General features: G+C 31.5%; 7 protein-coding genes across 11 annotated transcripts; 2 read left to right on the plus strand and 5 right to left on the minus strand.

The window, feature by feature from the left end:
• Positions 1-7,230: 7,230 nt before the first annotated feature.
• LOC137822463 (protein GAMETE EXPRESSED 2) lies at positions 7,231-14,869 on the plus strand. Its single transcript, XM_068627349.1, has 15 exons — positions 7,231-7,318; positions 7,412-7,732; positions 8,161-8,499; positions 8,624-8,950; positions 9,223-9,463; positions 9,541-9,601; positions 9,675-9,819; positions 10,431-10,739; positions 11,022-11,146; positions 11,530-11,747; positions 11,873-12,100; positions 12,704-12,933; positions 13,389-13,627; positions 14,291-14,447; positions 14,688-14,869. Exons 1-15 carry the CDS (start codon positions 7,231-7,233, stop codon positions 14,867-14,869), a joined length of 3,210 nt encoding a protein of 1,069 aa, XP_068483450.1.
• Positions 14,870-17,290: 2,421 nt separating this feature from the next.
• LOC137822658 (uncharacterized) lies at positions 17,291-18,304 on the minus strand. The gene is made up of 2 exons (XM_068627602.1): positions 18,035-18,304; positions 17,291-17,931 (listed from the first exon to the last, which is right to left on the minus strand). The coding sequence occupies exons 1-2, from the start codon at positions 18,119-18,121 to the stop codon at positions 17,467-17,469; spliced, it is 552 nt and encodes a 183-aa protein (XP_068483703.1). The 5' UTR covers positions 18,122-18,304; the 3' UTR covers positions 17,291-17,466.
• Positions 18,305-20,964: 2,660 nt separating this feature from the next.
• LOC137820170 (RING-H2 finger protein ATL2-like) lies at positions 20,965-22,294 on the plus strand. Its single transcript, XM_068624057.1, has one exon. It carries the CDS (start codon positions 21,190-21,192, stop codon positions 22,018-22,020), a length of 831 nt encoding a protein of 276 aa, XP_068480158.1. The 5' UTR covers positions 20,965-21,189; the 3' UTR covers positions 22,021-22,294.
• A 1,573-nt stretch (positions 22,295-23,867) lies between these two features.
• On the minus strand, positions 23,868-28,525 carry LOC137820171 (condensin-2 complex subunit H2). Its single transcript, XM_068624058.1, has 11 exons — positions 28,066-28,525; positions 27,872-27,971; positions 26,970-27,076; positions 26,394-26,536; positions 25,887-26,316; positions 25,623-25,795; positions 25,394-25,549; positions 25,217-25,303; positions 24,977-25,078; positions 24,736-24,903; positions 23,868-24,594 (listed from the first exon to the last, which is right to left on the minus strand). The coding sequence occupies exons 1-11, from the start codon at positions 28,253-28,255 to the stop codon at positions 24,115-24,117; spliced, it is 2,136 nt and encodes a 711-aa protein (XP_068480159.1). The 5' UTR covers positions 28,256-28,525; the 3' UTR covers positions 23,868-24,114.
• Positions 28,526-30,021: 1,496 nt separating this feature from the next.
• LOC137820172 (pectinesterase/pectinesterase inhibitor-like) lies at positions 30,022-33,474 on the minus strand. Of its 2 annotated transcripts, XR_011082560.1 has the most exons (3): positions 32,235-33,474; positions 30,332-31,233; positions 30,022-30,234 (listed from the first exon to the last, which is right to left on the minus strand). XR_011082560.1 is itself a non-coding variant. In XM_068624059.1 (2 exons), the coding sequence occupies exons 1-2, from the start codon at positions 33,241-33,243 to the stop codon at positions 30,521-30,523; spliced, it is 1,722 nt and encodes a 573-aa protein (XP_068480160.1). In that variant the 5' UTR covers positions 33,244-33,331; the 3' UTR covers positions 30,305-30,520. The 2 variants fall into 2 exon arrangements, 1 of the variants encoding a protein (XP_068480160.1); XM_068624059.1 differs by lacking the exon at positions 30,022-30,234 and having other exon boundaries at positions 30,305-31,233; positions 32,235-33,331.
• A 1,302-nt stretch (positions 33,475-34,776) lies between these two features.
• Positions 34,777-42,117, minus strand: LOC137823088 (probable acyl-CoA dehydrogenase IBR3). Its single transcript, XM_068628204.1, has 17 exons — positions 41,745-42,117; positions 41,512-41,649; positions 40,983-41,123; positions 40,759-40,890; positions 40,113-40,298; positions 39,778-39,855; positions 39,425-39,538; positions 38,540-38,638; positions 38,344-38,461; positions 37,936-38,189; positions 37,179-37,373; positions 36,891-37,033; positions 36,628-36,712; positions 36,332-36,541; positions 35,900-36,052; positions 35,718-35,822; positions 34,777-35,216 (listed from the first exon to the last, which is right to left on the minus strand). Exons 1-17 carry the CDS (start codon positions 41,877-41,879, stop codon positions 35,025-35,027), a joined length of 2,478 nt encoding a protein of 825 aa, XP_068484305.1. The 5' UTR covers positions 41,880-42,117; the 3' UTR covers positions 34,777-35,024.
• A 1,558-nt stretch (positions 42,118-43,675) lies between these two features.
• Positions 43,676-53,129, minus strand: LOC137823089 (sucrose synthase 2-like). 4 transcript variants are annotated; one of them, XM_068628206.1, is made up of 16 exons: positions 53,058-53,129; positions 52,824-52,914; positions 52,237-52,369; positions 51,969-52,120; positions 51,678-51,870; positions 51,215-51,333; positions 50,866-51,082; positions 50,274-50,369; positions 50,012-50,185; positions 49,208-49,324; positions 48,948-49,114; positions 48,141-48,365; positions 47,238-47,559; positions 45,961-46,205; positions 45,752-45,890; positions 43,676-44,097 (listed from the first exon to the last, which is right to left on the minus strand). In XM_068628206.1, exons 1-16 carry the CDS (start codon positions 53,092-53,094, stop codon positions 44,059-44,061), a joined length of 2,466 nt encoding a protein of 821 aa, XP_068484307.1. In that variant the 5' UTR covers positions 53,095-53,129; the 3' UTR covers positions 43,676-44,058. The 4 variants fall into 4 exon arrangements, with proteins under 4 accessions (XP_068484307.1, XP_068484306.1, XP_068484308.1 ...); XM_068628205.1 differs by having other exon boundaries at positions 43,939-44,102; XM_068628207.1 differs by lacking the exons at positions 52,237-52,369; positions 52,824-52,914; positions 53,058-53,129 and having other exon boundaries at positions 43,953-44,102; positions 51,788-51,870; positions 51,969-52,103.
• Between the last annotated feature and the right edge of the window lie 8,818 nt (positions 53,130-61,947).

Genomic DNA, 61,947 nt, shown 5'->3' on the forward strand with positions numbered 1-61,947 from the left:
TTTAGTCAATATAATAACTAATTGTTTTTTATTTTTAAAATGAGTTTCTATTTAATAATTTTCTTGTAGAAGGGGTTCATTTAATTAAGCACTTAAATTGTCCTTATGTGTAATTAGCTATTATACATATAGGAACATTAGCCTCGAATTACTTGAAAATTAATCTCTTTATCTTTATAGAGGGACTAAAAATATATGAACTTCCATAAGAGAGTCTAACCTTATTTTTTTAAAAAAAAAATCTAACCTATTCTATAAGTAAGACTTCCATCAATTCTTAAAAGTCCAACTTAAGGGACTAAGTTAACAAATTAACATATTATAAATGAATATTTACATACATTTATATTTTTTTAATGAGCAAAAATCAATAAATAAATATGGATCACTTAAAGGGTGATCCAACCCTTATATAAAAAAGAAAAAGAAAAATAAGATACGGTCTCACACGCCAACCTATCTCAAACCCCCAACAAAAGCTACTAACTATCCCTTATCCTAAAAAAAACAACCAAAAAAGTCCATCCTTGACAACAATAAAATCAAACTCCGTAAAACACAAAAACATAAACAAATCACCAAACAAAAACCACCAAAAAGAAAGAAAATTTTAAAGTTCTCCTTTGCAAATAACACAACAACTAAATTTATCACAAACTCAAACAATATATCAATATATTATGATCTTGAACATAAATGTAACTCTCTCTAACCTCCTACGAAAATATAGATCCCTTTCATCGCTATACAGATTAAATAGTTTTGGTACTACTAATACATATTTACATAACATCTTGAAGACATAACAATGAACATGTCCCCTAGCATCATCAACATCACCAACTGACAAGTTTTACATACAAAAGACTTATTGCAACTCCAATGCATGCACACACATAAGGAGGCCTATTTTAATTCTAACATAAAAAGCAACTAGGTCACTTAGTTTGACCTATTTTTTATCAACAAAATAATTACATGTATATCAAAATGATTACAAAGAAGTGTTTCAACCCTTATACATAAATATACAAGATCTGATTATATCTTATGTCTGACAACTTTGTTTGTTACAAAATCACTCAATTATGATTCTCTCTCCACCTTCAGCGTTAAGTCTATTATTAACGAAAGAGACTCGCCTTTTTTTATCAACAAAGAGACTGACCTATTTTTAGGATTTGACTTATCCTCATGAAAAAATTCAGTTTGAGGGACTAGATCACTTAACGAGTAAACTAAAGAAATATCAATTTTCCTACCTCTTAAAGTAGATAGTAAATCATGTGAGTTCAACCCATTTAAAATTAAAGGAAAACACATTGAATTCTATAATATTTTGTACTATACTCACGAGCACAAATACATTCTTGAAAGAGAAACAAAATGAAGTTGAAGGAACTCACAAAAACTCATTCAATTCTAAATAACAATCAATGATTTCTATCATTATACATATTAAAAGTTCAGTTCACTATCTGAGGTCATAAGAACCAATAAAGAGATTTGGAGTATCTTGTGGTTAGAATCTTTATTAGCAAGTGAGGGTGTGGGTCCACTTGTTTGACATTTTGTTAGAAGATATATATCACAAATTTGCTTTGTTCTGCTAAGTCAAAATAATAATTATTTGTAAGACAAACTACCAAGCTAAATACTCTATCATCACAAAACATGGTTGCTGGAATATCCTTCTCATGGATTATCCACATTGTTCGGTCTTTATCTTCAGGTTCCTTCAAATTATAACAATATTAAACGGTTTTTTACAACTCCTTCACTTAAATGATCTATTTTTATTCGTTCATTTTTTGTTGAAAAAAAATAATTTACATAAATATTATTGAGTTATACTAAAAAAAATATTAAATAAAAATTACTTTTAAAGATAAAAAAAATTAATTGTTATATTATAACTAACACTAAATAAAATTATTAAATAAAAATCAATTTTAGAGAAAAAAAAATAATTAGTTACTATATTGAATAAATTAGAGATCATTTTAGAAACTAAAAAAAAAAATGGTTTCTAAATTAGTTTTTATTATTGTTAAATAATTTTTAAATTAGTATCTAATTAGCGACCGCTACCAAATTTAGAATCTAAATAAGTGATAGTTAAAACCTTAGTAACTAATTAGATACTAATTTAAAAACTATTAAACAATAATGAAAACTAATTTAGAAACTAAAAAAATTCTAGTCTCTAAAATGGTTTTTAATTTAGTTAATATAACAACTAATTATTTTTTATCTTTAAAATTGGTTTAGATGATTTTGCAAAATACAAAAATTATTAATATTTAAATTATTTTTTGTTATCAATAAATAATTTTTATATTAATATTAATTAATTACTAAGATTTTAGTTATTAATGTTTTAGTGATTTTAGTTATTAATGTTTTAGTTTTAAAATATAAATAATTGATAACTAAAATTAGGTAGTTAATTAGATAACAATTAAAAAATATTTATTAATAATAGAAACTAATTTAAATATAAATAAATTTTTGTAGTTTCTAAAATAATATATAATTTAATTAATATAGTAATTAATTTATTTTTTATTTTAAAATTAATTTTTATTTAATAATTTTTTTAGTAGTAGGAGAATATTAAAATTGAAATGCCATAACTTATAACTTTTGACCATGTCTGTGTTATTGTCCCCTTCAAACCTTAGTGGAGAATCGCATGAAGTTTTGATTTAATAGTTAAGCATTAATTTGATGAGTAACCATCACAATCAATTCGTTTGGTATATGCTCACTTACATCTATAATCCTTAGCTGTTAATGTTAATTACACAAGCCTCACATAAAACTATGTTAATTATAAGATTATAGAACTAATTATTTTAGCTAATAACTATTTTTTTGGTATCTAGCTAAATTATTTATTTGAAACAACAAAAGTTAATTAAGAATATGAAAGAGATGATTGGGAATAAAATATCTTGAACTGTTCATTAATTATAACTTTTTATTAAAGAAACAGTTGGATTGATAAGGATTTTTTATCCTCTTTTAGAACTCTACAAACAAAACAAATAAACATATACATAGATTCAACAAGGTTTATCAATTAATGTGATTACTTCTTCGAGAAATTATAGAACATAAAATCATAAATAGACACTACGATAAATTTGTGATTGTAAGCAATTAAAATTCATAAAAAATATAAAAGAAATTGTATATAACTGATTATTACCAGCCAAAATATTTCTTCATAAAATTAAGCGAGAGAAGCATAATTAAGTATTTATTTCTATAATTAATATTACCAACACGATTATCCGTAAATCATCTTGAGATAATCTTTTTTCATCATTCTTGATAGTTTTTTTTCTATAATCTCTCAAACACCTTGAAAGTCTAACGTTTTTATGCAAAGACACCATTTTTTTTATAAAAAAAATTGTAAGACAAGAAAATTGGAAGGTATTATACTCATTATTTGTCATCTCTCAACTTTCTATAGTTGGTTATATTTTTTTAAAGATTCATATTTATTAAATAAGAGATTACGTGGCGATCATACAAGTATCTAAAATTTATTTAGACGTATAAACATAGTGTCAAAATTTATAATTTTTTTAATTACTTTTCATTCACTTGTCACAAAAAAAACTGTTGGTGGTTGTGTATATTAAAAATGGGTGGCATATAGCAGAAATAATAGGCCAATCGTTTGCACCCAGAATTATTTAAATATAAAAACGGAGTGTTAAATAATAGAAATGATGGGTCATCCGAATGGTTCAGGCTTTTAAAAAAAATGGTGCAAATATAAAAGGCAATTTTTTTCTCCACCTCCATAGTTTCTTTCTGCACTTTCATAAATATTTTAATTCAAAAACTACCCTTCAACAAAAGGTTCAATATTTGTTTTCTTTTTCATTTTCAAATTGTATAATTTATAGACATTCCAAACTCTAAAAGTTGGAATTCAATTTTGTATTCCAAATTTTAGAGTTCGAAAAATAGGTATCAATGCACATAAGATCCACACTACTCTTTCTTCTTCCTTTGTCCACAGACTGTACATACGGATTCCATTTCTCTCTGAACGGCGGTGGACTGCTCCATCTCTTAGCACAAGAAGGTGTTTCTTTTGGTGGTGGTCGGTAGTGTCTCGAATTATCATTTCCGCAGTTTATATATAGTATTCCAAACAATACGGTTCGGTAATTTTACTGAATTAGGAATCCACATTGGTGTTTTTACATTCTGGATTTGAAAATCCATAAATATTCTAGATTGGGGAATCCGTAAATCTTCCAGATTGGGGAATCCGTAAATCTTCCAGATCCATCAATCCGTAACAAAAATTAGGCTTTTGGATTCAACAATCCAGAAATCAACAATTTATTAACATTTGCTTCCAAAACACCTCCTCATCCGAAAACAACATGATTCACTTATGGATTGATGAATCTGTAGTACACTCCACCACGGTGCCCTTTTCTAAATAAAAGGTCAAGGTCAGATTGGGGACTTTTAAAATTGTAGGGGTGCAGGAAGAAGAAGCCAAAAAGGTGCTAGTGAATAGAAAATATTGGGCCAGCTAAATATGTCTAGGTTTTTTTAAAAAACTGGTGTTGTATATAAAAAGCATGTTGGGCTAAATGTATGGGTCTGATTTAAAAGTAAGGGCAATTGCTCCCTGCACCATATCAATTTGGATGTGCACCCAACAAATTTTTTAAAATCCCATTTTGTCTTTGTCTTCTTTGTTCTGAAAAAAGGTGCAGAGCTAAGGTGCATGGGAAGTTGGTGTTCATTTGAGGTGTAGAGGAGGTGTTGTTGGTGTGGTGGTGGAGGAACCGTTTCACTCTTAGCTCCGACTCACCTTATGCGATGCGTCTCCTTCTCCGGTGACTTCGTTTGTTGTCGCCGCGGTGCCTCAACGTTGTTGTCCTCGCGGTGCCTCAACGTTGCTTTCACCGTGGTGTCTGTAAGGTTTTGTCGCTGGCTCAGTCACAAGAATAATGAACGTGCTTGGACTGCTTTTCGTTTAAGTCTGTAAGCTTCTGCGCTGCCTCACTGACCAGAGATGAATGAAGGGTGCTTGGCGGCTGCTGGGTTGGATGCACATTTTACCCAAATCCTGATTTTCATTTCATTAAGGATATTTTGGTCTTTTTCACTTGTGCATATTGGGTGCAGTTTGAAATGATCTAGTGTAGGGTGAATCTGCCAAAAGTAAGCAATCTAGCAGTGAACATATAAAGAATGCGTAACCAATAACAGAGATTATGGGCCACATGGGCCCGAACTTTCTTTTCTTTTAAGACAACAAAATTTTGGTGGTGGAAATATAAAAAAGGCATCCAAAAAGCAAAAGGGGTCAAAATTGGAACAAATCTAAGGGTGCAAAAAGAAAAGTGAACATTGAATCTAATGGTTAACATCATTGAATTTATGTTCCTAGTGGTTTTTCTCTCTCTTTACTTGGTTTCTATTGAATCTGAATATCTCCAGTACGCATAAACTCATGTCCCATCCTATTTCCTACTTTTTTTCCTATATCCTACTCCTCATTTTCTTTTCTCTTTCATGTAAAAGCATACTTTCATTTTAACTTCTCTTTCTTTTTCTATGTTTTGATTAATCTTCGTGGAACCCCTAATTTGACCTTCGTCTTATGAAATTGTAATTGAAGTTTGTGATTAGATGGAGGGGAAAGATTTAACAAAGACTGTTTCTTCCTGCACCTCCATATGTTCTTCTCCCACCTTCATAAATTTTTGTATTTCCAAAAATATCCCTCTGTAATATTCCGGATTACATAATCCAAAAGTCTTTTTTCAAATTCATAATTAGTTTATTATGGATTACATAATCCGGAAGCCTTTTTTCATATGCATGATTAGTTTCCAGATTACACAATCCAAAAGTCTTTTTTAGCTTCCAGATTATGTAATCCATAAGTCTTTTTTCAAATACATGTCCAGATTACATAATACGGAAGCTACTCTACGAGGGTGTCACAAAGAAGAATAAAAAGGTATTTTAATGTTTTGTATGGTGGTGGTAGAAGAACATATGGGGGTGTAGGAAGAAACAGTCCTTAACAAATGGAGTTACAGACACCATTACAATAATCGATAATTCTCTTTATGGACTAATTTGACATTCTTCTTATAAAATTGTGATTAAAACATGTGACTAGAGGAATAAGAAGGATATGGAAGGATCCTCCTTTTTACACAATAAAAAGTTCTTTTATTTATTTTTTAGTCACAATTTTCATATCTCGTTTTTCTTTTAATAAAAAAGTTTTGCTTATAAAACTCTACTTAGATAGTCTTTTGTGAAAAGACACATGTAATTTAGAAAAAAAAACGTTTTATAGTCATGTTGTTGACTTTTCTATATTTCTGATGATAAAAAATAACTAAAAATATTGATGTAAAGCAACTAGGGATATATTCATTTAACTCTATTAGGATAAATTCACACAGTAATTGATTAATATTTAGCCAATATTATTAGAATTTAATAATTGATATTTCGTATTTTACAGTTTCTTATTTTATTTAAATTGTGAAATTACATTCAAATAATTATATTCACAATAATTATAAATGTGTTAAATGTTAAATGGTTATATTTTATTTAATATCTTAAAAAAATGACAAAAATATTTTTAATAAAATAATAAAATGAAAAATTATTAATGTAAAGAAAAAAAATAAAAAAATAATTGTGTAAAAGAAAAGCGGTTATAAAAACAATCTGATATAGATTAAAAAATTGTTTTATCTCTTAACTTCTCTATCAACTATTCTCTAATTATTTTATTTTATTTAAAAAAACTGTTTCATAACTACTTATTAACTTTTTATTAGTTATTTTATTTAAATTAAAAAAAATATTATGTAACTACTCTATTAATTATTTTATTTAAATTTAAAAAAATTAATAACTATTTTATTATTTACCAGATGACACAGAATAACCAAAATAAAATATTAATACAAGAGTAAAATAGAAAGAAAAAAAAATTAAAAACAGTTAAAGAATAGAATATTTTTATATATAAGTATAGAGGTACGCATAACATAATTAAACCGTAAAACATTTTAAGAAAAACATACTCTTTCTTAAATGTTTATTAATCATTACGAATTGATTCCTAAAAAAAATACCAAAGCAACTGCTGAAAAACTGTTCTTTATAAACTGTCATTTCCTTCACTGCACTGTGAGATTCTATCAGAAAATGGAGAAACTAGCGCGCAAACTCATTGTCATTTCTCTCTACACTCTCTCTTTTTTCTCAGTTTATTGTTCTCAATATCTAACTTCAGGTTAACATAAAGCACTTTTACATCGTTGGAAAAAAAACGGTTTTGTTTGCACCATCCTCACTTCTTCTTCTTCTTCTTCTTCATTTGGGACAGATAGATCACAACTTCCACTGTTCGCTTTTAGTTGGTGGGATGACAAGGGCACGTTCCATGCCGGTGACATAGCAACCATCAAAGTCAAAGTGCTTGAGAATGCTGATAAGATTGACAAAAATGTTTTCAACCCCACACTAACTGTGAATGGAAAGGAAGGGAACAGTTCCTACGTGTCTACTTTGTTGTCAGATTTCGAAGGAGACCCAAATGAATGGAAGATTTCCTTCACCCCCATCAGGGTTGGATTGTTTAATGTACTCATCAGTGAGGACCGTTATAAAGTTGATGATTCATCTTTGCATTTCCAAGTTGAACCAGGTTTACTTTTTAAACTTTGTTTAACAGAACTGAAAACTTCATAGGTAGGTTTTGATGGAACCAAAAGTAACTACCCTTTTAAATCACTTGAAGCATTCTCTTGAAAGTCAAAGGAAAAATCACTCCTTTGCAAAATGGGAATGAAGATATTTTAATTCATTATAGTTTATACTTTGGTGTTCTACTATCTATAAGTGTAGGTTACGTTGGTTTTGAGGTTTTGATGGAACCAAAAGTAACTACCCTTTTAAATCACTTGAAGCATTCTGTTGAAAGTCAGAGGAAAACTTCACTCATTTGCAAAATGGGAATGAAGATAATTTGATTCATTCTAGTTTATACTTTGGTGTTCTGCTATCTATCAGTGTAGGTTACGTTGGTGTTTTATGTGCCATATAGTAATGCTTGATATTATTGTCCTAATGAAGGGAACATGTACCCGTCTGTCTGCGTTGCATCATGGAAGGGCGTGAGACATGAGTACGAAGCTGGTTCAAAAGCTACGATTATGGTGCTCCTTAAAGATGCATTTGGGAACGGTATCTCTAAGACGACTGAAGTGTCCTATTTGCCTGATTTTAAGTTGTCTGTGTTGCATGAAAATGGTTCTGTTGCAAGTTCTCCAGATATCTTTAACATGGGGTGGACTGAGTTTGATTATATAGTGATTGAGTTTATTGCGACAAAAGCTGGAAAGTTCTCATTGAGCTTAGAAGGAGGAAATCAAACCTTGAATGGTTCTCCATTACCATTGAAGGTGAATCCAGGTTGTGTGCTTTTGTTTCAATCATAATTACTTTATATCATATTTGGACCATCTTCATTACATGCTTGAGCTTGATAGACAAATAGTTTCATAATAATCAAGAGTTTTCAATTCTTACCTGCCAGGAGCTATAGATGTCTCTAACTGTATCGCCAAATGGAACATTGAATCTCATGCATGGCAATTGTCTTCCAAGATGGAAATCTTTATACATCAGTTAGATCAATACGGAAATCTGGTTTCTGGGCTGTATCCTTTTGATTCTGAAGTTGTTGAAACTGACACAAACTTGTCCATACCGATATCAGATCTCCACTTTCAAGAAGTGGATGCTGGAATTCAGTTGTTTTCGTTTAGCAATTTTGAGCCAGGGAACTTCCTATTGACAATATATGATTCCAAGCATAATAAAAGCATTTCCAATATGCCATATGTTTATACTGTTTTTATAGGTAAAGTCTCATTCCAAGTGTCTTAAAAACAACATGGATTTGTCATTTGTAACATCATTTTGTTTTCACCCTTGTTTTGATCGGTTACTATTGTTGGTATAAACATTGTATTTTTTTCTTCTCCCCCATCTCTCTATCTATCTATCTTTCTGTGTTGCAAGCAAAAAGCCGAAGCTGGCTTTTCCCTTGAAGTAGTTTCTTACACCGTAGTTGCTTGCATAATCATTTCAGCATGAAAATCTAATTTATGTGTCATGTTCCTTTTCAAATAGGTTACTGTGATGGGGTTAAAAGTGTTGTTAATGGATCTGGTTTAAATGATTCAGTAGCTGGTGTAAAGGAAGAATTCTCTGTGTATTTGAATGACATATATCAATATCCTTCCCCTGTTGAAGCAAGCATACTTCAAGTACAAATTTCAAGACAAAATGACTCGTATAGAGTTATGCCAGTCATCTATACTGTGCTTAACAGTAATGGTATTTTCAAAGAAAAACTTCTTGTTACATTGCTGTATGCAATTGATTATTTTTATTTTTATTCTTATAATTGTATTTGACATCAGGGAGCAGAATAGCTTCAGGAGTGAGATATGACGGTATTGGTCACATGGAAACTGTTCCATCACCTTCAATAGAGTTGAGCAACAGTGTAAGGAAGACAAAAATTATTTTTTAGTGCCCAATTAGTTAAGACTCTAATGAGATCTCACCATGTGTTTCAGTCTAATGGGAGCGGAAGCTTTATCATGGCAAGTGATTTTCGTGTGGATTACATACCAGAAAAAAGTGGATTTTATGATATTAATGTATATTGTGGAAACATATTATTGAATGAGGGACATTCTTTCCGAAAAGAGGTAAAAGCAGGTACTGTAATATGCATTAAATGAAAAGGAATGATTTCATAAGGTTGGCATCAGACAAAAGAAAATAAGAACTTTTTATGCACTTCATCTCATGGTAAACCCTCCTTATCTGCACAACAATCATATTAAATGAATTGAAGGAATGGGAGAAGAAACTCAACCCCAGGAAGAGTTTTTCGTAAGAGGGATGTTTAGTTAGCACAGGTTTTTTTTCTTCTGAAGTAATATAGATATAAGTATTCATGTATCTTCCCTCAATTGCTTAAGTTTTTTATTTGGTCTACGATGTAATATAAGTGCCTCTATAATCAAACTAAGATAGAGTTCGATTGGTGTTGCCTTCATTCTTTTAAATAAAAATAAATTTCAGCACAAAGTTGCATTATCCATTTTTCAAGCCTAGAAGGTTCTTGCATAAAGGAATCTGTTACATATAAAATGATTAATGTGCATTCACGGAACAGCTTAAGCTTGCTTAATTAGCTCATATTCAAAAGATTTCAATAGGATATAATTTTACTGCAAGGTTTATCTCAGGTTTGCTCATAATTTTCACATATATTTATTGTTTTCCTCCGAATCATTTCTCATGATTTACCTAGCTTGCTGCAGGTGAAGTAAATGTTTCGTTGTCAAGTGTTGTGAGGTTTTCTCCAAAGGTGCCAAAGCTGTCCAAAAATGAAATAATTGTCCAGCTTGTGGATTCATATTTAAACCCTGTCCTCTCGCAACAATCAAGGTTGAAATTGGAGATTTCTTCTGCTAATAGTTCTGGCTTTTCAACTTTGGACATCACAGATAACAAGGATGGATCATACAGCTGCAGCTACATGGCCAAAGATGTTGGCACTTACGAGATTTGTGCTTCCTTTGATGGCAACCGTTTCTTATCATGTCCCTTCAGTATCAATGTGTACAGCAGTAAGTTCAAACATCATGCACCTTATAATTTTATCATTATTATTATTTTGGTAAGTGTTCTTTTATATATATATATGTGTGTGTGTGTTTGTGTCATAGTTACTATATTTCTATATATCGATATATTGTTGCTGTTAATGGGACCTTGGACTATCTCCAAGATCGACATGTCTCTCTTCATCGTCTTCTTTTAAAGTTTGAATTTTCAAGTTCAGAAATTTGGGGTTGTCTAATTTACTCCAAGAATATGTTTTTGTAAGGATTCTTTTGCTTGACTTGCAGGTGAATATTTTCCAAAAGCTAACAATGATACAATATCTATTTGGGAGGACCAATCTGTTGCCTATGATGTCTTAGCAAATGATTATTTTGCGGGTGATAATGCAAGTATAGTTGAATTCTCAAAAGTAAGATAAGTTGTGAATGCATACTGAAACCTCTTTATAACCGTATATATCTTGATTCTAACTTTTCCCAGTAAAAATATCCTATTTATCATTTTACATTTTGGAAGATGCTGGATGTTAACAAAGAAATGATTTATTATCTTCAAAACATTTAAATATCCAGTGGTGATCTAGAATTCAGTCAAATAGTAAATATTCACCTCAATATTTATTCTGTGCATAATCAATAATTAACAGTAACTTGCTATCATTTGTGACGAACTAAGTGCATAGTCCATTTTAGAGAGATGCGTTTGAAGTTGGTAATAGTCATGAAAATTTCAATTCTTTGTCTTCATATTTTTTGTAATATGAGAAATGGTCGTTTCTCTTGTATTATGCAGTCAGATCATGGTTCACTTATACAGAATGGAAGGATCTTTCGTTACACTCCTTATAAAGGGTATTATGGAAATGATTCCTTTTGGTATGCTATTTCTGATATAAATGGAAATCTTGCTTCTGCTTCCGTGTACATATTTGTTCTCAATGTTCCACCTCAGTTTGTTTCTGCTCCAAATCAACTGCAAGCAACAGAAGATTTAATAAGTCCTAGATTTGGGTATGTATAAGCTACATATGCATAAATATTTCATAGGAAATGGTTTAAATATGTATAAATATTTCTTAGAAAATGGTTTAATTGAACTGCCCTTGGTGTGCAATGTTGCTGTTCCCCTCTTGCAGTGGTTTCACCGGGTTTGAGATAACTTATTCGAATCCAATGGAAAATATTTCTGTCAACCTTAGTGCACAATCTGGAATTATACTTCTGTCTCCTATGGCTATGCAATTTGGGCAAGTAATGTGGAGTGAACTTACAGTTGACAATGGAAATGAAACAGCAACCAGTTTAATAATAGAAGGCTCTGTGGAAGTAATTAATTTTGCGCTTCAGTCAATTCAGTATCTGGGGTATTATTTACATATTTGTTATTGTTTAAATTCACTGAACAATTCTCTTGTTGTTTGAAAATTTTTGTTCATTCCAATGATGCAGAATGTTTCTATAAATTGATAATGCATATCTGCCTCATGGAACTGCACTTTTATAAGGACACTTGGCAACATTTTTTCAATAATTATTTATTGCATACTTATGAATCCAAAAATATCAACAACCACCAAATTATTTTCTTACTAAGTGATATCATGAACCAAATTCTACAAGTACATTTCAAGTTCTTTCCAATGGTTTCACCAAGAATTCTCTTTTTGCTTCACTATACCTATAACTCTAGGACTATCCTCCTATTCTACCCTTTTTAGTAGGGCTTTTATATGTCTTCTCTATCCAACTCTGTTTGGTCGGAGAAGTAACTCCACATGACTGAGTTGTAGTAAATCAGTTACTTGGTATCAACAATGTGGTGAGTTTCAACGCATTTTTATGCCATAAATTTCATAAAACATGTATTATGATTTTGGAAAACATTTCTCATGTAGAAGTGTAAATGTGGTTTTCAATTATTGTTTGTCATTACTATTGTTATTGATCCTGATGCATTTTGTCTTCAGAAATGAAAATTTTTATGGTGGAGATACCATTCAAGTCTCAACCAGGAATAAGAACGGAGTAAATTCACTTGGTGTTCCAATTTTTGTTGATCCTATCAATGACCCTCCATTTATTAGAGCCCCCTACTTCATCATATTGAGGAGTAATGAAGATGAGACCCTTATCTTTGACCAAGACAAAGACAAGTTTGACTTTTTCATTGGAGATCCCGATCTTCTTACCTTCCCTGGTATAGTATTCTTCTAATAAATATCTCTAAAAGCTATTAGTTATAAATATAGTTATATGATACAGCCATTTTTATGTTCATTTCTGAGGAATTGCTATTAAACAAAACATGCATAATTGATCAAAAAGTCTATTCTTTGGAGATTGATTGCATGGAATATCAAACCAGAGGCTCCTGATGTCAAGTCATAAATATGTGGACATTAGATGCAAAAGCTGCTAAAGTCTAATTTTCTCCCTTGAATATTACAGGAAGAGATTAATAGGTTTTTTACTCTCTTGGAACTAATGAAGCTTTCTATTGCCCATTTTCAAATCCTTTTGTATCTTACAATTTTTCCCCATAGCATCAATTATAAATATTGTTAACAATTTATGCTTCTCCATATTGTTATTGACAAGATTATGTCATAAGAAGGTTTGCAGGCTTAACATTTTGCTGATGGGTCATATCAGGTGGTGAGGCTAATTTTTTGGTGACGTTCTCTATGGAAGTAAATGATGGATGGTTAGTGACTAACCTACCAGTTCATTTGATCAATACAACTGAATTGAAGCACAGAATTAATTGGCAGTGGAAGCCTCTTCAGACATATGTTACTATCTCAGAGCACTTTATGGTCAAAGCTCATGGAATCAGATTTCAGGGCACAGTCAATGACTGCAATAGTGTTATGCAGCAACTGTTCTATCATGTGAGTGATTTTCTTTAGTTTTTACCTTGAAGTTTGAGGACCAAACACGGTCTTCAACATGCTCCCGTCATCAATTAAATATAAAAAATCATAGACAAAAGCATATGGCTAGCAGAATCATTGCCATCTGTTCCCATCACCACAGGTTCATGACAAATGTAGTATAATTTATGAAGCATATAAAACTACTTACTGAAATAAAGTCATGAAAAGTTGCACACTCTTACTGTTCAGCTTTTTGGTGTACAAGTGTGGATGCATGCATGCATTGCTGAAAAGGATTGCAAGTATAATATTAGTTTAGTACTACAGTATTTTTAATGGTACCACTTTGGCAACTCTTTAATCTAAAGAAGCAACATATTTTTGGAAAAGGGTGGCATTGACCATTTAGAATATCCATAAGGTTTTGCAGTCGGTCCTTTATTAGGAAAGAAATGGACTTTAAATCTAACTCAATCTTATAAAATTGACTTATGAGATGAGGTTTGTACCACTTATATACTGTAAAATGTCTTAATCTCTAGTCGATGTGAGATCTCCAACATCCTTAAGGAAAATCGGATCAAAATGACCTATTAGTTGTGACACCAATATCTCGAGAAAATATATATGAAATAAACTTGATATTTTCTATTCTCGTAATTGTCTTGATATATACAGGGAGGTGAGCATGGAGCTGTTTTAACATTGACATTAAATGACATGGGAAACTATGGATGTTATCCAGATTGTGCAGACGGCATGTCAGTGCCATTATACACTGAAACTACAGTTAATTTAATGAGAAAACAGCCAATGAGTTCATTTCTGGCTCACAGTAAGTTCTATATTTCATAACCTTTAAGTTCACCAAGCTGTTTGGTTGTAAACAAAGTTATTAATATATACATACATATAGTTATATGGCTATAGAAACATTTAGTCTCCACTTGGTGCACCAAAACAAAAATAGAGTTCTTCATCTTATCATATTGATTTCCATAATCTGTTTATCAGAAACAGAAGCATAGAGGTATTTTATTTCTGACTTACAAGCTCGTTCAATCTGCTGTAACAGCCTTAGGATCAATCATTGTCATTGAATTTGTTATCATGTTCTCTCTTGGAGCCTTGCTTCTGTACTTCACCTGTAAATGTGCAGTTCTTCTTGCTCATGAAAGAAGAAACGGAGAAGAAAGGTCTTCAGAGTTATCTAATTCCCAGAGTTTCCCCAGAGAAACTGTAAGTGTGCATACATAGCCAGATGAAAAATAACAAAATAACAAAATAATAAAAAGATATTTTAACCCTTTTGAAAAATATTCTTACATGCAAAAAACAAAAAGATTTAAGAATCTTTAGAATAAACACTGCTGAAGTTTGAGTATATATACAACAAGTTGGCAGAAAAGTTAAAGGATAAAATGGTTAATGATTTCTCTGCAGAAATGGTGTTTTCTGTTCAATTAAATGCTTACTGTCTTCAGTGATTCAGAAATATTAATAACCAATGTTGGAACTTTCAGGTGCCAAGTTGAAGAATATATCAAGGCAAACCAATGCTATTGATGATCAGCTTTGTATTTTATCTGTATTTTTATCATACTAAAATAATACAGTTTCAGAAAAATATACATAATTTTGTACAAATAGTTTAAAAAAAGTTTGTGATGGTTATTTTTAAGTCTTTGAAAATTATATACTTAGTTTAAGTGGAACAATGATGAAGAAAGTATGCAGTGGTTATTTTTAAGTCAAGAAAATATTAAAATATATAATAAAAGTAAAAGCTTTTAAATCATTATATTTATAATTAATTTGAAAATGTTAAATTTTATAAAACTAAAAACAAGATATGTAATTTTTAAATTTTTTAATAAAAAAAACATTTACAGGACATGTGTACATTAATTCAATATATATTAATAAGTAGCTCATGCATTAACTCTTTCAGACAGTTCTTAAGAATTAAACTATTTTTTATTGAAATATTAGCAATACACTCTTATTTTAAATTTTACAGTATCTCAGTGTGGTTTTTTTTTTTATAATAAATTATACGTTTCTTAATTGAACGTTATCCCTATAATTAATACTAGTCCCTGCTATCAAATTTCTAAACGTACATGAAAATATAAAGTAATGTTAAAACTTTTATTTATTCTTTAACATCAATACTTAAGACTCCATTTAGAATGATTTTAAATTTTAGGTTAAACAGATTTAAAAACCAAAACCAGTTTTAATTTCAGGGTTTTTAGTTTTTCTGTTTGTGAAATATTTCATATCATTAACACTATGACCCAAAAAAAACCCAATATTGAGTATATTTAGTTTTTATTTAGTAATATTATAAAGTAATAAATAATAAATATAAAAACATAAGAAAATGTAAAATTTATTAAAAATGAGTTGTTATATATAAATAATGATATATTATATTATTAAATCTTAAAATAAGATTTTTTGTTTTCTCAAGTCCAAGATTATCAATTTGAAAACATGGTTTGTTTTGAGATTTATCTACTCGTAATTCTATGTTTAAAATAGCTTTAATTGATTTTGAAAGAAAAATATTTACAAATTATCTTAATTTTGACTCATTCTAAATTGATATGAAAATTATGTATTCTAACACTAAATGTTTCTATCTTAAATTCATTAACTTGGTTTAGACATTGCATTTAAGATATTGTTGACTTAAACATTACTACAATTCTCTTAAATCATTTGAATCTTGCTTTAAATTCTAACTTTTACTTTCTTTCAATTACTTATAATGAGATCACTTCTCATTTTAACATTGGATACTACACTAGTTACATAAAAATAAATTTTAGAAAAAAAATTAATTACTTTAATGTTAATTTAGAGATTACAAAAATTATTGATATTTATAATAACTTTTATTATTAATAAATTTTTTAAATTAGTATGTAATTAATCACTAAAATTTTAACTATTAATTAATTCAGATTATATAGTTGAGTTGTTATTTAAAACCTTCATAACTAATTAAATATTAATTTATAATATTATATAATTTAATCAATGACTATTTTTTTTTTAAGTTGATTATTATTTAATAATTTTTTTTTACAGAAGTTAATTTACGTATATTCTCACCCAATAATAACACAATATAAGAACCTTCAATGATATATTCCCTTCGTTTTTATTCATAAGAAATTCTGAAATATATGTAATTGAATTACTTCTATTCCATTTAATAAATATTTTTACTAAAATGCTCTTACATTATTATTCGAATTACATAAAGTGTTGAAAATAAAAATAAAAAATTGATTGATGGAAGTAGAGGGCAATGCACATGTGGTGATAGTTTAGTGATTTGGATTTTTGCTCTCATCCACCATGTTCATGCCCCATTGACAATGAAGTAATAGGAGCCTTCAAAAATAACAATCCACTTTAACAGCCTTTACGAAACGTTGCCGTTTGGACCCCACAATCCCAATTCCCAAAACCACGACCCTAGGGTTTAGATGGGGTCCAACTTAACGGACACAAATCTTGGCGCTACCTTGGTAAATGCCGCAAGTAACAACTACTTCTAACTACTCACACTTATCTCAATTTTTAACAATTTTGTTTCAAATCCAAAAACAACCAAAACTGTTAATTAAGAAATTCACAACAACTACCTTGGAAACAAAAAAGTACTTTGGTCAAAACCAACCACTTCAGTTGCATATATTAAAACTGAGCAACAAACAACAAAACAGGATCCACCCCAAATCGAACAAACACCTTTGCTTAGGTTAAAAATTATAATAATAATTTAAAAAAAAAACACCAAGTGGTAACACTCTAACACGTGATTGGTTGAAAATTTTCTAAGTGACAAGGTATATGGGCATGGCCGAGGTAGACATCCTCCCCTGAAGTTGTTGATGTTGTTGTTCCATGTTCAGTTCTCTTAGACTCAAGTAAGGCGTGTCCACGTCATCTTTCGCCGGCGGCGTGAGGGTGCCGGCGAGCGGCCCGGAGGAAGGGCGGCTGGTGCGGTGGGGCGTGGCGAAGCCGCTTCGGCTCTCGGTCCAGTACACGGGGCCCGAGATGGAGGCCCGGAAAGCCCGGGCGCGGGCCTGGTGCACGTCGTCTTGGTTAATGTTGGTGTCGCGGGGATGGGCCCGGCGCCACTTAAAAAAGAGGAGGGCGTTTCTCCACCAGCGCTTCTTCCTGGGCCTCTGGGCTTTGGTCCGGGATTCGTCCTTGGAAATGGGCTTTTGGAGCTTGAAGTGGATGGAGTCTATGGATCTCGCCGTCTCACGCTTGTGCTTCATGGCTTCTTCCAACACCTGTGGAAAAAAAACCAGACATGAATATATAATACTAATGTCGTGTCGTGTGAATGCAGAAAGAAGAGATTTTTCCAAGTGGGTGGGAAAAAGAAAGAGGAACCTGAAAATAGTTTATTTGAGGGTCAAAGCCATAGTCGCTGAAGTGTTGAGGGTCTGAGATTGGAAAAACTGGGGACTTGTTGGTCATTGTGAGAAAATGGGTACGTGAAAATTGTGAACTTTGTTGGTGATATGAAGAATGAGAAGAGAAAGAAGAGAGAGAAGAAGAAAGTGGAGAGAGAGAAGAAAGAAAGTGTGTTTGATTTGTTTGTGGGTGGCTCAAGAGGAGGAGTTGGTAAGCACAAAGTAAATGCAGTTTGGCTTCAAAGTTCACACCTTTTGGGATCTTCTATTTAATAACATCATTTATTATGACCTTAGTTACCCAAAGTGCAGGCAAAACACCACTACTACATTTTCCAACTCTCCATGCCAAATATATACTCAATTTGGACAAATACATAGCCATCCATAAATTCTCAAACTATTTCCTTTGGGGCATAACTATGAATTCAAAATCAATTTTCAATAAATAACATTCTCTCAAATATAGGAACTATTTCCTTCAACTATTTCAACAACAAAAAATTGTAATGTTTTTTTTTTTTTAAATTATATTTTGTACTTGTGTGACAACCAAGTCCGTAATAATTATTTTGCTCGTGTTCTTCTTATTTTTTTTCTTTTTTAGCATTCATGAATACTCTACAGATATAATTAATGTTGTAATAATGATATACCTCTTTGTTGTTGCACTATTTATAATATTTAATGACTCATTTACTATTAAACTTAAATTAAAACATGTATCTCAAATAGAGTATATTATTTAATTTTTGTAGGATTTAATCAATATTAATATGTATTTTTAATTAATACACTTGTCTTAGTACCGTCATGTGAACATTTGACCCCTAATCATACATATTTAGTTTATAAGTACATGTTAAAAAAGTTAAACGTTAATTTCAAAAAATATGATGATGTACTTCACATTCTTTCTTTTATAGTATTAAATGTTTATAAGAATTATTTTCCTTATTCTTTCTTTTCTAGCATTCGTGAGTACTTCATATTGTCTAACTAATATTGTAATAATGATGTATCTTTATCTTTATTGTTGCACTTGTTTAAAATATCCGATGACTCATTTATTATTAGACTTAAATTAAAACAATTATCCCAAATAAAATATATTATTTAATTTTTTTTCGATTTAATCAATATTAATATGCATTTTAATTAATACATTTACCTTTATATCAGTTGAGTACCGTCCTGTGAACGTTCAACCCCTAATGCATATTTAGTTTTTAAAGACATGTTAAAAAAAAATTAAACGTTAGTTTTTAAAAATATGTAAATATTATTAATTGAAAATAAACTTTATGTTTGGAAAGAAACAGAAATTATCGAGTCTATCATATCAGTCTCTTTAGTCGTTGTACCAAAATATTTTTCTTTTTTAAAATGTCCAAAATAAGTTAGTGTTTTAATTCTAAAGTAATAAACGCATTTACGTCACACTTCCTTGTTGACTATAAGCTTTTCAAAAGTTAATAATATATATTCGCGACCCTTTCTTTAAAGTTAAGAAAAAACAATTTAAATAATAAATATGCATTTAAAATAGTCCTCGCCATAAATTTATATATAGCATGCAGTAAATTAATCCTTTAATGTAAATTAAATAAACCTTTCATTTAACATTAGAAGGTTTTTTATGAACAATCAACATCAAATTTAATATAAATTTTGAAAGTGTTTTTTGATAATAGAGGGAGAAACATATAAAGCATTTTGAAAAAAAATTAATGCAAAAGTCATTACCAAATATGAAGTGGGTGACTTTACGAAATTCAATTATTATAAAGTCGGTGAAGCTTATTAATAATAGAGGATGATTACTAGTATTATTAGATAAACTATAACTTTCTAATGGATTTGGGCCCACGATTAGTTGGGCCAAGCTCAATTGCTGGTCCATTTAGTTGACGACTTAGGTAGCTTGTCAAAAATTATTTGAACTTTACGATAAATAATCATATGTGCGTGTTACTAATCAACTATTATGATTTACTAAGCTCAACACCTCTTTACTTTCTTACATGTTTTTGTGATCTTAGCTTTGAGTCATTTGTATAAATCTTTTAACATAATTATCTTTTATAAATTAGTTAATGTAGCTAGTAAAAATAAATAATTTTTTTTAAGTATTGCATCTTAGAAAAACAATTTTTCATTTTAGTCTTTGTACAATTTCGTAGGCTTGCCAAAAATGGAATATATAATTTCTTAAAGACTTTTTGTAATGTTCCATATACAATTAACACGGTTTATCATGAAGATTAGTAATAAACAATTGATCAGCTATCTTGTCAAAAATAATTACTATAAATAGTTTATAAAAGTAAAAGTTATGAAATTGTTTTTGGAGATTCATTAAATCACATAATTTATTCTAAAACTACTCAAATGTAATGTAAATTATTATTCAAATAAATGTTGTATACAAATTTATATTTTATATTTATTCTTATTTCCTCCATATTGATCATCCATAATCACACTATTAGTAAATTGACATTGAATTAAAAATGGAACTAAACCACATTAATTGAATTAGGTATTTGGTGAATTTGTATAGGTTGGAGTTGAAGGTGTTGTGAAAATTGATAGCATATATAAAACTTAACCAAAGTCTCAAATCTTAGGTTAAGTTACTTAATAAGAAGAAGAGAAGAAAAGAAAAGAAAAGTGTTGTTTTCTTTGCAATAAAGTAAAAAAGTGCAGACAAAAAATACGAAGACTATTTTTGGTTTGGGTTAAGTAAGAACACGTTGACCAATACACAACTTCACTGCAACTTTCCCACAAGCTTTTTTAATAATAATAAAAATAATGAAAAGACGCGTGGGTTCCACTCTCGGAGGAAGGTGCAAGCTAATTTCCGGAATATAAAATATGAAAAAAGAAAAAGAAAAAAAAAAAGAGAAAGAGAAAGCGCGTCAACAGTGGCAACTGATGCATATGGAGAATGGAGAAGAAGAATGGTTGCGTATAAAAGGATGAGGTAATGGTTCATACCCTTCAGAACCTTCCTCTCTCTTTCTTTTATCCATTCTATAAACCAACGGAATCAAAAATCCATTCTCATTCATAATAATTGTTATTATTTTTTCTCAAATTTTTCTTCTTCACTCATCACTCTGAGAAATGGCTCAAGAGGGAGGAGATGAAGCGACACCAAGATTCAGAGAGAGAAACCCAATCCATGAAGATTTGGACGAGAAGACTTACAGTCTCAGGGGAAAAATCATGCTCTCAGCGATCGTTCTACTCTTCTTCATCGTCATTTTAATGCTCTGTCTCCACATCTACGCGCGCTGGTACCTCAGACGCGCGCGCCGCCGTCAGCTCCGCCGCCACCGCGAGTTCCGCCGTACGCAGCTCATGTTCTCCAGCGCCGCTCCCACCGCCGCCGCGGTCTCCCGCGGCCTCGACGCCGCTGTCCTCGCCTCGCTGCCCGTGTTCACTTACGACCCCAAGGCACACCCGGAAAACGCGCCGGAATGCGCGGTCTGCTTGTCGGAGTTCGAACTGGGCGAACCGGGCCGGATCTTGCCGAAGTGTAACCACAGCTTCCACACGGAATGCATCGACATGTGGTTTCACTCGCACGCCACGTGTCCGCTCTGTCGCGCACCGGTCGAGCGCACGGCTGAACCGGAAGTTGTTGTAACAGTAGACGAACCGGAATCCGGTTCGGGTGAGACCCCAACCGGTTCTGCATCTTCTCCTTCCTCTTCGGTTGGTACGAGGAAATCTTCGTTGGTTGGTGTAACCGTTGAGGTGCCTCCGCGGGACGAGAATTTGCGTGACGAGAATTCGACGTCGTTTCGGTCGCCGATGAGTCGCATGTTGTCGTTTACGAGGATTCTGAGCAGGGAACGGAGGGGGAACGTGTCGCCGTCGTCTTGCGGCGGTGACTGTAGCTCCGCCGCCCAGTGCGACGCGGAGCGAGGTGGGCGCGAGGAGACTCAGTGAGTGGTCTTGAAACGATAACCTATGCGGCGCGTGGTGGTTGGTTTGTTTTGTGGCGCGTGGATTTTAATGAAGGTAGTGCCGTGTGCGGCGCGTGAGGGTTGGTGGTTGTGACGTAGAATGTTTTGGTTTGAACATAAATAGATTTATATATTTTTATTTTATTTTTTACTTACTTTGCAGTTCCTTAAAAATAGTTACATAGAATACCAAAATTGGTCATCCAATGCTTGTATATAAATCAGAACAATTTTAAACAATACTCATTTCTTAGTAACTATGATTAATTGCAATATTTTCCTTTAATGTGCTATGCGAATCTTATTAATTATAAATGGCCACCTCAATGATGATGTCCTTTTACTAACACCTATGCTGAAACTTAACATTAACATGTCTTGCTTTTTTAAAATTATCCTTAACATCAACAAAACACTTACAACACATTTTATGGGCACTTAATTGAGTTCTCATTGAAGAGTTAAACATTCTTAACTATGATGATGGTTATAGAAATAATTACTTATTTATTTATTTATTTATTTATTTATTTATATGACCCTTTCAATTAATTTACACTTTTAGTTAGCAACTATAATTTGTAAATGATTCATCTGATTTTTCTAAAATTATCCTTATAATATATAAAACTAAAATAGTTAAGTAAGAATTTAATATTTGCAAATACTTTTATCCTCAATGAGAGAAACTTTATCTTGCTTATTTTACATACGTAACACTTTTTTTTTTTTTAGTAAAAGTGATGTTCGGGCTTCTCTTCAATTATAGATATTCTTCATTGTTTTGAAATGGAAGAATATTTTACATATGTAACACTTTTTTTAGTAAAAGTGATGTTCAGGCTTCCATCTTCAATTATAGATCTTCTTCTTAATTGTTTTGAGCCAAATTCTTTCTACACCCAATGGAAACAAAAATGAAAGTCATTCTGGATAAGAAAATCTACAATACAAAAAATAATAGATTAAAGGTATTTTCGTCTTTTTATGAAAATTGGATGCAATGATATGGTGCAGGAAGCAATTGTCTTGTTTTGAAATGAAAGAAATTCAAAACAGATTGAAATTGCTTTTCACACAAGCGAAATCGCTACTGCACCACAGTTCTGAAGAGTTTTCAGAAACAAGTTCAGATTTCTTTGTACACCACTGAATTTCTTTTTGAACTACGAAAATTTTTAAAAATTTTCAGAAATGAATTTTTAAGATGATAATGGAAACCTAAATTTAAAGAAAATTATTAATGATGTAATAGAAATTTATGAACTCAATGATAAAATTAAAAACACTCAAACTCTAATCTATGAAGAAATTTGAAAAAAAATTAAAAATTAAAGTAAAAACAATAAATTTTAGCTAAACAAAAAGACAAATTCAATCCTAAATATTCAAGAAAATATGAACAAGATAAAAATTAATTTTTTTTGAAGAAAAATTACTTATATCTTAAACTAAAGTTCTGATTACCATATAATGCAATCCAACTTTGCATCTCATGTGTAAATTTTCTTCGATGTTTTTTATTTAAATTTCTTAAAATGAAAGATGAATGATAACAGAAATGATGAAAGTTTTGGAGGAGACGAAATTATGAGGATAAATCTATAAGTAGAGTTAAGTCAACAATTAGTTTCTAAAGTGAAGTTTACTAAGAGTTTAGAAATTTGTCTAATAAAAAGACTAACTCTATGAGAACTTTAAACAAGTACAAGTGTCATTTGATGAGAAATTCAAAACACTGCCAGAGCTATTATTTGTAGTTAAAGATTAGATCTAAATTTAAAAATCCAGAAGTATTAACATGTTAGATACTTGAATAGTTCTCCTTACTTTTGAGAAGGGGCAAAACGTTATTACATTCACAAGAATTTATGGTGTTACATGTGGATATCATTACATCAATATGTTAATGTCATCAACAATAATGATACAGGCTAAAACTAATGGATGTTAGTAATAAGTGATAAATAGGACTACAATAATTATTACATAACTTAACTATGTCCAAGACATTTAGCAAATGTCTTGCTTGAATCATTTAGGGCGAAGGGTGTGGAATAAGCTGATATTGCCACTGTCACCCTGCTGAATGTAAATTAACTGGTTCAACATACTGAGATCTACGCCTTCTTTTGGCTTCAGGGGATAACTTCATCAAACTCACCTTTCCATGCTTTACAGAAAGCTTACAATTTGTTGGTGGTGACACACCATTTGATCCATATCTCCTAGAAGATGTGGGAGAATTTTCTCTTTCAGTGTTGTTCTTATCACCTCTTGTACAGGATTTTTTGGTTGGAGATTTTTCTCTTCCAAATTTGTTCTTATGACCTCTTGTAGAAGGATTTTTCGTTGATGACTTTTCTCTTTCAGGTTTGTTCTTATCACCTTTTCTAGATGGTTTTTTTGGAGACTTTGCTCTCTTTTTTGGCAAACCAAACTGTGCATCCTCTCGTTCATGCTCAAGGAGCCTAACATGAAAGGGATTAACAGATGTGTAGCAGACAGAGTTCCCATCAATTCCGTTTCTTTCTAGAGCTACTTCTCCATTGTTTACCTGGAAAATTGTAGAACTTCCATGATATATTGGAAAAATAATCCAGTGATAATCCGATTAATTGGACTCTTCAACGTCAAACATCATAACATGAAGTAAAAGTTCAAGAAGTGCACGGGATATTGCTAAAAAATGAATTACCAGTTGAAGAAGGGAAGAAAAACTTCGGGCCACATCATACTTTTCTTGACCCTTGACCAAATCAGAAAAGGTCAGGACACTGCTACTGCTTGCTTCAAGGGAGAGCATGGAGAACTTGTCAAGAATTCTCTCACCATAGTCTTGGATATCAAATGGTGGATGTGATTCCTATCATGCCAAAGCAGTTCATTCAATTTAAAGAACTAAATAGAGTGGAAGGCAACCCAAAAGATGAATTCACCTGTTCTTCCAAATTGTGTTCAATTCTTTGTTTCCACGTTGAAACTCTAGCAGTCATTTCAGTTTGCTTCTCAGTTTCAGCAATGCTTGCCAGGAGAGCATTCTAGATGAGGAAAAGGGATAGTCAGTACTAGTGCAATGAAAGCAGAAACTGAAAAATTTATCATGCAGGAAAATTTATCTATAATTGATAAATAGCTACTTTCATATCCCAACAAGTCATAGACAATGGCACTCTCACCAGATGAGAGCGGCAAAGATCTTCCAAACTAGCTTGAGAAAGATCTACAGCTTCTTCAATGTTGACATCAGCATCATCAAACTCGGGCTGTTAATTCAAGTGGATATAAAATTAGTTTCAAATATGTCATCTCATGAGAATATATAGATAGCCATATTACTGATCTCCTTTCCTAACCTCATTACTGAAAGGTGGTAGATTTTCTTCCATGAAAGCATTCTCTGGCATATCAAAATCAGGAATTCCACTATCACATTCAATGTCATCGTTGTCACCTTCAGCGTTAAATGATACACCAGGTTCATTCCCCTCGCTAACAAGAGATTGCCTCAGCTGCAATTTACAAATCACATTTTATATAGTATAAATTCATATATTGGTAAATGGCAAAACGATGAAAAAGTACCTTCACATAGAATGGAGTTTGAGTATCCCTTTCTCTTTCATGGACAACATGTTGCATCTCCCACAGTTCCACGAGCTCTGGACTGATAGGACCATGCAATTTTGCAAGTGGAAACAAGGAGCTCATAGGAGTTGGTTGTCTCACATTAATGTTATTCTTTTTTAAAATTTTCGCTGCAGGTACAGCAAAAAGATAAAAGCAGATAAGTTACACAATTAAGGTAAGGCAAATTGTTGATGAAAGACTTTGGGGAGTTGGGGGGACCTTTTCGGAATGGTTTCACCCTCAAGTTGCCCAGTTCATGAGGATTTAAAGGTTTCCATGGATCATCATTATCATAATCTGAATTGTCTGATTCCCTAGATGCATCACATCCATGATCCATATCAAATCCATAATTGCAGCCATCAAGACCATCACAAGCAGGAAAACTGGGCTGGACATTTTCATCATCAAAACCACCATTAAGTTTAGGGGAGCAGTTGGAATTCGCAAACTGACTCTTAACAGCTGATAATCTACGAGCACTTCCACCAGTACGTCCAGGAGAAAGAAAGCTTTTACGACCTGAGGTTATTCCACTAGCATCATGTCGAGTTGTGGCAGCTTTGCTACCCTCCAAAAACTCATGAACTGCAACAGCATCAGATGTGTCCAATAAAATAAAGTCCTGGTACAGGTCTGTGGTGGACAACTGCAACAAATAATCATATTAGCGAATAAAACTATAAAAAAAATCATTATGCAAACAGAAGCAAGCAATTAAGATACCAGAAAAGACTCCAATTCTCCTCCATCACCACCAGCATCCAAGCAGTCGCCTTCAAGAACAACTAGATTTGCAGGAGGTTTTATAAAGTGATCCAAATTCACTTCTTTTCCTGCTGTGTCATCCAAGGAATTCTTCTGTTCAACTGCATCATAACACACAGATGATATAGCCATTTGCAAATACTTATACTGAAACAAAGCAACATTTATTGTTTTGACACACTTTACGAAAGGTTGAAAGGAGGCACAGAAAACAATGTGAGAGAAGGAAGAAATCCAAGAATCAAGACACTATGAATAAATATCTAAATTTGACATAGAGGTCCAAAGCAGAGAGAACCTGGTTCCAGCAATACCATGACCAACTTAATTGATAGTATTCTGTCCCAGAACCAAATAAGCTAAAACAATCTTACCAAATATAGATTTATATATGTACATTTTCAACCTTGGTGTGCAACAAAACTATTTCGGCGGTACACTAAATATTGCTACATAAAAATAATAATCATCATAATAAATGCCTTCTGCTAGGTTCTTGTTTAATCATTCAGCAATCTCCATTAAATAGGGTACCTTGGATGTCATCTAAGCCCCAGAATTGATCATTTTCTTCATCAGCAACAGCTTGGGAACCACTTTCTTCAGGTTGAACTGATTCCCCATCTTTATGATCCTGCTGTCTGCCCAAAAAAACTTAGTCAGAATAATCATTGCTGTTTAATTTTCAAAAGCAAAAATAAAAGTCAGTCAAAACACATTATTACTTCCTATTTCATGTCACCTACAATAAGATGTTGGCTTTGTCAAGTAGCAACACTCCAAAGAGGTTTAATCATTGGGTGAAGACAAGACACGATGGGTTTCATATCTCTAAGATGCCTAGAAAACAGGGCCTGAAACGTGGGCAATGCACAAATACCATCTGGGTGCTGAAATTCAATTTTGTGTTTACAAGAATGGAAGAAAATAGGATCAAATTACTGACCACATGGTCATAAAGAACCGATACAATTTCAAGGTTGAGTATTCGCAAATGTGAAGGTCCACGATTGGTTTCATATTCTTCCAGCCTAATTGGCTCTATCATCAGAATTGTTTGCAATCGACTTTTTTCTCATGGAATCATAATTACCAGGGGAGGACAGAACAAGCAACTAGAAACAATTATGAGTATATATTGTAAACTTAGCAACAATACTGACACAGTTTTCATAGTCAAACATATTAAGAACTAAACTTAAACTTAAACACTTTAGTTGGAAGAAAATGGATAGAAGGAGTGGGGAGAATAAGGAGGCTAAACCCATCCCTTCCCATCATTGAACCAAACAGATGTTTAGAGCCCAAACTCCTACCGTTGATAATGACACTCAGTACGTTTAACATAATAAAATTAAAAATGGATATAGATATAAAATTGCAAATTACATAACAGAAAGCAGATAGAGGCAGAAACTTAAACTAAAAAATCAAACCTTTTCTGAGAAAGGAACTCCAAAGCACGCAAGACCAAGGTGTAGAGGTATTCCACCTTTCGACTATACACTTGTATGGAACCCTGAAGCAGCAGAGCAGCTACAATTACCCAGAAACAACTAACACAGGTGAACACAAATTTTAAACATTAAATGGGAACTTTCAAAAGACAAAGGACTATGATGGACCAAACCTTCGGCAAAGTTCACAGAAAAATGTCCTTCTTCCTCGCCAGTGATCTCGCCTGAACAAATTTTCAGCAAATACTCCTCAAGTTTCTTGGCGAGGTCAACTTCCCAATTGGATTCTAGGTCACGCTCCGCGTGAACCGCGTGGAAGCCGCCGCCTCCACTCCCCCCCGGTTCCGAGGTACCCTTAGTCATCTTCAGTGGACGAAATCCTCTCGCAAATCATGGTAATGTCGAAATTTTCGATTCCAAGAACCCAAAGGGAGAAAAAGCCCTAGGGTTTAATCTTTCCGGCGAGGAGTTGGAAAACTCCGAAAACGGCAAGAAAACGTTAAATGGGGTGTTGAAAAGTTCGAACCTTGTGGGGGTATGCAGAGAGAGACAGAGAGAGAGAGAGAAAATCGATAGCGTATGAGAGAAAGAGTGAAGGAGGAAACTTTACTTTTTTCAAAAACTTTTCGATTTATTTTTCCCGCTCCTGGATCACAAATCAAAGGTAAATTGGGCCTAGGCCTTTTCATAAATCGGAAAATTCTCTCTGCACCATATCAATTCTAACATGCACCTATCTGCTATTAAATGATAAAAATGTCCTTCTAAAATGACGAAAATAATCTTTTAAACAAAAAATGATGTGGATAAAAATTACTTCTGGAACTCTTTTCTAGAAATATTCTGAATTTGATTTTCTGGAACACATTTTTAAATTCCAGAAATTTTTATTCAAAATGCATTTTTAATTTTGTGTGTTTGAAATGTATTTTTTTAATTGTGAATTATATTTATTATTCTGGATTTTCAAATCCAAAATAAAAATAGTTTTGGAAATTTAAAAAATAATAGGGTACAGGTTAAAAGTGATATGGTGTGGGAAAAACTTGTCTCCTAAATCTGAATCGAACTGCACCCATGATTATTATCAGCACTCCATAATAACAGTAAAAAGACTTAAATATCCCCCATTGCTAGATCACATTGTCACTGCACCTCTAATTGAACCCACATTCTTCACTGGATTCTGAGAGAAATAAGAAGAAGAAAGAAAGAGTAATATGAAAGTATAATTTAAAAGATTTCTAAAATAGATAATATGAAAATCACCATTAAAATATAGCATGAAGGGAAGAATGACTATATTAAAATTTATGGGAGTGCAAATAGTAATTATGGGAGTACAGGAAGTAAAATTTGTAAGATAATTATTATTTTAAAATCCTTACTCTTTCTAAAATATATACGAATTTTAATAAATTATTTTTTCATTTCAGTGTAATGGGAGGTGTTGGAAGAAATTACTCCAAATAAAGGATATTATTAAATATCCCTCAAATTATTATTCAAAGCCACACTTTTTTATGAGTTAAGAGTACACACTTCTTTGGTGTCAGGTTATGGTGAGTTTGGAGAAGGAAAAATTAATATTCTAATCTATTTTCTCCAGGAAATTACCAAAATAAAAAAAATGTATTTTTTTTTTTATAAATTGGATAAATCATATTTGAAAATCACAACTTCTTATTAAAGAATGTGTTCCACAACTACAATTTCAACCTTTAACAGAAAGTTGTGTTTAATATATACAACTTAGTGTTAAAGTTAATGTAGAATCCGTTTAGATCACTCTAACCTTTACCATTATAATAATCTCATATTCATGTATCTCCATTACATCATTCTATTGATTCTACAAACATCAAATTGATTCCTCCATTATTAATCTCTTAAATTGAGTGTTGTTGCAAATGTTGCATATTAAATTGTATAATAAGCAATTATGAATGCTACTGGACTTTACAAGAATGAATAGCACATCCCAATACCTCACCTATCCCATATTCACAACACCAAGTTAAAATCTTACTGAATCACATACTTTGTTAAAAAAATGTGGTTTCATTTTCCTAAAAAATGTTATAAAAAATAGAAACATATGTTTAACCCAATCTGAAATAAAAGAAGAGAATATATACAGTATTAAATTAAAAAATATTTATCTAGGTTTAAGGTTTCTACAACATAATAATAGAACATAAACTCCATCCAAACAATATCTTTCCGACTCCAAACACTACAATACAAATCTAGTTGAGTGAAAAGAGTGTGAATGTCTTTTTCTTCTTTAGCACAGTAAAAAATAAATAAAATAAATATGAAACGTTTCAGGGTATTCCAACCTTTCTAGCTAACTAAAAAGAGTGTGAATATCTTTTTCTTCTTTAGTTCAGTACAAAATAAATAAAATAAATATGAAATGTTTCAGGGTATTCCAACCTTTATACAATCTGTTAAGGTCAAAAAAACAGGCCAATAACAATGGAACAATCCATTCAAATAATATTTTTCCGACTCCAAACACTAAAATACCAATCTAGCTAACAGAAAAAGAAAAAGAGTGTGGCTGTGTTAATTAGTGGGATAGCATGATGATCCCACTTTTGTGTTAGTGGGTACATATAGCTACTAGGAATTCATAGCTCCAAGACTGTAAGGTACCTTAGATCTAACAATCCAATCATCACGTTCATCTGAATTAGCAAGTTCAAAGAACTTTGAAGGATAATAGTCAGAAGCTTCTTGAGCAGTTAGAACCTTGAAACCAGGCCATTTGACTCTCGATGATGTGTCTGCATCAGGGCCCTTGTTATTGTACTCATAATAAGTACAAGTGTCCATGAAACTAATTCCCATCCATCCCATGTAACCTTCTGGTAAGAAGATGTTGTCAATTTGAGACTCCATGATGATGACCTTAGAGAATGCCCTCCAAGGCCTTCCAAGGTATGCTACCTTGTCTGCCAAGCTACGCAATTCAGGGTCCCCTGTGAAGTGGCAACCCTGGAAAACAAGGGCACTGGGGCTGTCAGATTTCACCCTCCCACCAGCAGTCACCATGCACTTTTGTTTGTTCAGTGGTTTTCTCACAATTAGCTTGCACTTTTGGAACATTCCAACTGCATCTCCAAACACAAAATCCACTGTGCCAGTCACTATACAGTCACGGTAGAATTGGCGTTGGGACTGAGCATAGAGGGTGTCTTGGAACCCGTCCATGTGGCAGTTCACAAACACAGCTTGGTCTGCTGTTACTCGAAGTGCCACTGCTTGATGTTTCTTAGACCCTGCTGTGTTTTCAAATCCAACATTCTTGGCCATGAAGTTTGCAGCATTAACCGCTGTCATTTAATGATAATAAGATGTTAGGTAATCAAATCAAATTAGTTAATTGCACACATCCTTACAGAAATTCACTAATGCATGTCTTGGTATTATTGTATAGGTTATTCTAGTGTTAGGTTCTATGAAGGATTAAGTTTTTTTTTTTGTCTCTTTTCTTGAATTGTTTTCAGAAAATGATAGTTTGACAATCTTTAGAGTTGTATACAATTCTTTATGTGATGAGTTTGAAAATAAATATATATAGTAAAGGGTAAGTTTGGAATTAAATGATATGAAAAAGTATTAAAATAATAATATTAGAAGTTATAATGTGGTTGTATAAAAAATGTGGGTTGCCAATGTATATTACTCTTGTTTTACTTTGTTTCTTTTGGGTGGAAGGACTAGATAGGTTTAGGATTTTTGTTAAGAGAGTATGTGGTTTTGGTGGTTTGATCGGTTTGGTGTTTTAGGGGCTTGTGTTTTCTGGCCCTTTGTGTTGTTTGATTCAGAGACTGAAAGGTATAACGTTGTTTGGTTGGGAGAGATCTATCGTTGTAAGCTTTTGTTCTTGGTTCTTGGCCTTTTAGGTATGAGACTTTGAACATTATGTAAAAGGATTGGAACACTCCTAAAGTATTTTATTTTATTTTTTTTTATTGTTAAGAAAAAAAAATGTTAAGGTAATGTATGTTAACAAGAAGGCAAATTCAAGGTTAATGAGTGTTAGCATGAGTATTTTATTTCTAGACTTTTTCTTTTACATTTATAATAAGGAAAAATATGTTTTATAATGTTTAAAAATATTCATGGGACAAATATTTGATATTATAAAAAAAAGTTATATATTGACAACTTATATCAGTTATAACTCAATTTTTTCTGCCTAAAACTTGCACGAGTTTACGACGAAAAATATATTTCTTTATATCTCAATCACGTTGTTGTATATTGGAGCAAGGTTATACATTATAACTCAATTATAAATGTATAGGTATAGGGTTTAAGAGGTACTTACCAAAAGTAGCAGTTTTGTAAGTTTGGACGCCATCATCGTAGTTTAAACTGCCACTGAATCTAGTCTTTGTGGGACCATCTCCAATGATGGTGACATGGGTCATGAGCATGGACATGTCCACATTTTCCTTGTAAACACCAGCTTTGACGTAAATCACATAAGGTTCAGCATTGTTTGGGGGAACGGTCTTAAGAGCTTCCTTGATGGTTTTGAATTGGCCAGACCCATCTTGGGCCACAACTACCTTAGCACTTTCTGTGCCCTGCGAAAGAAGACGTCTTTTCCCTTCACTCACCCATGAAGGGTAATCATCTAAGGGCACTTTGTCCTGAGAGAGAAGCCTCCTATTCCCAAATGAGGTCATGTTAAGGTCCTTCAGTATACCAGAGATCACATCGATCATATCCAATGCATTGCTGGTAAGCTCCAAAGAGGTGTTCAAAACCTTGTTCATTTTGGCACCAGCTTTTGTGTCTGTGTGCTCAAAACCATACAAGCATGTGTATTGGTGTGTGAGACTCCCCGAGATCCAAACCTTAAGATCATAAATGTATTCACTCAACTTCCCATATTCAAACTTGTCTATTGTATCAACAGATTTCTGAATACCATGAATCGCATACTCAAACACTTCCTTGCAAATTTCCACGGCTTGTCTTGTCATGTTGTCCTTCCCCAAGTCACGATAAAGGGTGGAGTTCTTTATGTGACTCAAAAGTTCCACTGCTGTGGCATTGATCGCAGCTTTCACCAAAGCTCTTGTGTCTGCATTTCTGTCAGGTACTTTTGCAAGGCTTTTCTTGCATGTTTTGGCGTATTCTGTTGAATGGCACAGTATCTCTACACTGGTCCTTTGAGAGCTAGTGATATGAGCTGCATCATCTGCAGGTTCTTCTCCCTGGTTCAAGGTAACAGCCACTGCAGCCACCACAGCCACAAGGAGGATTGAAGAGACGCCAAGAATGGCGAACCTTCTTTGTTGGTCTTTGGCTTTGACATTTTCACCCATATAAACTTTCTTCTGTGTTCCTTTTTTCCTCAACAAGATGAGAAAGGGTGATCAGAACTGTTGTTTTCAATCTTTTGGGTGCTTATTCTTTCAACTTATGATTGTTATTTCATTTATAAATGCTCTAAATTCTCGGCAAAATCAGTGTTAAATGGAAGGTGGGAATCCCTTGTGAAACGGAGGGTACTTTTGATGCATGTTCTCTGCATCCAAGAATATCAGGTAATTCCTAAACTTGGTGCACAACATCAGTTAAAATATATCAGTCATTGTTTAATTTTGGCATCTACTTGTTAAAGAAAACAATTTAAAAAAGGTTTGGTTTTGAGGATCTCCTTGAATCAAGAACTTTTGGTGCTAATATAAGTTTTTGATGTGTACCCTTGCATCACCTTTGATGTTTGTTGTTGTTTTGGTATAGAGTTATTTTATGGAAAAGATTTCTTTTAACATCCAAAAAAAAAAAAAAAAAATACATACATCTAACAAACCATTATAATAATATAATATAATTAAAATATTAGTTTATTAGTATATATGAATTGTATGTATTTTATTGTGTATGGTGTTAATATCAGGACCCTCATTTTATATGTAGGGTGATTTCGTTCAAATTCTAATTTTACATTATCTGTCATATCTATTATTTTTTCTCTCTACTGAGAATGGGAAAAAAACATTTTTTTTTTAATTTTCTCTTTTTTATTTAGTATTATTTGTCAATCATGATTTTTCTATGTTATGGAAGCCTAAAGTAGCCTTTTTTTTAAATAAAAAAGGAAATTGGTGTGTGAAGAACTTAACTATATTGGATAAATATAAAGATTACTGTTTCCATATTAATTTAATTTGTAAGTTTTAATGATTTAAATTAAAAGTATTATTATATACACTACAAGAAAATTATGAAATAGAAACCAATTTGTAGAAACCAAAATAATTAGTTGCAATAGTAACTAAATTAGAGACCATTTTAGAAACTAAAAAGAAATTTGATTTCTAAATTAGTTTCTATTATTTTCTATTATTGTTAAATAGTTTCTAAATTGGTATCTAATTAGCAACCAAAATTTTTACTACCAAATTTAGAAACTAAATAATTGGTAGTTAAAACCTTAGTTGCTAATTAGATACGAATTTAGAAACTATTTAATAATAATATAAAATAATAGAAACTAATTTAGAAATCAATTTTTTTTAGTTTCTAAAATGGTCTCTATTTTAATTCCTATTGTAACTAATTATTTTGGTTTCTAAAAATTAATTTTTATTTCATGATCTTCTTGTAGTGATATTTATATTTTTAAATAATACAATTTATAAATTCTAATTTTTTCAATTATTATTTTTAATTAATGAAATAAAAGGTTAATCTATTTCATTAAATTAGTGATGAGTTAGTCCGTTAGACCCATAATTAAGCTAAGTTAAATTTGCAAGATTTTGATTGAAATATCATTCTTACGAGTACTTCACTTTTGACTCTATTTTTAAATGGTGAAGTTTTGTAAATTCGTTAACACGAGGCCATACTTTTATTATAAACCACTGGGCTGTGATATTTAACTAAGGACTTTTAAAGTAACAATTTTCAAACCTGGAATACACAATGAGAGAGCTGAATTTGAACAACTTCATATATGTTACATGATGCTTCCAAAAAAGCATTTTGAAAGCATTTTTTTGTCCTAGGAACATTTTTTTGGTGGACCTTTAATTTCCCGTTTCACGAGTTATTTGATGACTTTCATTTAGCCCTGAGGCAAAAAGTGTTGAGGTTCTCAAAGCTTGGCTTTCTGCAGTTCTAACTTGGCAATGGTCCCCAAGTGAACTTCATCTGGACCATCTGCAAGTCTCAGTGTTCTCGAAGCAGCCCATAGATGAGCCAGGACAGTGTCAGATGAAACACCAGCTGCTCCATGCACTTGGATTGCCATGTCAAGCACCTTCAGTGCCATGTTCGGTGCAGCTACCTGCTCCCATGCCAAGGAGAGTGTGGAAGAATCAACATCAAAGTGAAATGATAGGTATGTAACACGGACACTAATACGAACACAGAGAGAGATATGTATAATCTTTAAAATATAGAATATGAGGACACATATCTATTATTATATTATTATGAATTATATAAATTGACAATAAATATTTATGTGCAAAGTATGTTTAAACTTTTTTTAGCAGAAATAAAGATTTCTTATGTCTGGTTCAAAAGAATTTGTTCCTTATTTTTATAATCATAATAAAAATTTATACAATAAATTTGAGTTTTTAGAAAATTAATATATTTTTCCTTTTTAAAATTGTATTAGATACACGTATCAGACACTAACACTCATAGGACAGGTGAAATACAACAAATATTTTTTGAATGGATATTTCACCGATATGTGTCCTACAAGTGTCAGTGTCCGATACGTGTATCTGACACGAACATACCATTTAAGAGGAGTGTCTGTGTTACAAACAATTACCTTTGCCATTGCTAGTATCCCCCGAGCTTTTTTGTTCCCATGTCTATCAAGTTGATCAGCGGCTTCCAACACTAACAATCTGGTCCTCTCTAGCTCTATTCGGCACTGAACATCAGAAGCTAAGTAAGCAGAATCTTAATAATGTAAAACTGAGACACTCTCGTCCAATAAATTTCTAATACCTTGGCCATATCTGAAAGAAATGAACCATGTTGAGCAATGAACTTCCCAAATGTTTTTCTACTAATGGCTCTTTGAACCATCAACTGCATGCCTCGCTCAGCAACACCTATCAGTCTCATACAATGGTGCAGCCTTCCAGGACCAAGCCTACCCTGCAAGAATGCTAGTTATCAGCACACTGAAAATATATTTTTGGTACTTTAGTAAACATATAAAAGAAGATAGGCAGATGAACATTATGCAGATAGACAGACCAAATAACTTCCATACATAACCCCGTAATTCCTTCCATGGTAGAATATATTAAAGTTTATTTGTTTAAATTGAAGTCATACTTAAAAATACGACTTCTTTGTTTAGTCATGCTTGAAAACAACATCAAATCAACATCAGATCCTAATATTCAACCTAAGAAATATTTTTCGACTTACTTGAGCAATCTCAAATCCACGTCCTTCACCCAGTATGATGTTTTTTGCTGGCACACAAACATTTTCAAATGTTATTTCTGCATGCCCATGTGGAGCATCATCATAGCCAAACACGGTCAATGGTCTCTTTATGTGAACACCAGGAGTCTGGACATCCACTAAGATCATAGATTGCTGTTTATGCTTTGCTGCGTTGAAGTCAGTTTTCCCCTGTCCATATGTTTCAATCACACTATTGATTATTGACATGAATGGCACATGACTGTTAGTGCAATAACTTTCAGTCAAATACTCACCATGACTATAAGAATTCTACATCTTGGATCCATAGCACCACTAGTCCACCATTTTGTCCCATTGATAATATATGAATCTCCTTGCCTATAAATGATGACAAATTAAGAAAATAACTAAATAAGTAGTCCATACCCAAATGTCTAAATTGTCTTCTACCAAGAAACTTGACTCAAACCTACGTTTTTTAAGTAATTAGCCAATGCATTCTTGGCCAAATGAAAAGACGGACTCTTGAATTACATAAGATTAACAATAATACTACCTTTTAATAGAGCACTCAATATTGGTTGCATCGGAAGATGCAACTTGTGGTTCTGTCATAGCAAATCCAGATCTAATCGTCCCCTCAAGCAAAGGAACTAGCCATTCTTGTAGTTGTTCTTTATTTCCATAACGCAGTAATACCTAATATGCAAAGTAATGCTCTCAAATTAGACAAAAATGCAACATCTATAGAATGCGTACTAAATATGATCAACCCCAGAGAGAGATCAAATTCATGTTAGTCAGTTAATGATCAACCAAGCAAATCTACAAAGTTCCATCTTACCTCCATATTACCTGTGTCAGGTGCACCACAATTAAATATTTGTGGAGCCCAAATAGAACGACCCATGATCTCACAAAGGTATCCATATTCGAGATTAGTGAGACCAGCTCCCAATAACAAGTCATTTGCATAGGCAGAGAGATGATTATTGCTCCCATCGAAGATAAGGTTTCTTGCTCTCACTGCACTATCAAGCTGCACACAAACAAATGCATTCAGATGACTTCTTTTTCAGGAAAAGAAACAGTGACAGTAGGTAATAAAAGAATTTAAGAAATAATCATAGATGATAAATGTCTAATAATTCTGTATTCCATCAAGCTATTCAGGCTGAATATTTTCTTAGCTGTCCTGTTGAGTTACAGCAATGCTCATCCCTACAGCTTTTCCAGCATCCACAAGTTCTTTTTCGGCTATGATTTATTAAACCTTTATATTTTTTATATTTTTTTTTCAGTATCTTCTTTTTAAAAGCTTAGATTTCATCAAGTTTTATTTTGAGAGGGTGGGTAGACAGGGTAGAATATCTACTAAATAACTCAAATAGCCGTGTCTTTTAGAATGTAAGTTCAAATCTAACTCAACTCCACCAAATTGACTTATATGGTGAGGGATCCCCTACAACATCTTTGGATATTTATTTCAATGCTCATAACTCAACTCCTAAGAAGCTGTAATACATCAAACCTGATAGATGGACGAGAAAAGCTTCTGAAATCACAAAATACAGAAAAAATAAAGAGGAAAAGACGCATACAGGAATCCATAAGTTCCACAAGCCTTCTTTTTTTGCCATCTCCTTTAACTTTTCCTCTGCTGGGTGAACAGTCCAGCGTGAGTCTGATTGGGCAAGCTTATAAAATTCATTTTCCATGGGGTAAATGTGTTCCTCCATGAACTTAATTATTTTTTTCCTCAGTGCCAAAACCTTTTGACTAGGAACAAACTTCCCCTGATCTGAGCGGCCCTGTGCATCATTCCCATTCACAAACTCTTTCGAATAGTATCGTACTGATAAAAAAAAATTCTGATTATAAGGTGTAAAAGGGCTTCAGCTGGTAGTTTAATAATAATAACCTAGTAATATTTTTAGCTTCCAGTAGGTAACAAATTATATTTTAGATACACTACATGAGAGCCCATAATGTTTACATGTTATAGCTACCTGAGGGAGGATGCTGAGGAAGCACAGAATTTTGTTCAATAAATTCCCAAGCAGCATCTATAAGGCCATTAGCAAGTACTTCAGTGTGTCGAGCACGCTCACCTCCTGATGCGTTACCCTATTGCACACAAAGAAGCCCCAAAATATTAGATCTTAAAACTATAACAGCAGCAGCATCTCTAACAAATTTAGATACCTTAACCCATCTATTATAAACTCCTGCATAAATTGAAGCCCCTCGGAACAAAGAAAAGGCAACATAGAACTTCCATTCAGCAACAGGCCATTTCCTTTCCTGGAATCCAAAACTCTTTCGTTAGATCTTCAAGAATAGGCAAATATATGATACAACTTACAAGACATGCCAAAAGCATCCCTGGCTATATAGCTAGCGTTAATGACCACCATCAAATACAAAGCTATTAAAATCTCAAACAAAACAATCAAAATCTCAAGTTATGAGATTAACTAGTTATCATTGAACATGTTATTAGATATTTTAATCTTGGGTAGAATATACTAGTTACATATTCCTGTAACTTAATGGTTGGATGTCAAATATATTGGTTCATTCCAGTTGTAAATTGTAATAACATTTGTTTTTGGGCTGTTATAAGAACTTAAACCCATGTAGATTGTGTTGGGTTTTGTGAGCCTTGTGATAGGTTTTCCATTGCTTGCATAGTGTGTCAAAAGGAGAGCCCTTATCCTTTCATATGTACCACAGTTTTCCAGACCTTAAGTGATCTTCCACATTAATAGAAAATTAGGATAGTTTTCTCCTTCACATACACAAATCCTTCTTCGTGGTTTCTTTTAGGAAAAATTATAGCTTTCACGTCAACTTTCTAGGCAACCCTATACCCTAATATCTAGATAGAGATATATTGTGCAGGCTATTATATCTATCCTAACAGTTGATCTGAATCTAAACTCCAAACATACTTAATAGTAGAATTTCCAATCCCCAAGAAGTCTTAAGGCAAAGGTAATAATGCATAAATTTGGGCTATGTATATCATCACAACAGCATACATAAGAAATGATACCGAATCAAGGCATATATATTTGTAACACTTACTGCTAGAGAACAGTAATAGGCCAAATATTCTGGTAGCGAAGGAATACCATCAGGTAGTCCAGAATGTTCCATACCTTCACGCACGTTTTCGGGCCCAATATCTGCAACATAAGTCTTCCAGGAGAACAAAAGGAACATGAATTGTGCAGGTAATTAAATTAATCAAATACATGGTAATCTGAAACAATGATTCTACTATCATCAGTTTAACAAGCAATCAGACTAAATGAAGATACTAACCATCAAGATTATATAAGCAAATTGCATATTCAAAAAATGATTATAGTAGTATAATATAACTCATCTTTATGTCACAAAATCTCGATTCAGAAAAGTGTGTATATAGTACATACCATACAGCTATATGCAACATCACACATTTGGTTACCAAGGGTAGACAATTCCCAGTCAAGTATTCCAATTACTCGATCCTGCGACGGAAGGAAAACTAATAAGGCATAAGAAGTGGGTTCTAAGATGCCAATGAATTTAACAGTCCTAAATACTAATATTGAGTCTTGACAGTGTCCTAATTCCATAGTAAACAATACATGGCATTGAGAACATAAATTTTGTTTTTTTAGCACACAAGTTATGATACTCTAATTTTGAGCATGATCAGAACAAAAATCTATGCTTTTAAAAGACCAGAACAAAGAAAAGTACTTTTCATCCAATGAAACTTTACCTCTGTGGGATGGAACACAAGATTGTCAATGCGAAAATCTCCATGAACCAGACCTCCTGTTGCTCCTGAAGAATCTTCAGAAGGGATTTGATGTCGTAGCCAATCAATCAGGGCAAACATTTTTGGATTACTAGCAGGTTTACCCTCACTGGTTGAGGAAGCATATTGCTTAGCCCACCTCTCAATCTAATACAAAAAAAAACTATCTATTAGAACAATTTTTTATTTGATAAAATATATCTATTTTGATCCTAACCCTTCTTTTCTGTCCTGGTACAGTAGCAGGGGTGGTGATACAAGATGGAGTGGAACCAAAAAATGGACATGGGGAAAGGAATGTTAAGTGCCTCCTTAAACTTTTTAAAAACCAAATGCAGTGCTCGATGTTTTCAATGTCTCCTCAACATTCACTTTCATAAATTTTACTGTGCTGTAACTGTACAATGCATCCATCTATGTTCAGCTTTCTATCCCAATACACATATCTCCCCGTGAAAAAATTCAATGCACAATTACAACGGTCTTATTTCACCAATTGAGGTCGCTACATGGATCATACAGTGTCATTCAGCACAATTAAAAAGCAAAGTTTCATGAAAATCAAGGCATAAATTGACCACAAATAATCATATATAAAATAATATACCTGTCTTTTGCAATAATTATTGCGTAGTCCATATTTTCCCAGACCAATGGAGTCCACATTAGCAGAATGTATGGAAGCTAAGGCTTTAGCAGTTGCCCTGTAAATTGCGCTCCTCCTCTCAGGTGCCACACCCTGATTATTTACAAGTCACATCTCACCAATCAAACCAATGACAATTCTGCAATAACCAAGGAAACCAAAGTTAACTAGAAAGCAAATCATACCGGTAACTTGGAGTCAATAAATATGCGCCCCTCCAAATATTCCATGATATAAAACGCGGTTCCAATAACACTTGGATCATTGCACATACAGAAAACCTTAGGAACCGGAACTTTGGTATGAGCACCCAATGCCTGGAGAACCTGTAAATTATAAGGGCACATAATTAGTCGTTCTCTCACAAATATGTTGATTCACTCCCCAAACTTCATACACTTAAGAGGGAGTTTGGATGAACATTTACAAAATTGATTTTGAATTGATCTGAATTTTGAAGTAAGGTGATCTATAACTGGACCCTTTTATTCTAAAAACTAGATAGTAGTAAAACTAACTGTAGAATCTCTTATTCATAACAAAAGATATCCAAAGTTGTTCCAGTTCAATCGATCGAAAATCAATTTCTCATATATGAAATTAAACATTTAAGCATTAGCCTAACATCATCTTAGTTAGTATTTGAACATGATTCTACAAGTTCTCACGTGAACCCAGGCAAGCCTTTAATTTTCATCAATGTAACATAAAAACCTTAAATTCTCTATCAACGGCATGAGCTGAAGCGAGCAATTTTCCGGCAGGTTTCTTCCTGAGAACATAGCGATTCACGGCGGAGTCATGAGAACCCACTTCCAACAAGTACGTGGGGTTGGATTGTCCATGCCCAAACTAAACAAGAGAATCACAGTCAAAATAAAAATCAAGTTTTGATGAAAACCCGTTTGACCCAGAAGGACGATAGAAGGTCCCAAAAAGACAAAAACCTGCGAAACGGTGAACCGAGTAGGGGATTGAGGGAAGCCGGAAACGTTGGAAGAACAGTAGCGGATGAGAGAGTCGTAGGAAAAGTGATGAACAACATCGAGTTGCTCTAAGAGGTCTGATGTCTTCCTCGCCATATCCGAATCCTCGATCTGTGACAGATGAAAAGGTTGTTGGTGAATTGATTTGGCTGGAACCTCTGACGTCACTTGCAGAAAAGTGTCAGGACAGACACTCTACGATGTGGGACCTTTGTCTATGGCGACGTTGGATTGAATGAAGAAGTAGCGCGAGAATTTCATTACGCAAAAATTAGTGCTAATGCTTCAAAGCTTTGGATTAATCTTAACTGATACAAGAAGATATTTTGAATATTCTAAAATAAAATGCTGAATTACAGTTAAGAACTAAAGTTTTAACAATTGTAATATAAATTATTTATAGACTCTTTGTATGTTATTGGTGATTTTTTTTGAAAGAAAAGTAGTGTTAAAAGGCATCAAACAAACTGCAAAGATAACTTATTTGCCTTCTTCACAACTTTTATACTACACATGATAAATTTAGAAATTATGTAATTATAAATTTATAATAAAAATTTATGTGTATAATATGTTTTAAATATTTTTAGCAGAAAGATGTTTTTCATGATTCAAAAGAATTTGTTCATTATTTTTGTAATTATAATAAAAAATTATAATAAATTTAAATTTTTTAAAAATTAATGTATTTTTATTTTTTTAAATTGTGCTAGAATCATGTTAGAATTGTCAAAACTCCAACAAATATTTTTTTAATTAAACATTTCACTAATACATATCCTATAAGTATCATGTCTGATTCGTGTGTCTGGTACGTATGTGTGTCCGAATCAAGTCTTATAGGTATTGTTTGACTTTATTGTATATTATATGTTACAAGTTTTTATTAGGGTTGATTCTTTGATTTGGAAGTAATTTTCAATTTCAATTCATTTTATTTTTTTAAGTTCATTTTACTATCATTATTAAATAACATAATGAATTCACAATCAATTTCTTCCATAACCAAAAATGAGAACCAATTTTAATAACAAGATATTAAATTAAGATATCACAAAAAATGATGTAGTTATCTACATGTGGGACTCTATCCATAAATGCCATAAAGATATGATATGATAATAACTAAAAATTGAGAAAACGTGTATATCCATACCTTAATTGTTAGATGGGACGTAAGAAGTATGCACCTGGATATGAATTGGAAAAAATAATTGTAGATTAAATTATTATTATTTTAAATTTTAGAAAGATTAATTTAATTATTTATACTTTAAAATTAAAAGGTATTCTTTCTATTTAAAATCAACTTTATTAATATTTTAAATCTTACCAATTTTTTCATTTTATTAACCATCTTATTTTCTATACTTGACCTCGATATTTAGTTAAGAAAATATCAAGCAATATATGCATATTCTTAAATTACATATATTTTATTAAAATTAAGAATTATTTGTATATATAATTTGCAGTCATTAATTAAATATATTTTAGTAAAGAGATTAATGAATGAGGGAAAAAAAGGTTATCATTTTATAAGCCTTTCCACTGAAAGATCTTATCTATGTGTTGATAATAATGGTTATATATCCCAGTTTAAATATATTTATCATCTTAATATAATTAATTGTATTTTGTACATATATTATTTTTAGAAAACTTCTTTGTTGGACTTTCTCAACACTCTTCAAATATTTCATATTATTTTATTTAATTTTTATTTCATATTATTTCATATTATTTTTATTGATAAAAATAATTTATTTTATATTTTTTCTCTTTTGCACCTCAGGATTGTAGATTGTGTAAGTAACACATATATTAATCCTGATACGGAGATATGTAAAATCTTTAAAATATAAGACACGGAAACACCAATCTATATATTATATAATTATAAATTATATAAATTGACAATAAATATTTATGTACACAAATATGTGTGTCTGACAATTATATAAGTGTCCTACAAATATTGACACCGATACATATATCTGACACGGATACACCATTTAAGAGAAGTGTCTAAATCTCATAGGTAAGTATATAATAAGGTAAGTATATAATAAAATTAATTACATATAAAAACATCTAGTCAAAAAGAGAAAAGATTTTTTTTTTAAATAATGTCTCATTATAATCAGAGATAGAGAACATATATATAAAAAACGAAAATAAAATTTACAAAAAAAAGTAAAATATAGAGTTGTCATTTGTTGTAGAAGTGAAGTGGTGAGGGTAAACATGAAGCAAAAAAAGTCCTTGAACTAAGTCAAAGATGCTCATCGACTGCCATTGGAATTCCTTGTACCTGCACTAGGTTGTAGTGTCAAACATCATCAACATTATTTTGTTCATTCTAGATCAAATTTCAAGAATTCATAGTGGTTATTTATGAAAACAAAGACGTGGAAGTAGAAAACAATGTCACTTCGTCATTGTTTTAAACAAAAAAAAAAGAGTTTAACCTTGTATTTTAACACATCTAATATTTGTAAATGGTTGAACAAGAGTAAGTTAACAAATGATACAACAAGTTCAATAAATTTGTTATAAATAAAATTTGAATGATTCTAATAATATATTCTTAAATGATTTTTAAATTGAGTGATGATTATTAAAGGAATCAATTTTAGAAGAAAAGTTATAGTTTGACAACCCACACCCTAAATAGTTGTATATGTGGCAGTTTTAATAAAAAAAGTAAATTTATAATTAAATAATATGAAAAATAATTAAAATAATAATATTGGGAGTTGTAGAATGAATGTGGAAAAAAAAATAACTTGTCAATATATCATGGTTCATTTTGGAATTATTACAGTGTGTCACATCATAGTGTGTCACATCATAGTTGTAAACTAATGTGTCTTGAATAAACTAATCTCTCGAGTGACTGGAGATTTCCTTGATTTTACATGCACTTTAAAATGTTTAAATCTATAGGTTTGAAACATGCTATTGCTAGGTGGTGGGGAGATTTAGGTAGGTATTATAGGTGAAATTTGAAATCATAGGAATATGGTGATTTTTAAGAATATGTGTGTTTATCTAGTTGAAGTTTTTATTGTGGTAAAAAGGAAGACTTGGTATTACGATAAAGGAAATATTGACTGATTTCTCTTACTCGGATTGGTGTTTGGAACCCCCTTATTGTATGAAATATTTGAGAGATTAATGTTTGATGATTTATGTTTAACGTTTTGTCCAGGATTGATAGTTATGGTGTGTTTTGTGCAAGTTTTCTTGGCTTTTGTTTCTTCCTGACAAGGTCGGTTTGAAGATTTTGATCTTGGGTTATGGTGAAGGAAAAAGATTGGTTGATTTATCTACTCATATTGGTGTTTGAAACCTTTATGTTATGAGATATTTGAGAGACTATGTTTGGTGATTCTTGTTTAAAGATTTGTCCAGATTTAGAAGACATGGTGTGTTTTGTGCAGGTATTTTGACTTCTATATTCTAATCGAAGGATCAGTTTGATGGGTTTGACTCTTGGGTGTTTAGTTTACTAGCAAAGACTGAGTTTAGTTGTTGTGTCTTGTCTTGAGAATGTGTTCATTTGGAGAGTTGATGTAATTGTATATTGATGTATTATTGTTAGTATGTTAATGTGACTGATGTGTTTTAATGTCTGTGAGATCCCTAATTGGTTGAGGAATAAAAAGTTTGTGTTGAGATTATTTGTATAAGGATTGGAACACCTATGAAATGTCTTATTTATTCTTTGCTGATAAAAAAGATAGAAAAATAGTTTTAAACTAATGCATCTATCAGTTGCTAAGGTAACCTTTTTCTTTCAAAAATTTAATTCAGAATCTAAAAATCGATGTGTTATAAACTTGAATATTGTATATTATAATTTTATCATGCCGATAAAAAAAATTATAATTTTATCATTTTACTAAGATCTCCACCTATTGATGAATTTTATAAAGGTTAAAACACATGCAGACATAGCTTACCAAATCCCGGAACTTGAGAATGTAGAACATCTCCAAGTATCTTCTTGTTTCTCTCCTCTCAAGCTTAGATACATGCTTCCAGAAGCCATAGACACCAGCTAAAGTGAGAAGCCTCTCAGAGTATATCTTCCATGTATACCTACAAAGTTTAAACAAAATAAGATCAGATTCTAAGTAGAGCAAGATTCATATCTTCAAATGTAGTGGACCTCTCATGAATCCGGTTCAGAGCTGCATCAGAAATCTTGTTCCAGTAGCCAGGATCATGCTGGCACTCCTCAAAAAACTTTATTAAATTTGCAGCAACTTCATCAGGATGATGTGGCTCAATATGGAATCCAGAAACTCCATGCTCAATTATCTCAGCAGGGCCACCATGACAAGTAGCAAATGTAGGAAGCCCACATGTCATTGCCTCCACAACTGTTAGGCCAAACCCTTCATAGAAAGCTGGCTGCAACAGGTACAACAAGAACATGGTTGAATATACTCTTAGTCTCCAAACATCTAACTACTCAAAATGAATGAAAAGTTATAATCATTCATCTGTTAAATATTGCAGTAATTGACTTCTAGTGAGGCATATTTAACTACTAATACTACAAATATTTTTTTTATCAACAAAGAATAAATAAAATAAAATAAAATGAGACCGACACTTCAGGGTGTCTTAACCCTTATACAAACACTTCAGGGTGTCTCAACCCTTATATAGACACTTCATGGGTGTCTCAACCCTTATACAGACAATTCAGGGTGTCTCAACCCTTATACAAACACTTCAAGGGTGTCCCAACCCTTATATAGACACTTCAGGGATGTCCCAACTCTTATACAAACACTTTAAGAGTGTCCCAAGACACTTCAGGGTGTCCCAACCCTACATACGCTTCAAGGGTGTCCCATCCCTTATACAGATGCTTCAAGGGTGTCCCAACCCTTATACAGACGCTTCAAGGGTGTCCCAACCCTTATACAGACGCTTCAAGGGTGTCCCAACCCTTATACAGACGCTTCAAGGGTGTCACAACCCTTATACAGACACTTCAGATGTGTCACAACCCTTATACAACCACTTCAAGGGTGTCCTAACCGTTTTACAAACACTTTAGAAGTGTCCCAATCCTTATACAGAAAGTGGTCAAGGTCAACGTGCTCAACACCTAACCTACATACAATTTTCAGACACTACAAACCTAATTCATAGTTGTGTAATAATCATTCATTTAACCACTTGTGACTAAAAAGTTAATTACCCTTAGACATTACAATAATCTCATAATACTGAACATCTTAAACCATTAATACATACCACAAGTATAGATTGATAATCGTATACACATCCATTTGTTCTTAATTACCTGAAATCACTATTATCTACTTGTAAGACATGTTTAACATTAATGCCTCAAGAACAGTTCTTTGGTTGTATATAACCATATTCATTTATCTGAACTAACTATACTGATACAACAATGTGTCCTACCTGCACAAAAGCACCTTTCACATCAGCAATACAACGGTAGAGCTCTCCATTACGAGCACGGTTCACTTGGGCCTTTATCCACCGGAATTGGCCGTGTAAGTTATATTTTTCTATGAGGCTATGCATTTTCTTTATCTCCTGCATTTCTTCTGAGTCCCTAGACTTTTGTACATCAATGTTGCCACCAACTACCACAAGATTCACAAGCTCTCTCAACTTTGAGCTTTTACCAAAGCATTCAACAAGCCCGCTTATATTCTTCACTTGATCAAGTTTTGCCATAGAAAAGATAATTGGCTTTGCTCTATCATTTATCAAGCCACTAAGTCAGACAAAAAGAGATATCAAACAAGATTCTAATTTCCCATTGTTGTTACATGAGGAATAATAGAGGATCTGCAACAGATGCTTTGACTTAATTTATAAGAAAATGCATTTCAGACAAAACCTGCTCTGTAGTCAAAATTTCTTATTACTATGAGATGTTTTATGTATTAATTTTCATATTAAGAGGGTAAAACAGCTACAATTAGAAGCTTCATGATAATAAAACGGATTTTGGTTTGGGTTATTCTAAAGTATTGTTGAAGATCCCTCATAAGAACATTTCATAATATGTGCAAACTTCATCTTATAAGATAAGATTGGGTTAGGGTCCAAGTCCATTTTTTAACAAATATAACGTTTTATAAGATTGAGTTAAACTTAAAATCCATTTTTTAACAAATATAACGTTTTATAAGATTGCGTTAGACTTAAAGTCCACTTTTTAACAAGTATACATAGGACATTACTTTTAGCTTTTATCAGTTTAGTAATGTAGCAATGGCAACCTAGAGGAAGACAGCAACATGTGTTTTTTTTTTGCACACGAACACTTATCCTATTGAAAAATATACTTACACATGTTCTTCATTCTGTTCATCACCATATAACAGTTTTTGAATGGAGCCATGGAGAGAAGTTAGCCTCTTTTCTTTGTCTGAGAATGGAAAATATATGCGCATGTCTGCACCAGGAGACACAATATTAAACTTGGGATCAAAAACATCAATGCCATGAACAACACGATAGAGTCCTGGAAGAGTGAAGGCACTGTGGCTCTCATATTGTCCAACATTATTCTTGCTGAGGAAAAGTAATAAACAATGTTAGGGAATAACGTGATATGTAAATCAAACAATATTTACAAAATCACACCAAGCCAACTGAAGAAAACAGTGTGATCGTGATAATTCATCAAATACCAGCTTAAATACTTAAGGATACCGTTCAATTACTCTTTTGATGAAATCTTTTAACTTCAAGTTAGATTAGAAATCCTCTTGGTTGTACAACATCACCAAGATTTATGTAGATGGAACAAGAATTCGTAGATATTCCTTAAAAGTTGATATTTCTTTGTAGTTTTATATAAGTTGGTGGAGAAGTCAATATGCATGATCAAGAATCATGAATGCTTATGTTTTTGGGGGATAGGGAAAATATGACAAGGGAAACCACATTGTCAAGAGAGTAAGAGACAAAGATTGTTAGATTTTGACAGGAGGATCCAAATTAGAGCACCATACAAAAGGCACTTGATTATGTAAAATCTAATGTGAATTGTTTTTAAATTGAGATGAAAGCTTTGAAACATTGATTACCAGTGTGACGAAAACAATAATTGAACATCTATTTTAAGTATAATATTTCTACAAAAGAACATACCTTCCTGCAATTTCTTGGTATGTACTAGTGATTATAAAATCTGCACTGTTCATTGCAATAAGGTCAGCTGTGAATTGACAAGTAAAATGGTACTTGTCTTCATATTTTTTCCAATATATATCAGAGCCGGGATGCTTAGTCTTCTCCAATGAATGTGCTATATTGCACTACATGAAAAGTTCAGTAAAACCAACATTAATAATAGATGAAAATGACCTTTTTATATGATAATAACATGATGTTGAATTGTTATCTCGCACCTGTGTGATTCCTAGCTTATAAGATAACAAGGTTGCAACAAGATTTCCATGACTGTAGTTGCCAATTATCAGATCTGGAATTCCTTGTAACTCAGCTGCAATTTCGTGTGATGCATCCTTTGTATAAAGTAAGAGACAGTCATATTCCACAAACCAGAATTACCATTAGACTAAGAAGACAAGACAAAATATTAGGGAGTGCCACTTATTCTTGTTACCTTACAGGAGAATGAAATGATAACTAATGAAGGTCTTCAACTTATAAATTGAAAGTGAGAAACAAACATTGGAAATCTTACATCAACTAAAAATATATATGTTCGAATCATAATATATAAAATTCACCTTGAGTTAGATATATATAAACCTCACATTGAGTTAGACATAAATTGACTTACTAATATAATATTAGAACCATATAAAAAGAGCTAATGTGTCACTGGATATGTCTAATGCCAAAGAAACTTTATTTCACACTAGTGAATGGAGAAAGGGAGAATAGAGTATGAGTGTTCTCTGGTTGTTATTTCTGTGTGCTGTTGGTTTTGAGACGATCGGTCTCTGGTATAAGCTCTGGTGCTTCCCTTTTATTTGGTGTTTGCTTTGGATTTCCCGGTTAGGTGGCTTCTTCTGGTGTTTTGGGATTAGTTGTTAGGTGCTAGTTTCTTTATGAGTTTGGGCATTTTGGGTGATACATGGGTTTCTTGTGGTTTGTATATGAGTTGAATCATCTCTAAAGTAATCTCTATTTATTTATTCTTTTCTGCTGATAAAAAAGAGAATAGAAAGACACCTTATGCTTACCTCTGCAAATGTCTCTAGATAAGGCCACATGTCAAATCTTGAAATCCATTTTCTCAAAATTCCATTCTTAGTTTTGAAAGGTACTCTCAGTATATATGAATGCTCAGTTCCACTAACTCTTTCTAGTCTCTGATTGCAAGTTGTCCCTTTTGCCTCTGGTATCAATCTAGTAACCTAGAAGCACCACAAGGATTTCAGTTACATCTGAACAAATATTTCATTTGTCATACTTAGAAGGGCCAGGACTTTTGGAATCACATACTATCAGAATTTTTGGAGACACATCAAGTCCTTGTTTTTGAATTCTGACCACCATCTCCTTCTCTAAAGCACGCACTTGATCAAGTATATAAACAATCTGTCCATTATGGGTCACATTAAGAGTTACAATTATTATCACAGAGGTACTAGACCAAAATCCATATGTTAACAAAAACGATACATAGGTAGACTACTTATTCATAAATAATTCTAAGAACAAACTAAATGGTAGTCTATTATACCAATGAAATGATTCTCTATGAATAAATCCTAAATTAGCCAACTTATCAGCACACGCATTCCATTCACGAAAAATATGAATAACCCTAAACCTGATTTTAGCACATGTGTTTTAGTTCTTAAATAAGCTAACATCATAAACACAATTGCTCAATTTTATCTGTAATTAGTTTGTTGTTTTGGAAGTCGTGTAAGAGAAAATAAGAAGAAAATTTCTTCATAAATTAATATTAGTAGAAGTCCTCTGGTATAACTTCTGCAAGCTTTTTTTATCACTTCTCTAAGATTATGAATAAACTTGGTTAAATAGAAGCAATGCCATGCAGATTAAAACTGAACTTACAAAATAATACCTGTCCACCAGTATCAGGCAAACCCAGGATATTTACTTGGCCAAAGTAACCAGCTGGTGATACAATTACAACATTGAATACCATTGGAATTCTTCCCAGAAATGACTCTAAGGTGTTTGGATCAGGAGCTTGAATGATGTCTAGTAGAAGATGCACCATTTCTAGCACCTTCTCTGCTGTATCACCCCAACCTCTCTCAAATCCCAATCCTTGTAGTCTACACCAAAGTCATGAAGATTTTTTTTTTCAAATAATGTGTATCAGGTAAACGATTAGTTACTTCTACATTAAGTAACTAGCTCCAAAACAGATGTTTAGAATTATATCAGTTTAAGAGATTCTTGCTTACTCATATTCAAAGTCAGAATATGGTGTGTGGGGTGGGAGATTAGAAAGTATTTCTTCTGCCCTTGCCATGGAAGACTGGAGCTTGGATATGTTATGAATCCGGTCATTTACCATCATTGCCTACATAATATATTTGTCACAAAAATATTTTGAGGTAACCTAATCCACCTAGTTGAAGCAACACTGACAGAAGTCTTGAACTGTAATAAAGAAGAACAAATCTTCTACAACAAAATTGTTAAGCATTAAACCATCAGGGGAAGTTTTTTGAATGGCCAAGAATCACTACTTTTAATTAAAGATTTTTGGATGTTACTTATAGCATTGTTGAAGAGTCTACTTGTGAGAATATATGATAAATTGGTAATCTAAGATTTCTGTGCAGGGGTGAAAAAGTGATGCAGATAAATATCAGTGTTTCTAAATGATTGAATACTGTTCATCCATATACTTGAGAAACTTACATGACCATTATATTTGTGTGTGCGTAGAAATGCGAGGAGAGGATCCAAACTTTCTTTGTTACGAAACATGAATGATGAAAGATGACGGTTGAGAAATTGAACACCATTACCAATAGAGGATGATCGAGTTGGTCTAGGGAATGTTGCATTAAATGGCTCAAAGTCTAGTTCAAGCATATACTTGTCATTGCACCTTGATCAAATTTTCAAATATAATGTTATGATTACACTTCTGCATGAAGCCAAACTGTGAATGAATACAACATTCAAAAGTACAAAGTTAACACTTACTCTCCATCTACTAGTTCTTCTTTGAATCGGAGATATTCTGCAACATTCAGACTATCCACACTGAGTTCAAATGCATTAACACGAAAATACTCCCAAACACCACATCTTGGACGCAAAGCTATAGACACAAAAGGTGGTAGAACTATGGCTTCCTGTGACAATAGAACAGTATCTTTGTAAAATCTACAAAAAAAAACAAGGAAAAAAGAAAATTCAAGTATTATCTGCCATTTATCAAAGCTATATAACTTCTATATATTGAGTTAACCTGTGCAGATTCTAGGTCTTTAACAAAGGAACTTTCTTTGAGTTTCTGCATCCCTTCATCCTCTTGAAGAATCTTTTTTACATGATCCAGTAGGTCATGTGGTTGTAGTAATCCTTTGCCCCCAGCAACATACCTTAGCAATACAAAGAGAAAAAATGAGTAATTATTTACTTAGCATTCAACATTTTTTTTAACATTTTTTTTGTCAGCAAATATTAAATGAATTAAAAGGGACACTTTACCCTTCTACAAATTAGAACATTCATCTACTTCTCCAAGAAGTTAAGTTACTAAACTTATGAAGATATCTGTTACTAAACTTACGAAGATAGAAGTTACTAAACTTATGTTTGGCTCCCCTAACAGTGCAGAAAACTACAATTTCTCTAGCACTATAACCAACAAAAACAACACATTATGCAGAAAAAAACAGAGTTTCAAGCACTATAAAAATCCCTCTTAGCGGCTAATATGGTCTTGATGCTGCCTCCAGCATCTACTTCTCAAAGAAGCTACTAAACTTGTGAAGATCAACATAGCATTCAACATTATTTCTTAAGATGAATTCAAAACTTCAAAAGCTTCACCTAGAGAGAAGAGATATCAACTCATTCCGGTACTTAGAGAATGTGTCTTTCATCCTCTCCCTCACACTGGAAGCTCTGTCCATTCTGGAAGCTGACATGATTAATTCGAAAATGGAAAAAGCAGGTGAAGCATTGGAAAGAAAAAGAGAAAAATATCAAAGTAAGAGAGAGAAAGCAAGAGGAAGACATAGATGAGTTTAAGGTGTATCTATAAGAGGAGTGGTAGAGTATTACGAAGTATTTTCTTGTTACATATTAAGGTTTTGATCATGAATTTCGTGTGTCACATATTAAGGTTTGATGTTACAAGTTAAAAGTACTTCATGAGTCTTGAACTCCTGATATATATATACTTAATTAATAATTGTTAGATAGGAAAATGCACGTGGAATCAACACACAATTACGAATTAAACAATATAGGATTTAACATGTTTCGATCGTCAATTTATAACCAACGTCTATAGATAATTAATTAGGTTTTCATCCTTTTTGTTACAAATTTATTTCAAACACAAATATCTTTTAAATAAAAACTATAGAGAAGACACAATAATTAAACTAACTCACTAAAACTTAACATATTTCGATCGTCAATTTATAACCTATGTCTATAGGCAACTAATTAGGTTTTCATCCTTTTTGTTACAAATTTATTTCAAATACAAATATCTCTTAAATAAAAATTATAGAGAAAACACAATAATTAAGCTCACTCACTAAAACATGGTGTCTAGTCAACCAGATCAATTGGTTCACACTCAACAAGTAACGGAGTTAGTATTTGAATTTTAAGTCATTTTTAATTTTTTAGTTAATTACAGCAGGATAGACTTTTGAGGTTTTCTTAAGAAAAATTGTATTTATAGAAAAATAGTAAGAAAGAGAAAGAAAAGGAAGCGAGTGTAGAAAGAATAGGTTGCACTTGGCACTTAGAAGGAAGAGGTGAAGGAAGAGGTGGCTGCATGCATGCACAACACAAAATATTGAGTTCTCAAACGGTTGATTTGTTCTTTTCTCTGCTTTGATTTTTAACAAGAGCTTCTGCTACTGAATTTTTGTTCTCTAATAATTACACGTGTAATGTTGAACTTCCCACACATGTCAACTTTATGTAAAGTTGCTTATTTTAAGTAAAGTTAGAGAAAAATATAAAAAAATGTGTTTCTGTGCTTAAATAGAAACAAATTTAAGATAGTTGTTGATAATTTATTTTGGTATATTAAAATTTAAAATTTATCATAAAAGCTTAAGGAAATAGTAGTATTCAGTTATGAAGAATAAAAGGTATGAAAAAAAATTAAAAACATGGTATACTTGATGTGGGAAAGTAGCATTATTTTTTAAGAATTATAAAAATGTTTTGTGAAGAAATTAATTAAATTTACAATGTAAGTACTTTCCAGAATTCATGAAACATGTTTCAGAACGTATAATGTATTTTTAATGAATAATTTTCTTGAGTGTGTTTCTAAAAAAGCTTTATGGAATGAGGAAAAAGTAGATAGAGTATTTGATCATTTACCTTATTTGATCATTTAACAATAAACTTAAATAAATATTTAAATTTAAATTTTATTATTGTATATTTTTAAGTTGATTTTTTGGCACACCAACATAAAATGAGTGACATTAATGATTTTTTTGAATTAGTGAATATTTACACGGATCAAAATACAAATTCTTTCTGTGTTAGTGTCTTAATTTAATCAGATAAGGGAAGGAATGAAATCAGAATAAATATCAGATAAAGAATATTATTTACATTGTTATGTTATGAATATTTAATTAATACCTTAATCCATGTAATGGAGTGATTAAGAAATTGATTCGGAGATATTTGTGACCATAAAAAAAGTGCTTCATATGTAATATCATAACATATAAAGTGCAGAGAAGTGTCCAAGTGCCTATAATATGCAATTTTGACAAGTAATCTGATTCATTACATAGATTCTGCAAGATATTAATAAAAAGAGTGACTTTTTGTTAGTATATAAGAGCCTTGGCCTTTGTTCTATGGAAACCAGATAACCACAAATGTGTCCAAAGGCATCTCTATCAAGCCTTAACAAAATAGGTTCAGAAGGCTTTTATCTGATAGAAAAGCACTATGATCTGATATATATATATATATATATATATATATATATATATATATATATATATATATATTTGTTGCATTAACACATGTACATTTTTTGATACAGAATTTTTTATATGGATTGGACTACAGCTACTACTTCCACTAATTTTATTTTTTTATTGTCAATGCTCCATTTGGGGTGTACAATAATGAAAGATCACCCAAATAAGATAGTTTGCTATACAAAACTAATGTTTGATTAATCATTATGAGATTATATTTACAAAAGGTTTTCAAAAAATTATGTTTTTTCTTGTTTTCTACAATAAAATTAATGTTGGTTTCATCGATTCTAACTTAAATAAAATAAATAAGATTAATATCAATTAAGTAAGGTGGCAATACAGGTTGTGCGGATCGATCCGTAACTCGTTATGAAAAACACAGAACAAACTCACTATTTCAACTTTTGATCCGTTTATGTCCGTTCCGCATAACTTGCAACTTACACGGGCTAAGGACAGGGTGGGGTGAGTCAGCCCACAAGCCCATATAATAATAAAAAGAGTGTTTCTTCCTACACCCCATCGATTCCAAAATCAAATTTCGAAAACCAAAATAATTGTTCTACAGTTCAAAAGGTAAAATAGTTGTATCAGAAAGGTTATTTCATAAGAAAAAAATTCTCTTCAAAATTTTCATTTTCAGAATATACTTTTATGTTATGAAAATTAAATTTCAAAATTGATGAGGTGCAAGAAGAAATTTAATGGGACGTAAGAAGAAACAACCTAATAAAAGAAATACAAAATTGTCTCCCCCAACCTTTTGTTTTCTATATATATTACAAGTGCATTAATATTTTTTTATTTTTAATAAAGTTTTAATTTTTTAATGTAAACTAATTTTTACATGTCATCTCAATGAACTCGCTTACATTACCATCTCTACAACTAGACTGAATCTAATGTTATTAATTTTTAATATTTATTTTAGTTAACATTAGCTCAACTAATGTCACTAACATAAATATTGGTATTTATTAAAAAAAATTAAAAATAGTTAATGTTGTCTTAGAGTTGGCTAAATTTATTAGCGTAAGCAACTTTATTAGTGTCAGCTTAATATGATACTAATACAAATATGTATTTATTAAAATAGTTAGCATAAAATTGATTAAACCGACTGTACTAGTAACTAAATTATTTAAAAATAATTTTTTTATTTTTTAATGCCTCTTAAGAAAGTTATCTTTTCACGTTAAGTCAGAAGAATGAGTCTTGAGTTTAACCAACTCTAACAATGTCGCAATTTAGTTGATATTGATATTTGGAAGCAAATTTGATATTTTATTTTTATAATGCTTGCTATTTTAATTCTAATATATAGAGAAATATGTTGGTGGTAGATAAAAGCTAATATTTATATGTATCAAATTTTATAGCTAGAGTCATTTAGTAATTATCATTCTCCTTTTTATATATAGAAATGACAGCAGAGGGTCGCTTGCTTATAAGAGAACAAACTGCAAAGGTAGACTATACCTATTAATAAAGAATTCTAAGAACAGAGTCTATTATAACAAATTAGTCAACTTATCAGCACGTAACCACAATCATTTGACGATACATAGGTAGACTATACCTATTAATAAAGAATTATAAGAACAAAGTCTATTATAACAAATTAGCCAACTTATCAGCACACGCATTCCCTTCACGAAAAATATGAGTAACCCTAAATCCGATTTTTCCACAATAATTAAGACAAGTATTTCATTGATTACGAAACATCCAATGAACATTTGTCCTAACAGTAAACGCAACACAAACCAAGGCAGAGTCACATTCCAGCCAGACATTAGTAAGACCCAACTTTTGAGTTTCCTCCAAAACATATATAACTCCATAAAATTCAGCAACCAAAACAGTCTGAACGTCAAGAAACACAGAGAAAGCTTCAATAAACTTCCCCATACTTCCACAAGCGGCAAGACCTGGATAACTCCTAACAGCCCATCAGTGTTAATTTTAACCCAACCTAGTGAAGTAAACTTTCATATAACAGGAAGAGGACGTAGAATTTTACTTAATTAAAAAAAAAACTTGAACATTAACAAAAATACATTGTTTATAGGTGAGGAATGCCAGATATATATGTATATATTCTCCTTGGGACAGTGATGCCAAGTGTAGCTACGTGAGAAGTTTCCGTAGAAAGGACAAAGATTTGAAGAGGGTAAGGGAAATCTTGTGTTTGACACTTTGACCACATAAAATGAGAATGAAGCAATAACATGTGAATGGGGGTGGTGGCATTTTTAAGAAGAATAGCTAAGAACTTTGAAAGTAAAAACAAGTTGCCACAACTTATATAATAATGCACAAGAATCTGATACCAATACCAATACCAATATATCCTTAATCGCTTTAATTTTAATGCAGTTATGTATTAGATACCAAAGCATCATATCATTTAATAAATTCATTTTTCTCGATTAAGTTCCTTAGCTCTTGGATAATCACCAAAGGAGAAATATACCAAATGATACCAGTTCATCATATAGGATATTAAATATAATAATGTTAAGAAAAAGAACCCATATTTTATTTGGATTTCTTGGTCTAAAACATTATGTTGGAATCATATATCCTCATATATATTTTGCAGTAAATAAACTACCACTGGTTGCATTCAAGTTTTATTATATAGTCATATTCCGATTTATCTAAAAGAAGATCAGAAGAAAGATTAAAGTAGCACCACAAAGTTAGAAGAACTAAGAAACAAAAACTATTCGTAAACAGTAGAATCATTAAGGGAGTTTAAGTTCAGTGTTTTCTTTTTATCAACAATAATAAATAAATAAATAAAAATTATTTTAGATAATTCATTATAAAAAATTATTAAATAAAAATCAATTTTAAAGACAAAAATAATAATTAGTTGTTATAGTGACTAAATTAGAGAGCTTTTAGAAACTAACAAAACTAATGGTTTCTAAATTAATTTCTATTATTGATAAATAGTTTTTAAATTGGCTAATTAATTACTAAAGTTTTTGTTATTAAATTTAAAATCTAAATAATTGATAGTTAAAACCTTGATAGTTGATTAGATATCAATTAGAAACCAATAATTTTTATAAAATAATCTTTAATATAATCACTATATCAACTAATTATTTTTTATCTTTAGAATTGATTTTAATTTAATGATTTTTTTAGTGATTCTTATACAACTTGCAAAATATACTCAGTCAACAAACTATTAATTAAAATATTCTAAAACTAACCAAATTACTCTAACACAAAAAAAAAACCCCAAAGACCACAAATCAATAACCTAAAAACCAAATCAAAATAGAATTTTGGCGCGAACGCGGTTTGTGGAAGAATTGAAGATTCATTCTTTCTTCAATCGTAGAAAAAGTAAGATGAAAAGAATACTTTAATGATAGAAAAAGGAGGAATTAGATTCAGTGTTTTTATTCTCTGCATTTTCTTTTTCATCTTGCTTTTCTGCTTTTTGGACCGTCATATTATTATCAGTTGAAAAAGAATCTCCAATCTTCATTTTCATTTTCATACCTTAACTCAAGATCAATCTCACTAGTAGGTATGATCAACTTTCTTAGAGATTTATATCAACTAAAAATAAAAATATTTAATAATATATAAGTTGCTTTAAACCTTAATTTTATAAAATTTTATCAAACTTAACTTAAATCAATTTTTTAATATGATAACATAATTGTTATAATGAAAATTTGTCGAACTAATCACACCACCACTTATAAATGTAATACTAGTTAGATAATTATCTCACGTGAACAAAAAATAAAAAACAAAATATTATCTTATATAAAGCAAACTTAAATTTCCTTCTAATAAAAATCTCTCTATACTAAAATATTCCATCGATTAATCCAAATGTTTAAATGAGAAAAAGGCTTAAACCAAATCACTTTAGTTATTTATTTAGGATTAAATGAAGCTACCTTAAAATGAAAAAAAGTTATTTTAAATTCATCACCCCATGCCTAGAATAGAGGTAGTCTTTTTATAATTTATTCTTGCTCCTCTAAATTTCGATTTTCTTAATTTTTTTTCTCTCTATTTTGGTGTAATTTTTTCATAATTTATATTTCTTTTTAATTTTGAAAAGTGCTTTAACATAGTTTTGATTAAACATATTCTTGGTCCCACACTACTCACTAATCAACAACTTTTGGCTTCATTATATAAAGCACTCGAGGGTTTCTTGTTTCAAAGCAAGAAACAAGATAACAAACACACACTCAAACACGAAAAGTATCATCGACTTCCACAAAGTTAGTGTCTCTCGAAGTGTTATTACATATCGAGCATCATCAATGGCACCACCCACTGATCTGAGAGTGATAGGTTCAGAAGGTTTTGCTCTCATAGACAAGTTTTATGGAGCATCAGCACGAAGAAGGCCAAATCCAAAAGGGGTGTTTCCTGCAAGACAAGGACGTTGGGTGGTTCAAGTGCCCAATGACGAGCTTGAAGAGCCTGTGATCAATAGCAGAGAGGCTGCTTCTCGCTATGGTGGAATCATGATTCTGAATTACCCTAAACCACAAACTCATCTTTATTGGTAGTTCATTCAAACCTTTATCATTTTGGTTTAGATATAATATATAGGTATAGTGGGAGGTGTGTTTATAAGCCATCTCATAAAGTTATATATGAGTATATATGGGTACCTCAAAGAGTTGCAGCAAGATCCTTTGCAGACAAAGAGCTCTTGTTGATCTCGTATAATCATATATATAATGATATATCTATATATAGGGTTTGATAATTGTATAATAATAATGCAACTAATTAATAAAAGTATTGTCATATATTCTATCATGTTTATTTCTTTTATTTTACCTGGATTCCTATCATAATTTCTAGTCCTTTGAGTACACTTACTACAAGAAAATCATGAAATAAAAACTAATTTTTAAAGACCAAAATAATTAGTTGCAATAGTAAATAAATTAGAGACTATTTTAGAAACTAAATAAAAAATTGGTTTATAAATTAGTTTCTATTATTGTTAAATAGTTTCTAAATTGGTATCTAATTAGCAACCAAGGTTTTAGAGACCAAATTTAGAAACTTTGGTTGCTAATTAGATATCAATTTAGAAACTATTTAACAATAATAGAAACTAATTTAGAAACTATTTTTTTTATTTAGTTTATGAAATAGTCTCTAATTTAGTTAATCGCAACTAATTATTTTGATCTCTAAAAATTAGTTTTTATTTCTTGATTTTCTTGTAGTGACTACGTTTGTTCTTAGATTTGGAGCTTAAAGATGTTCGGTTACTATATTTGTTAATTTTCATGGTTTAATTATGAAGGTTGTTTTTAGCATCTTTTAAAAATTAAAATATTTTTGAAGTGTTTCATTTTATTTAATTTATTTATTATTGTAAAAAAAATCATGTGAGGTGTGAATATCAACACTAATGTACCCGATTTCATTAGAATTTCGCAGTGAAACGTATTTGGATAATAGTAGTATTAGGAGATGAATGACTCTGGAAAGTCCTCCTATGTTACATTCTTAAGAAAAAAAATCATGTAATACGATGAAAACATGGTTTTGTTAACTACTAACAAGTGCATTTATAATTATTTTTTGAGTAATCATATTATGATAAAAAAAATTTATTCATTGACTTTATTAATAGTTAATTTTAATTTTAATTAAATAACATGTATAAGATCATAGTTGATGATATCTCTTATTTCAAATATATTTTTCACAGAATTCAATATTTGAACTTGATATCATATTTATGAAACTGTTGGCAAAAGGACATTTTTGAAATATATTAAAAAGTATTATAAAAACAACAATTTTTCAGAATTAGTATAAAATCACTTATTTATTTTGGAAAATATGTATTATAAATATAGTCATTTTATCAAATTTATATAGGTCTGAGATAAGACAATTATGACTAAATAACAGAGCTCAACAGAGGTACATGGATTCAGGTGTTATCATTATTATTTAGGACTATTTAGTATGAATAATGAATAAGTTTGTAGATTTTTGTTTTTTAACTAAAACTTTATGAAAAGTTTTCAATTAGTGAACTAAATAACATATAAAAGTATTTTATTCAACTTATTAGAATATTTTAAAAATGATAAATATTAATGCAACCATTCAATTCTGATAAAACTATTTTCTTATGAAAGCGTGAATGTAAAAATGGCATATTACATGGATAATTTTTTGTAAACGAAATAGATGAAATAAACAGTAATGATTAGTGAAATTTGAAATTTGAGAGTAAAACTTAATGATAAAGATTTGAACTTAAGAACATAGGTCAAACGATATAAAGTTAAATGTAAGAACTTATTAAGAGAAGAAATATAGAGTAAAAATTTCTTGAAAATTTAGATCGAACACGTAATAGAAAAGAAATAAAAGAAAAATTATCAAGAAAAAAATACCAAAATCTTATATCACACAATTTTTTCTACTTTTTTTATATTTGTTTAATTTTTTATTGACAATAAAAATATAATAAATAAAAATATTTAAAAAATACTTTAACCCCTTACATAAAAGGAAAAACAAAATATATACCCAGTCAAAAAGTTCATTCCACACGTTCCACTAATTATATTTCATAGCACATCTGAAAGAAAAAAAAAACTTGATCAAGGGACAAGTGAATGAATGAACTATATATTTTAATGTAAATATTCTCAATCTAACAAAGTAGCATCCTCAATTATTGAAGTTTGGTTCGTAATTTACACGACTAAAAAATATAGTTTTTTTCTCTTAGAAAAGATATCGAAGAGGTTTACGATATATAAGTTATGAAAACTTATATAAAATATTACAATACCACTTTTAATCTAAAGCTTTAAAATAATAATAAGCTTGGAAATGTTTTTCTTCATATATTTGTTATTTAGCTAATTTTTTAATTCAAACTCAAGTAATATTTGAAATAAATCCAGAAAACAGATATACACAAATTGGATGAT

Source organism: Phaseolus vulgaris, chromosome 9, assembly GCF_000499845.2.
Source record: "Phaseolus vulgaris cultivar G19833 chromosome 9, P. vulgaris v2.0, whole genome shotgun sequence".
In the NCBI taxonomy this organism is placed as follows: Eukaryota; Viridiplantae; Streptophyta; class Magnoliopsida; order Fabales; family Fabaceae; genus Phaseolus; species Phaseolus vulgaris.

Coding starts and splice junctions, on each gene's coding strand:
- LOC137822658 (XM_068627602.1), bottom strand. CDS start 18,121: ATGACCAACAAGTCCCCAGTTTTTCCAATCTCAGACCCTCAACACTTC. Junction 17,932..18,034: donor CTCAAATAAACTATTTTCAG/GTTCCTCTTTCT, acceptor TTTTTTCCACAG/GTGTTGGAAGAAGCCATGAA.
- LOC137823089 (XM_068628205.1), bottom strand. CDS start 53,094: ATGATCAAAACCTTAATATGTAACAAGAAAATACTTC. Junction 48,366..48,947: donor TACCAAGAAATTGCAGGAAG/GTATGTTCTTTT, acceptor ACTTTTCCTCAG/CAAGAATAATGTTGGACAAT. Junction 44,103..45,751: donor TTCTCAAGTTCCGGGATTTG/GTAAGCTATGTC, acceptor ACTACAACCTAG/TGCAGGTACAAGGAATTCCA.
- LOC137820171 (XM_068624058.1), bottom strand. CDS start 28,255: ATGACTAAGGGTACCTCGGAACCGGGGGGGAGTGGAGGCGGCGGCTTC. Junction 26,317..26,393: donor GAGAATTGGAGTCTTTTCTG/GTATCTTAATTG, acceptor TATTTGTTGCAG/TTGTCCACCACAGACCTGTA. Junction 24,595..24,735: donor TTTCTTCCCTTCTTCAACTG/GTAATTCATTTT, acceptor ACAATTTTCCAG/GTAAACAATGGAGAAGTAGC.
- LOC137820170 (XM_068624057.1), top strand. CDS start 21,190: ATGGCTCAAGAGGGAGGAGATGAAGCGACACCAAGATTCAGAGAGAGA.
- LOC137820172 (XM_068624059.1), bottom strand. CDS start 33,243: ATGGGTGAAAATGTCAAAGCCAAAGACCAACAAAGAAGGTTCGCCATT. Junction 31,234..32,234: donor TTACAAAACTGCTACTTTTG/GTAAGTACCTCT, acceptor ATTAAATGACAG/CGGTTAATGCTGCAAACTTC.
- LOC137823088 (XM_068628204.1), bottom strand. CDS start 41,879: ATGGCGAGGAAGACATCAGACCTCTTAGAGCAACTCGATGTTGTTCAT. Junction 41,650..41,744: donor CTCGGTTCACCGTTTCGCAG/GTTTTTGTCTTT, acceptor TCTCTTGTTTAG/TTTGGGCATGGACAATCCAA. Junction 38,639..39,424: donor CCTATTACTGTTCTCTAGCA/GTAAGTGTTACA, acceptor TTTGGATTCCAG/GAAAGGAAATGGCCTGTTGC.
- LOC137822463 (XM_068627349.1), top strand. CDS start 7,231: ATGGAGAAACTAGCGCGCAAACTCATTGTCATTTCTCTCTACACTCTC. Junction 7,319..7,411: donor TTCTCAATATCTAACTTCAG/GTTAACATAAAG, acceptor CATTTGGGACAG/ATAGATCACAACTTCCACTG. Junction 9,464..9,540: donor AAACTTCTTGTTACATTGCT/GTATGCAATTGA, acceptor TTCAGGAGTGAG/ATATGACGGTATTGGTCACA.